A 72,089-nucleotide genomic window follows, 5' to 3' on the forward strand; every position below is an offset into this window, starting at 1 on the left:
GTTAGCTGTAAGTTGGGAGTGCTAAAGAGACCAGCACATAGAGTTTTCTGTGGGAAGAGCCGTGCAACCTCTGTCATCCCAACCAAAGCTGCACACTTTTTGACTGTTTTCTTGTACCTTCTGTTACAACTTTATTTCTGTTCCTAGTACAGGATTTTCCCCAGAGTCCAATGGAATCATAGTTATTTCTACCACACTTCCATTTCATCCACTATTGACATCCTTTCACTCCCATAGAAGCAACCACTTCAGATATGATCCAAAGTAAACCAGAAATGAGCTACTAGAACTGCAAAGGATTTTGACATTCTTTTTTCTAGGAAATTGTAGCTGCTTGTTCTTGACTGAAAAAGGGCTGACACAAGAAATGGGAAACAATGATGGGACTGTGAAGGATTTGATGAACCGTGTAGCCAATACCCAATTCTCACAAACATTTCCTCATCAAAGGGATCTGACAGTATTTTTCTACCCTATTACTGGAGCTTGAATTACTACCATGTATGATTCCCTGGAGTAACATGGTATGCCCAAGCCTGGTTTTATGCTATTACCAGAGTCTTTCCATCCCTGTAATGGTTACCTTGGAAGTACAATGAGCAATGCTGGCTGGCTGAAAAAGCAGATGACCAGCAGCTGAAGTTGCAAGGTATTTTCTTGATCCACAAATTTCAGACTGCCATGTTTAGAAGTCATATTTTAACATCTCAATTCCTCAGAAGTCGTTAAAGCAAAGCGTTGTGCTGTAAAAGTGAGGTACAAGTTACTGATGTCATTTGCTTTGTGTGAGTACTCATACAGTTCTGAGTGGACACCTCAGCTCCTATCCATATGTATTGTGTTGAATTTAAATACAAGAAGATGTTCTCTAAGTCCTATCTCTGCTTTATCTATTCCAAAATGCTGGCTAGGAGTCTGATGTGAGCAGAGAATTTCAGAGTCATGCTCCTTTCTTCCTCTGGCCAAGTGAATACCAAGTCTTCCACAGGTAGTGAAACAGTTTTAAAAGCGTATTCCCAGTGTCCTAGGCTGCTTTATGGGCCACTGGTTAGTACAAATTTCTGGAAACTAGAATAGGTAGGTTCATATCACTGCAAACAGATGGAGGACATGAGGTCCCATCTTTCATACACCTGACTCCTCTATTTAGATGTTTACCTCCCGTCATGACTCTAGATACTGGAGCGGAATAAATCCTTGAGCCACTACGATCTTCAGTACTGAAGCAGTTTTCACCCTTACATTTTTTTTGTTTTGTTCATTATCTGCTCTCTGTCCTCCGAGACTCTCTTTTTGGATGGCTTTTAAAGCCAGGACAAGAATCTCATCACAGACTTTCTCCTTCCTGAGAAAGTATTGCCTGGAGCAAAACCAAAAACCTCTGATTGAGGGAAAAACAGGTTAACGAGGAAAGTGGATGCATAATGCTGCAATGGAAGTTTTCAGCTCAATTTAGCATTCCCTCCAGGGTTTAGAGAGACTAGTTGTTTGAGATCTCTGGCTCTCACATGAGTTATATGGTTTATTCTTTATGTGTGGAAATGAAGTATGACACAATATTCTACAACAGTGTTTAAATAATGCAGAGCTACTACCTATGTTTAATTATATATGTCATCACACAGAAAAAAAGTCATAGCTGAGCTAAGGATTCTACACTGCACATTCCACCACAGCAAAACATAAAAAGCAATTAAACTGTTCAGTGGCCTATTCCGCCCATCAGCTTTTCCCAGCTCTGGCTGCCTCCCTTCTACCACTCACAGCCCACATATTTCTACCTTTTCCCTGAGCAGTCAGCTCTAGCAGTGTTCACCAGTTATAGGTGCACTATAGGGTGATTGTCACTGTAATGAGGTTATTTCTGTGAATTACATGAAGCTCAGCTTTGTCTCCACCTTTAAAAGGAAAGTGAGGTAGAGCAGTAACTCAGAATGGCAAAATTCAAGCTTCTCTGTAACATGCAGGGAAGCGTAAGTGTATGAGGAGAGAGAGGAAGAAGTGAACTGTACTGTTGCTATTAATTATTTGTAAAGTGTGTAGCATTTCAGTCTCCATACATGTGTGAGCTGAGAAACTGGATTTCTGGGAGCTACAAGACTGCACCCTGTTTTGTAAGGGTGAAAGCAGTAGACTGGGAGACTAAGGCATCTTGCAGTGTCCTTACGACACCAGTGCTATGCTTGAAGATATTGAGATCCTTGCTCTAATGTGACAGAAAATGAGGACAATCCCAAGGAAGTTGCGCTAAGAAATGAGGTGGTTCTCTGCAAATGTTAGGGCAGGACAGAGATGGGCAGTCAGCAGAAGGCCCTGCGTTACTCTGTGACAGCTGGACCTGAGCCAAACAAGTGTTCAGGATGCTAGAGCTGGCCCAATTTCTGGCCTGTTCAGCCTTTGAGGAAGTGAGTGAATTGCAGCTATAGAAAAGAGTCAGTTCTCAAATCTCTTGTTGTTTGTTTTTGCTTGGCTGCTGAGTTGTGAAACAAGCCTTGGCAGAACTTGTTACAGCACATCTCCCTGTGGTTTTGCTTGTGTGCCCATTGCCATAGTATATATCCAAGCCTGGAGACAAGGGTGAAAGCGTTTCCTCTCCCACAGCTGTATTGTGCTTCAATAGACATTTAAACACAGGGGAGAAATTTATTTGCTTAAGCCCAGCCTTGTTCTGCCATTTGAGACACCCATATTTATCTGAGATATTTCCTTGGGGTCAAGTGGCATGATAATGGACCTATTAGAGAACCACACCCCCTGGAGCAGCAGTGGTCACCAGGTGGAATAGCTTACAGCACCTCTTATGGCATGAGCTGCCTACATCACGCAAATGATGGAGCACCTGATGTTCATCCCAGCAGAAAATCCAGTCTAGGACTAAGAAGAGCTGAGGAAAGTTTCCTCTAACTTGCCATAACTGTTTTGGGACTCATGCTTCTTTTGACTGAAGAAGTTCAATCCATCCAAGCTGCAAATATTAGGTATGGCCATGGATGAGGTTTCTGTGAGTGATACACATGGTGACTGGGTGTTATTTTTCTTATGATGTCTCTAATAATCTTGGCCATGACTGAAGTCTTGTTCTTATCTGTTTGGTTATTTTTATTTGGTTGTCCAAATATTTATTTTGTTGCAAGAATTTCCGTACTTCTTGAATATCACTAACTGCAGGCATGGAGCAATCTTCATCAGCCAAGTTGTATGACTGCTCAGGAACTGACTCCTTAGACTTCCTGAAGGAGCTGAAATTAAATGGGACTTTTCTCAGGTAGAAAATTTGTAGATGTAGAAAAAGACAGAAGCTGGTGGTCTTCAATGTGAAAATAGAAATTTGGAAAAAATATTTTTATTATTAGAAATCGGTGAGAAGGAGAAAAGTCGTTTGTTTTAATTCAGTCTAAACCAAAGCCAACTGTCAGACTGCTCTGAGAAATAAGTGGAAAATGTCATGTTCTTACTGGTCATGTGTCAGTGTCTTCAGTGGCATCCAACGCCTGCAGGCCCACGTGGGAAGATGAGGCAGGATTTGACTTTGGCTGGTTAAAACTTCCATAGGGCCTCATACAACAGTGTGGTCTTATGGCAGCATGAAGTTCCCAGCCTTGGCCCACTGTTCTTATAGGGCCTGATGAACTAGTTCAGAATTTTTTTTTTTTTTAAACAATCTTTTATTTTTCCTGTTACTTTTCACCCAGATCAGTTCCCTGGCCCAGTTCAACATGTAATTGTGTGTCCCCCAGCAGAGAGAGTTGTACAGATGCAAAGACAGGTGGGGGAAGTTGAGATGCCTTACACTGGGCACCATGGAAGCTGCCAAATGCACAAGTAGGTGGCAAGAGTGAAATACACAAAATGCATGTGTGGGAGCGACTTTGTAGGTCAAGAGAGAACCTCACTTTACAGAAATGTTAATCCAGCACCTTTTACTAAAACACTCACTTAAAATATGTGTTTGTCACGCTGGAATGTGCTAATGGCTGCAATCAAGTTGTCTTTCATCTGCGGGCAGTTTCTGACCTCATTAAAGCAAATGGTCTTGCTAGCCACATATCACTGGTGTTGCATAGAAGAAAAGGTTTCCTTATGAAGAAAGGTGGATGATGGCAATGAAAGACTTTGCCTACAGTATTAGGCTTCAGGAGAAGCCAATCAACTTGAATTCATGCAGGTCAAACAGCATTCTCATCACAAATGTAAGGACCTGGGTGCTAAGCAGATGGTGGGAGTGCAGTGGGAGGTAGAGAAGCAGGGTGAGATGACCCTGCAAGGAAGTCGAGAGAGAGAAGGACCTTTGGCCAAAACCCTTGCTGAGAGGCAGGCTTGAATTCTTGAATGGGAAAGTTGGTTTTTCTCACAACTTATATCAGAGAAACAAGTGTTTCTGTGTATACTTTGCAAATAAGCTGGATTATGTCAAAGAAACATCTTCCTCACGTGATCAGTTTTTTCTCCCCATTTCTGTAGTTGAATTGGCAAAGTGACAATGGTTCAGGCCACAGTTCAAGAGGAAGTAAGATGAGGCATAGAGGTGCAAAACAAGGGCCCTGGGTATTAAAATATGCCACTTTTTTTTTTTTTTTGCATTACGCAACTGCAAAGTCCTCTTACCATAATGATGGAATTTGAGAAAGATTAGCTGATCATATGGTTTAATCAATTTTGGCATTTTGAAGAAAAAAAAAATCAGACAAGATACCCAAGGTTTAAAAAACAATCAGAGGCTGCTCATGTGCAGTAAATATCTTCTACCAAAATGTCACAGGGATTTTTCACAGAGGGATATAATGTTCATATGCAGCAGGCAGGCTGACACAGAAGAACTTTGCAATGATTACAAACAGGCCCATGAGGTTTGATGTGAGCTGTGTTGCCTCTGTAGGTTTTATTAATCTGATGTCATCAGTTGCTGTAGGGAAAACACTAGACTCTGCAGTGTGACTTAGTGACAGGTGAAAGAAAATGGATGTCATTTTCACAGATTTTTGTTTTAAAGACATTGTACTGTCCAGGAACAGAAGTCACTCTCATCCTGGTGTCTGATTTCAGCAGAGCTGTCCCCATAAAGCAGTGTACTTTTATCACACCCTTTAAGAGAAATAGATCCAAGAAACCAGAACGCTTGTAGCAACTTCCAGCCAGCCTGATTTCCCTGTTGAGCAGTGTGGGGTTGAGTTAGTGGAACAAGGACAGTTTGGATCCAAGCAATAGCTATTAGGAGAGCTCCAAAGCAAAAAAAAACCAACCTGTAAACCAGAAAACAGTAGTAGCTCCTCCTGGTTTTAATTACATTCCGGGAGGACTGAACTCACAGTGACTGGATATTAGTATTGTTATTACTGTTGCTGTTTCTTGCACCGATGTGGCTACTAGCACCAGCAGGTCCCGCTGTTGCAGGCTCTGTACAGACACAGGACAGGAGCTGACAATTGAAGGGTAAGAAAATGGACTGCAGGTGGAGGTGGAAAAAGACCCTGGGAAGGTGTCAGAAGGGAACAGATCTGTGTGGGTCAGAGAGGCAAAGGAGAGTGAACAGCGCTGTTTCTGTACCCCACCCTGTGCAGCACTAGAAGGGAAAAGGGGCTCTGTAATTCCTGGTAGCACCATCCCTAGGAGCTGTAGCGCTTGGCTCTGCACCACTCCTCATAAATGCAACTCCTCAACTACCAGGGGTGTTTCACAGTATTTTGAGGTTCTTGTTTCTTCATTATTTCAAGAAATAATGTGCAATTTGTCTGTAGATGGATTGCAATCATCCTGCACTTGCCCCAGCTTCAGAAACCAAAATCTAAAAAGGTCTTTTTTAATTTTTTTCAGCTGTTGTCTGCTTTGAGCACGGGGACTGACAAAGACAGAACAATACTCTGTGTGTGCGTGTGTGCACGCACACGTGTGCGTATGTGCACTGCCAGTTAACTGTGGCACTAAGAAACTGGAAAGTGGAATTAGAAAGACAGGTTGATGTGTTGCGGAAGATCAATGAATATGAGAGGTTCACTGATGACAGATGGCTGGTTTCATACTCCGAAGGAGTGACAGAGGAGGAGGAGAACCAGCTGTGAGTGAGTTGCAGGATGAGTGCATTGGAAGCACAGCCTTGTGCAGGAGGAGCAGCCCCGCTCCAGCAGAAGCAGGAGGATATAAAGGGTAGTGGCTGGGTAAAGGAAAAGAGGTAGTAAAGGAGGGAAGAAATGCAATAACGAGAGCGGCCTTGTGCCAGTGCTCAGTACATTTCCCAGAGTTTTAACGATTCAGAAGACAGAATTTCACAAAATTATTAAATGAGCGTGGGGAAATCGGCAACAAAATTAGATCAGAGAAGTATTGATGGCAGAGTTGATGTTGCAAATACTCGCTGCTGTTTAAAACACCAAATCCTCACACAAACGCACACAAGTCAAATGCTTCCAGGAGAAGGGGCAGGGAATTTTTAGTCAGTGGGCTATGGCAGATGAAATAGCTTTAAAAGAGTCTAGCATTATGGATGGCAATTTTTATAAATGATGTAGAAGGAGGACATGCAAGTATTGTAAAAAGAAAGACTTACACCCCTCAGCTAGAAGAAGAAGAAAGCAGCATAATGGTGTTTTCCAGTATGTAACTGGTTCATTTTACCACTGAGAAATTAATAGATCAAGGTGGGGGAGGAGGGGAAGATGTGAGAGGTTTGGGAAATTATAAACAACAAAATGGAGAAAGCAAAATGGCAAAGGAGAGATGGCCTGTGTTATTCCCAGCCCTATGGGAGCAAACAGATTGTCCACTAATAAGGAAATGATCTAGCCATTTTTTTAGATTAGTGGTGTGGGAGATGAAGAATTTAAAGGAGGGAATGCATGGATCTCTCAGTAATGTATCCACTGGTTGTCATTGTAGGAGATAATGAGAATGTAAAGCAAAGGTAGGAGGAGAAAATATCTTCTATACAAATGCTGTGAGCATATTAATAAGGTCACCAATTGCAAACATGCAATTCCAAGGCTAAGTGTGATATTCCTGGAATGTGTGAGCTAGAGGGGACTGAAAACAGAGTAGGGAGATGCAAAGTTATTAAAGGGGACAGGCTGTGTTCTTCAGTCACAGCAGAGACTATATATCCATGTCCAGAGAAAGAAACACTACAAATGTTTTGCCTGTCAGAGCAGAGGCTGCTTGGGCAGAAGCTGAGTAAGGACAATGAATGCAGTCATGTTATTCCTAGATGTTGCTACAGACACCCGGAGCAGGCAAAGAAAGTAGGTTGGGAAATGTTTTGACAGATAAGAGAAGTCTGTAAAACAGCTAGAACATTGATCATGAGGGATTTTAGTTACTCAGCTATCGATTCAGACAGCCACAATGCAGAAGTGAAAAGAAGGACTGGGTTTCCAGAGGTGATGCAAGATTGCCATCTCACACAGCTAGCTGAACAGCCAAGCTTGCACAGTCTGAGGCTATCCAGGTCCTAATTCTAGGAAATGTGCCAAATCTGATCAATTAAGTTGAAGCTGTGGAGTAGTTAAGGATCCAGTGACACCATCTATCATTAGAAAGAAAACGCTCAAGAGGAGGCAACACAAAGCTCCTGACACAAGAAGAAAGGAGTTGAGCAAATGAAAGATGTTCTGATGGAATTTGACTGGAATATTGCAACATCGTGGAAATGTGATGCAGATATTTCTTGAAAGAAGCCATAAGAAGGGAAGGGAAGGGAAGGGAAGGGAAGGGAAGGGAAGGGAAGGGAAGGGAAGGGAAGGGAAGGGAAGGGAAGGGAAGGGAAGGGAAGGGAAGGGAAGGGAAGGGAAGGGAAGGGAAGGGAAGGGAAGGGAAGGGAAGGGAAGGGAAGGGAAGGGAAGGGAAGGGAAGGGACCAGTAATTGAAATTCATCCTAGTTCAACTTAGAGAGGGAATACAGCAGCAGAGGCTAATAACTGCAATGATCCTTGGCTAATGGAGAGTTCAATAGGGGTCATGAACACCTGTATATTTTAGAGAAGCCCTGACACTGCCCTAAATTATGTGGCTGTCACTGGCTGTCCCCGGCAGCTATAGTAATACCTTTACACCCTGTCCCTCTCAGGTATATCAATTGATGCTCCAGAGCTTCTAAAGTGTGGCCTTCTATTTCTTCTATGCCTTCTATGGTGTGAGTAATTTGAAGAAATAAGTGTCTCTGTGGCGAAACTAAAAACACAGAAGAAAACTAATTATTGTCTCAAAAGGCAAGAGAGAAGGAGAATTTAATTGGACTAAGAAGGCAAGAAAGAAGGAGAATTTAATTGGACTAAGAAATGATAGCATTAAGAAAGAGAATAATTGTTCCTTCTCTCATCATTAGCAGTAGATGAGTAAAAAATGCCTTACTTGATGATAAGTGATGAAAACCACTAAATCTCACAGGTTATATGACAAACTCCTAGCATGGAAAATATTAAACATTTGTCAGTTAAAGGAAATTATTTGGCAGTAACTGGTTGTTCCCAACACAGATTAGCCCGTGAAGGGAGTGTAGAAATGAGTATATATAACCACAACATGAAAAATGCAGTGGTAACTACAACATGAGCACATGACCTGGTTGAACTTTCTAGAGATGAGCTGACAGGTATGAAGTATATCACTGACCTCAGATAAGAACAAGAAAAGCAAGCAGGACAGCAGATCAGGATATGGCATTGCCCATAAAATTCTTAGTGTGGAAGTGACCTGCATGCAGCAGAGAAGGCCAGATGATGTCAGAGGACCAGAGCAACAAGGACCTGGAAAAGGCAGACACTGGTCTAGGCAGGTGACCACATCTGTAGGCGGTGTAACAAGCTTATCTACCTTTTCTCTTCAAACTGTTTCATTCTGTAGAGTTGGCTGAGTGGTCAGTGAGGTTCTTCTTCCTTAGCTGCAGGGTGTGCAAGGTAGACCTCTCCATCTGATACCTTCTGGCTCCACTTATGGTGGTGGAGAAGAAGTGTCATACTTAAGCTTAAATAACGTGTGCTGACAATTCTTGCCTCTCTCCAGCAGCCATGAGGCAGTACAGATGATGAGTGCGGATGTAGAAGCCTGTTTTGAAGACATCTGTAAGTTTATACTCAGCCTACAACATCAGAGCAACTGCTTAGGTTATAGGATGCCAAGTCCCTGATTATATTAGGCACGGAAGGGACTCAGACTGGTGTCTCCGACCTCCTTTATTACTGCCATATCCATCGGGCTTCTGGCTGTCTGGGACAGGCCTGTTCCCTTGTACTCTCCAGTACCTGTCAGTAGTATCAGTGTTGATGAAAGGCTTTGCTCCAACTCAATGGTTCCTGGTGAATTCTAGTAAGAAACCATTTGCTTGCAAATTTGTCCCATTTTGTTGCTCTTTGTGTAATATGAAGGGAGTTCTAGCAAAAGAGTGTCGTAAGACATACATATATGTGAACATACAATATAAAATTATCTGTTGCTTTCTGATTAAGTATTGCCAAGAGTGTGCAATAGTTCTTGAATATGTATCAGCAGCTGATGGTGCACCTTGGTCTATACAGAGAAAACCCTACTTACATTAGTGGTTCCTAGTGCAGATGTACTTGAAACCAAGTCAAAGACTATCTCCCAAATTCTCAAGAAATACCAGAAAAAGAGAAATAGAAAATACACTATGTAAAGTTTATTCCCATGTAAGCAGTGTTAGCTTGAGCAACTGCCCTTTTCTGTGGGTATTGGAAGACACATCAGTGTATAATGCTGTCAGAGGAGTTATATTTAGGATACTCCCTCACGCTTTGGAATACACATTTAGTTCTCATTAGCCTTCAGCAGCATGGGTGGTTACAAAGACTAGCATCTGCAAATTTGGCATGAACGTTGTGAAAATAGCCTTTCTTCTGATATATTAGACACTCTAGTTCCAGTACACCAACAGAATCCTACATCTGAATATCAGAAAGTAGCTCAAACAATGTGTTTCAGTATATGTCTATCTCTACATGTTTGCCAAATTCTACCTGCTCTTCCCACTCATACAACAACATGGAGAGGTAGGAAAGGAACAGTAATGAGGAGATAAAATGCAGAAACCATAGAGTTCATTGTATTAGTTAAACCTAGAAAATTATCCCAAGGCAACACCCACACAATATAGGAGCCTGGCTGTCAGTTTTCAGTATGGAAACCTATATTTTTTGTATCTTCATTCTTTATTTTAATTTCTTTTGTTCTTGGCAATCTAATTTTCTGTGGGTTGAGGACCACAAGCCCATGGTCATCTTGACTTCAGCTAAAAATTATATTTCAGTATTAACATTGATAGAGTATTTTAGAAGGAAGCAAAGATAGAGAGATCGGTAATTTAGCTCCAAAAGGGAAACAAGTGAAGAAGATAATTTTTTTCTCCAAGACCAATGATTAATGAACAAATATATAACAAATATGTGAGAAGTGCTGCATATGAGATATTAAAAAGAGGTTCTTAGTGTGACTGTAAAATGAGACAGTAAAACAATGACAAGGCAAGAACAGGTAAAAAATGCAATAAGATTGCAGAGGAGGTTAACATAAATAATAAGAAAGTAATCAAGTATGTAAGGAACAGGGGGTCAGTGAAGGAGATGTAGGGAACATGATTTATTGACAGCATAAGTAGACATAGGCAGAAATATTAATGGATTCACTGCCTCGGTGTGCTCTCACACAAGGATAGGGAATAGATACAGAGGCAGAAAATAATTTCCTGGGATTGTAATGCAGGGGAGAAGAGGAAGAAAAAGAATTAGTAAGGAAAATGGGAAAGCTCCCACAAGCTTGCCCCATGTTAGAACACATTTTTCAAAAAGTATCTGATTTATAATTAGGCATGAAGCAAGACATGTCTTTCCTGTCGAGGTAAGTAACGCAGATTTTGCAAGTTACTACACAAACTGTTTTGGTGGAAGTGAGAAATTGGAAATGTGGTCTAATAGGGATGAAGTGGTGATAGAGAGGAAATTTTAGATTTTTAGACTGACCTAAATGAGTGTAAGCTTAGGAGTGGTACACAACCCCAACAATAAACTCACCAGGAACTGAAAATGAAACAAAAAAGATAAAAGAAGAAAGCTCGTGTGGACCAACAGAACCAGGTAGAGAGTAAAGGCCTCTGGTGGACCAGGGTGCATGGAGAGATCAGAGCATCTGTGTCAGCTACAGAAGCTCTGGTTCATTTTTGCTTGGTTTGACACTGTAGTACTCTGCAACTGCCCTGCAACCACGGGCTGATCTTCCCAGCATGGGACAGGCAACAGGACCAGGAGATCATTCACCCTGTCCTGCCTCCTCAGCCTCCACCTTACCACTCCATGGTGGAGAAACACTACAGGAAAACAACAGAGAGAGGCTTGTGTGTGTCACAGAAGCAGGACATGCTGCCATCCTCCCACCTGCCTGGGGCAGATGTTCCACCTGGGCATGAAGAGATAATGGAGGCAACAAATATCAGATATAATGATGGTCTCCTCACAGAATAAAAGATATTACACACTAATTACTTGGATCAGGGTGTTGGCTTTCCCAGTGCAGAAGCCAGTGCCAGCTCTCCTCAAACACATGTTCTTCTGAGGAGGGCAAAGGGAATCTTGAGGGAGCAGGTTCAGGCCAGAACAAATGAGAGACAAGACAAAGTCCTTCAGAGCAGGAAAAGGTCACAGTATCACAGTATCACAGTATGTTTGGGATTGGAAGGGACCTCAAAAGATCATCTAGTCCAATCCCCCTGCTGGAGCAGGAACACCCAGATGAGGTTACACAGGAAGGTGTCCAGGCGGGTTTTGAATGTCTCCAGAGAAGGAGACTCCACAACCTCCCTGGGCAGCCTGTTCCAATGCTCTGTCACCCTTACTGAGGAGAAGTTTCTTCTTGAATTTAAGTGGAACCTCTTGTGTTCCAGCTTGATCCCATTACCCCTTGTCCTATCATTGTTTGCCACTGAGAAGAGCCTGGCTCCATCCTCGTGGCACTCACCCTTTATATATTTATAAACATTAATAAGGTCACCCCTCAGACTCCTCTTTTCCAAACTAAAGAGACTCAGCTCCCTCAGCCTTTCTTCATAAGGGAGGTGCTCCACTCCCTTAATCACCTTTGTTGCCCTACGCTGGACCCTCTCCAGCAGTTCCCTGTCCTTCTTGAACTGAGAGGTCCAGAACTGGACACAATATTCTAGATGGGGTCATGGTGCTTTCACCCTCTACTTCAGAAGCAAGGGTCACATCAAAATTACAATCTTATTTATGAGGATGAAACTTTGGATTTTTTGCTAAATCTGTTATCTTCATCATTGTCTTTTTCTACCCATTCTTCACACACAAGTTGTTTCCTGACTGACTTGTTGACTGTTTCCTGGGGCAAAGGCTCTCTTCTTCAGCCCTACAGTGTCACACAAACCCTGGTCCATAGATTTTTGGATGCCACCATAACCTAGAGTATTAATCACAAAAGAAGCAGCTAAGCCCTCTCTTCCGCCCTGGATCCACACAACTGTAGTGCAGGCAGAAGGCTTCAGAAATATAGTCTGTACCAGACAGGAGGTGTGTCATGCTGGTGGGGTGAGAAATGTGAGGGTGTGGAGCCAGACGTGGCTGCTGATGGTGAAGGTGGCAGGGCACGTCAGGAGACAGCTCTTGACTGGCCTTGCAGGCGCTGATCCAGCGTGTGTTTGCTGAAAGATTTGAGGTGAGAGGCATTTTAAGAAACAATCTGAAGTCCAAGGGTTCTTCCTATGCAAACCCTCAGCAGCTGGCAGCACAGAGGAAATGACTAATGTTGTGTTCGTTGTTTCCCATGCAGCACTTGTGTGTGCGGAGCCTGCGGGAGGGGGAGAGGGGGACTTTCTCAAACTGTGTCTGCAAACAGACCCTGCTGATTGCTTTCCTTTCGCTGCTAGCAGCTTGGAGAGAGAAAAAAACCATAAAAACCCAAACAATGGGGTTTGTCCCAGTCAGCTTCACTTCACGTGGGGAGAAAGATGCTTTTCCCCTGGGGAAATGGCCCAAGCAGTAACTGGAGGGAGGAATGCAGTGTAGGATGGGTGATGACTAAAGCTCTGGGTGCTCACCACCTTTCCTGCAGGGTTAATAAAGAGGTACAAACTCCTTCGGCTTGGGAGTCATGTCTCACCTGCTGCAGTCACCCCAGCCACACATGGGGAATACACACCTTATACAAGCTGTGAGTCCTGAAATTATGCCGAGACAAAACTCCCCCTCACTCAACTTCCAGTCCCTCTGCAGGGCTGGAGTAGCCATGATCACCATTTTACCTCCCAGGAGTCTGTGTGGGAGGTACCACCACTAATCCTAAAAGGAGGAGACAAAGAAGTGAGGGAGATAGACTCCTTTCTTGCTTCCTGGGCAGCAGCATTGTCCTCAGGACAGGGGCAACATCCAGGTAGCCAATGATGTGCAACTGGAACGGGGAAGAGGGTAGTGTGAGCTGGAACAAGAGTTTGGCAGAGACACACAGGGACTTCTCTTTGATTTCTGAGGGCCTGAGGCAGCGTTCAAAAGACAAGTTGTGATTGCACGTTTCTAAAGAGAGCAGAGGGGGATACGGCAAGGTTGCCTGAGAACTGTACCAGATGAATTGATTAGAAGAAATGAACACTGCATACTTGAAGAAAAACCAAAACAAGCCCCACACCACCGAAGTACCAACTTTATGCCATTCAAGGAACAACGAAACAAAAAGGAAAGGGAAATTCTAATGCATACATCAGGGTCCCTACGGCAACATATCAGGTGTACTAAGTCAGCCCTTGCTGCAAGCTGGTGTCCAGTCAGAGTCCATACGAACAGAGAGAGAAGCTGGAATGCCCTCAGAGAAGCTAAGGCCAGATGTTTCTGTTGATGGGGATATTTTCTACTCAATGTTTGGGGCATTTGAGGCAGTTGTTTGCTATTTTTGGTGTTGCAAATCTGACAGAAGTTCAAAAATTGGAAGCTGACCATTGTTGCAGAGGCCACGTGGTCTTGAATGAGGCCACTTTTCTGAATGAGACACCAAAACAAAGCTAAAGAAACTTTTGGTTTGTTTATGCTATTGTTGTTTCCTCTTCTGTTGTTGCTGCACTGTTATTTTCAAATGAATGATGGAGGGGGTTTTTTTGTTTGTTTTTAACTCTGAATTTAACTCAGGATTATTTTGTTCAGAAAAGCCATAAACCCCATTAATTGAGCTGTTCTGTAAAACCTTTAGTTCCAGGGAAATAAAAGGATATCCAAGTAATTTAAGAATAAGCCAAAGAAGAGTGCTATCCTACCTGCTTTCAGAGAGGGCATGGAAGGAAAATGTATTTAGCAAGAACTGGTGGATTATTAAGTGGTTTTATCTCCACTTGACATCTCTCTGTAAATAAGTCAAGGTTTGTTGCAACCTTGTGCAAGTGCTGGCAACATTTAAAGCCTTAAACAGTGAACTGCTTTGAAGAAAGCTTATCTTCCTAATGGAAACAAACTGTGCCCATTATTTATATATGTGATAAAGTTTTATTAAAACATAGGGTGGTGGGTTTATTTTCCCTTCATAAATAGGTTGATTACTTAACATCAAACTTAAATCTTGGATGTGGCATATTGGTAGAATATGAACCATTCACTGTAATAAAAACTAATAAACTCATCCTTTAAGTACTATCAGCAAGGTTTTAAAACGTAGGTGTGAGCTCAAAATTGTCCATTAAAGAAAGTAGCGTAGCATCAGGAGGGTATTAGCTTGGAGGAATGCCTATGGAAGTCAACAGGACGATCTTAGTTGTCCTAAATTGTTGGATTATGCCGTTGGGAGTCAGATGTATCTGATAAATGTACCACTGCTCTGGAATGAAGAATACTGTCATCACAGAGAAATAAATATTGCATAGGCTTCTTGCTACTACCAAAAGATTTCATGGGTTTTGATATGTAGGATAGCAACAGGAAAAATAAATAATTTTACGTCCATTCAATTATTTAAGCTCTTAAGCAGTTTTTGTTTACCTGATGATTTTTTTTTTTTTTTAATTCTGCATTTGTCAGTCAAGAAATGTTGGTCTTGATAATTAGAGCTTTCAGTTACAGATCTGGTTTCCATTTTTGACTGTCACGGAAATGTGCAGATTTATGGTGTTAGGAATCCCAATGCCTGAAGTGAGTAGAAGTAGCCCTCCATATTTTTTTTTTCCTTTTGAAAGAAAACAGAAATAACAGAAGTGGATTAGGTGGATAATTAGGTTGGATAAGTGAAACAGTTTTTATAAAGATATATATACATAGACATATATCTACCTCAAGTTTTAAGGTATTCGGGGTTGATACCCATGCTTTGGTTTAAGATCTGTCTCTGCTGGTTTAGGCTAGCTATTGTGGTGCAGAGGACCTGTATGAAATTAAATACATCTGAGCTCACTTATAGTAATACTTGAGCATGAAAGTAGCTTTCTCACAGCATTTGAAATGGGGAATAAGTTTCAAAGCCTTTAATCGTAGAAGGAGAGCCGCTGGATTATCTGGTGTGATTTCTAGTGCATCCCTACGTTACATCCCTAGCTTGTGGTTTGGGAAGAACTAAGGGAGCTAAAGCATGCCTTATAGAGCCTCTCTTTCCAACACAAGGGTATCACTTCTTCAATGCTTTTAGCATGCACAATGCATCTTGACAAGCCGTGCCAGTGGCTGGGCACAGGCTCCAGGCTTTCCTCTGCAGGACGGGGCCTCCCAGGATGGTACCCTAAAATATGTGCTGGCAGCCTCAGGTAGGAGGTTTCCAACTGTTGTCTCCTAGTCCCAGCACCTCCCCACACTCCCCAGGTCTGGGGAGCCAACAGGCTCGAAGTGCATGGTGGGTGCCAAGGAGCTGCTGGCATTGGGACCCCCAGCATGCCTGGTGGGGGTGGGCAGCCTTTCTGATTTCCTTTGTGGCTGTCATTGTCCCAGGAAGCACATTGTGTTTGGAAACACAAGATGTCAGTTGTCAAGAACTACATTTGATTTGCATTAGACTTTGTTTAAAGAATAGATATTCAAAATTAGAATGAGAAAATGAGTTGATACAGCCCCAAAAAATCTTCATGAGCAAGTATCCCTACCTGTCACCCACAGTATTGTAATCCAACAGCTTTGAAGCGCCACATTCCTGGTATAGGCCAACTTCATCTCTAGTCTGACATGTAGGTTAAGGTACCTTGGCCTTTGGCTTGTTGTCCACTTCTAGAAAAGATGGTTGAAGATGAGGCATCTTTTGTGTTGTACAGGGACGTCTTTGCCATGCAGAGACCCACACATACGAAAGTGTTTCGGTACTTATACTACCCCTGGGCTGGAGGATCTGAGGAACTTATAACCTTGTTATAGAATCACAGAATCACAGAATAGTTGGGGTTGGAAGGGATCTCTGGAGATCCAACCCACCTGCTAAAGCAGGTTCACCCAGAGCAGATCGCACAGGAATGTGTCCAGGTGGGTCTGGAATGTCTCCAGAGAAGGAGACTCCACAACCTCTCTGGGCAGCCTGTTCCAGTGCTCTGGCACCTTCAGAGTAAAGAAGTTTCTCCTCATATTCAGATGGAACCTCCTGTGCTTCGGTCTGTGCCTGTTGTCCCTCATCCTGTCATTGGGCACCACTGAAAGGAGTCTGGTCCATCTTCTTGACACCCTCCCTTGAGATATTTGCAAGCATTGATGAGATCCCGTCTCAGCTTTCTCTTTTCCAGGCTGAACAGACCCAGATCTCTCAGTCTTTCCTCATAAGAAAGAATATTTTCTTCCTTGACACCCAACACACCTGCAAAGCAAGAAAGTCCTAATTGTATCCTCTTACTGAGTGGAGAATGAAGGCAGGGAGAGAATGGGGGACAGACATTTTGAGTGTGTAGGTCAAAAACTTTTCTGAAGTGATGTTAAACACTTAAATGCATGCGAGAGACTGGCAGGCAGTGGCTGGGTCCCTGATCATGAAGAAGAGTAGAGCAGGGGTCTGCAACCCATCTCTGAAGTTGTGTAACCCCAGGCATGGGCTTGTTTTGCCTTCCTTTTAACTTTGCTTACAAACTGATAGAGCAATAAAGAGAGAATATAGTTATTAAGTGCAACATGAAGTAACAAACAAAAGCACGTCCCTTGGAATGTAGAAAAATAAGTTTGGTCAGAAGCACTTTGTTGACCTTGCTGAAATAACTCCTTCCCTGACCTAGATACAGCATGTGTAATCCACTTTGTAATGTCACTACAATGCTCATCAAGATTTCTACCTTGATATGACATCTGTAGATCAGGCATTCATTGTTCTGATCAGCAGCGTTCTCGTGGCTGTGTTGCTACCTGGGCAGCTGCTGACACCAAAGAGACTTTGGCTGTATAAGATCATTGGAAATTTGCAGCAGCAGAGCATTTAGGATTTGCAGACAAAACCATTAAAGTATGGGCAGGATAGTTTTCTTTCCCTCTAAATATGAAGGAAGAGGACACGGGGATGACACTTCATCTAATTTGGATTAAAAGAATGCTGTGAGGTTTCATTTTTTTGGAAAGGTGAGTTTTGATGTTACCTTAAACTGGTAAAAAAAATATATGAAAGTTCTGGTTGAAACTGTTTCCTCTGGAGTTTATTTCTAAAATCAAAACGCCTCTCTGATTTGAAGTTCTGAAACCCACTGCTGTGAATAAAAATGTGCAGCCATTTCATTTATTCATTTTGGAAGAATGAAAGAGGCAATGAGTAAAACTGCAGTGGGGTGAGGAAAACCTGCTGATAGGAATGAAGGTTACTTATATTACAATAAACATGTGTTGGTCTTGGCTAATATTGGTTTTAGTCACAGTCTCATTTGAACTCAAAGTGCCTTTTGCTTTGGCTGCTCAAAGGACACAATTGTCATCAAGGAAGTAAAATCTCTTCTGTTCCCCCAGCTGGAAGAAAAGAGATTGGAGGTGGCAGTGGAAGGGACAGGGCACAAGAAAGAAAAGGAAAGGAAGGCAGACGCTTCCACACAACTTCTTACAATGGCTCCAGCATGCCCTTCCATTGGCAGGAATCCTTTTGATCAAATCCTTGCCCTGGGCTGAAAGCGTTTTAATGAGCATACAGACACTGCCTTTTTTTTTTCTGGGTCTATTTTGTGTTCTTAAGGAAAGATAAGTAAAGCATGCACTTAAATGATCGTGTCTGTGCTCCTCAAATGTGCCCTGGAGGAAACGCGTTGTGCTTGAATGTGGAGGCTGAGCAGTGCCAGCCTGAAGGACATAAGGAAAATAGCAGAGGAGGAAATTTCAAGTCAACCTCTTTCCTTTAACATTTTGTTTGCTTTGGGAGGAGGAAGATACAACCTGCAGAGAGGTGGGGATTTGGGGTCTGGGAGGTTTTGTGTGGACACTCATGTCTTACTAAATTTCCCCAGCCCTAGTTTCTTCAAGATTCCCATCAAGGCTTCTGTGTCTCACCCAGATCCTTCTGCTTGTGTCCTGAGGGGACACGGGGTGCCCTGCCGGGTGGCAGCACCCAGCCTCTGATGGTGGATGCCCCTCACAGGTCCTCATGGGAGTTTGCTTCTCAGACTCAGTCCTAGACTTACACTGTTAATTCCCCTGTTGGGAAGGACATACATGACTTGATCTGCAGTGGTGATCTGCTGGTCCCTGCACCACCCACCTCACTGTGGGCAGGTATGGGACCACGTGGAGGACCTCCTTTTGGCAGCAGTCTGAATGTAGAGGGTTTGTGGGGCTCAGGAAAGCTTCACTCACCTGGGATGACAACACGGTTCTTCCCATGAGCCCTAGAACATATTAATCATTAAAAAAAAAAAAAAATTAGGTTGACAAAAGGCAAATGCAGTTTAGTTTGACACATCTCATTATTCTGAGGCCTTTGTGGAAAAAGGCAAACTTTGTCAGTATGTCGCAAGGTACTAGTACTTACTGAAAATCAATAAAGGGACCTGCTCAACTTGGAAAAAACACTTATCACTAGCTTTCACTATACCTGTTAGTGTTGGAAGATGGGCATTCAGAAGGACAGAAGCCAAGACTTGTGTGCAGAAGAAGCAAAGCCTTCCCCAAACTGGGGTGGTAAGAGTTGAAAGTTTTGCTTTGACAGTAGCTGCCAAAATCAAAACCTTTTTCAAGTTGTTGTTGTTTTGTTTTTTTTTTTTTCATGTGAATCACAGGAGGTGCGACTACAGGGATTTGCATCCAAACAGGAACCCTGCAGATTTCTTCAAATCCTGGTGACAAAGGTATGACATTTATGATTTGCGACTGTTATTCCACATGTGTGAATTGCCAAAACAAAGCTTTCAAAAAAGCAAATTTCTCTGTGACTGATGCGGTTTGCAAACAAGAAAGTGCCAACATTGAAGTGCTGCCTGGTTTAGCTCAGGGTACCAACTGCTGCCCAGGTAGAGCTGCTGCCTGGAGCTGGTGGCTCCAGTGGTATTAACAATTCACTTTAATAAGGGAAGCATTGTTACTGTGTGGATTTGGCTTGGCTAACAGGTCCATATGAAGTACCTGTACACTTTTAGCAATGTGGTACTAGGTAAACAGTAGAAATTAATCTCATAGGAAATAATTTAGATGAGTCCATAGTTTCTCTAGTTAGATATCTTGCCTCCAACAATAGTACTACACAGCCCTGGGAAAAAGGTAAACCACCAAATATGGATAGCAAGGAAAAATCGCCTAATTTTTAATATTTAGGTATTTGAATAGGTGTTTGTAGCTGCTCATGGTAATTCAACTCATGTCATTATTACTCCCATTACTGCCTTTTTAGTCAATAACATCCTCCAACAGTGACTGTTTCGTAAGTCCAATATGATATGTAAAACATTTGCACTTCCAGTTTTAATTTTACTGCATTTGTTTATTTAGGAGTCTCAAATTTATCCCATGCAGATTATTTATTAATCCACTCACTTCTGCTCATCTTCATGTGAACTAAACTGCAGCACAGAAGGAAGAAGGCCCATGCATCAATCACTTTCGTTTCCATTCTTGGTAATGATTATTTCTGCTGCTCTTTTTTCCAGTGAGGTGACAAGATCTGTGACACTATCTAAGAGGATGCCTCTTTTTCTTTTCTTTGATGGTATAATACTTTAGTGTCATTTTCTTTCATTTAACACACCTTTACCATTCAAAAAATGTTCCACCTGATAAGATTTAATTTTAAAACATTCATCTGTTTAAAGATTTGTTAATTGTTATGGTAGTTCTACCTTTCTAAATTTGGGGTGATTTTTTTATCCAAATAATAATACTAGCAACTGATGTACTCTACACACACACACACATATATGCTTTTAGACAGATATATCAATATCTATGTATATCTACCTATGTATATGTTTGTGTATATACACATACACATCTGAACTGGCTCTGCTTATTTCAGTCGGCTTTTCAAAAAACCCTGCCTTCATGCTTCCTGACTAAAAGCTGTATTGGCACACAGCAATTTAGAAAATAATTAATTCGTTAACTAATCTCAAGGATACCTGAACAAAATACCAAAACCAATAGAAAAACAAACTTTGGGGTCTTCGTCTGTTAGAAAGAACATGTAGAGAATTCAGATGGTATGCAAGTAACTCAGAAAATGGTTATGTGGAAAATTGTCCATGCATTTTATTACTTGTTCACAAAAAATCTCAGTGCACAACTTAGCTAAATTACCGGCAAAGTTAAATTAGGCGTGCACACTTAGAATTAAAAACACCCCTTCTGCCTGCCACACAGAGGCTGCTAGTTCACAGGGAACAGGAGCACAGAAATACCTGCTCTTCAGTGTGGCAGAAGATGGTCTGCCTGGGTATCCACAAAACAAATTATTAGTAGAAAAACTGGACTTAGACAAGGGCATTTAAAAGTTATAACAGGATGCCTTTCTGCTATGGTATATTTATATGAATCACACCAAAGCACCAGTTTTCTTATCAGAATAATGCAGTAGCCACTACTGATAATGGTGCAGTGTCTCCTTTTTAAGTTGCAGTGTTTTGGAAATCTGTCCTACAACTGAATATTGGGAATATTTCAGTATTAAAAGTAACAGCCCATGTGATTTTTTTTTAATTTCCTGGTATTTGCTGTTCTCTTAGACAGTACTTTATATATACATAACGCAGTCTCTTTCTTTAATGTAGAAGTATTCAAAATTGTGCATTTGCAAGCTTAATTGAACTAGGTGGGTTGCTGGGGTACATCCTTAGCCCAAATTAGGGTCAGTTGTGCCACAGTGCATATAGAGGGAAACAACCTCTGTGCCTTCAAAAGGCAAAAGGTCCAGAACACCAGGGGTTTGGATGCTGCAAAGAGTGTAGGACCAGGCTTGTGCTATGGTACTGAGCATGCTTCTTGGAAGAGATTTGTGACACTACTGGGAAGTGACTGCCACTATTTGTGACATTGAAATGGGGGCGTGTGACGGCTTTATCCAAAGCAGGGCTATGTGGCAAGCGTTCATGGGAATTTATATGCTCTCATGTGAATAAATGATATTTAAAGTGCCCAGTGGCAAAGAGCGGGGAAAAATGGGTTTGTATTTCTCTATTTTCCTCTCTTTGAGCATCTCACTGCCAGCCAGGCTTGCAGAGGTACTTGGGTACTGGAAGATGCAGCCGGTGTCCTGTGGAGCTTTGAGACCTTTTTGCAACAATAATGACTTATGGTCATAACAGAGGCTACCAGAAGCTAAGCAAGGATTTTAAAAGATCTCACAAAGGAGCTCTCTGAACCATTAATGATGATTTTGAACAAATCTTGGTGCCCTGGGGAGGTTCCAGAAGGCTAGAAGAAAGCTTATTTAGAGCCAACATTTAAAAAGGTTAAACGGGATGACTTGAGTAATTATAGGCCTGTCAATCTGACATTGATCCTAGGCAAAATACTGGAACAGCTGATATGAGACTTGATTAATAAGGAATTAAAGGAAGGTAATATAATTAATGCCTTTCAACATGGGTTTATGGAAAATAGATCTTGTCAAACTGGCTTGATATCATTTTTATGAGATTACAAGCTTGGTTGAGAAAGGTAATAGCACTGATGTAATGTACTTAGATTTCTGTAAGGCATTTGACTTGGTACAACCTGACATTTTGATTATGAACGGAGAATGCTACAAAATCATTGCAGCAAAAATCAAATGGATTTCAAATAGCTCACTGGTAGATCTCAATATGCAATTGAGAAAAATTCATTGAGCAGGCGTGCCTCCATTGGAGTCCTACAGAGAAGGGTTCCGGATCCAAAGCTGTTTAACATTTCTGAGTCTGCCCCGAAAGGAGGGAAAAAAAAGAAAAGCAGTCACTGTGGTTCTGTAGATTACCCTTGCAGACCACATGAACACTAACAGAGTAGATAATCATAAAGTGGATGTATTGCTGATGAAGAAACAAACTAGATGTTTTAGTCAAACTCTGATGTTTTCTGTCTGGAAACAGCAAAATTCTGCCTTACAGGACCTTTCATGTAGTATGTGTGACTTTTAAAAAGACTTCAAACCCTTTATAGGTGTATAATCAGCAAAACAGAACTTCCAGTGCAGAGTAGTGCATAAAAAGGGTGGTCTATGAATGTGCAGTGAGGGTTGTCAGGTCTGAGCAAGGTGGGTTTATATTACTACTAATAATGGCGTCAATACCACCTCTTTGGGAGTATGGGGTCCCATTCCAAATCTCAGGTCAAGAGGGATGTTGATAAGCTGAGGACCACTGAGAGAAGACATCCAAGAACATGCAAGGAACTGGAAGAGGTGATTTATCATGGGGTAATTTATCATGAAGACCATAATGAATTCAATTCTTCCTCCAGAAAACAGAGGACTAATGAAGTGATCTAATCGCAGCCCAAGATTATGTGGTTTGTCTTGCCCAGTTTTCCCCATCTAAAAGACAGGACTATGGTCTAGGCTCACTGCTTTGTCACCCTTACACAGTCAATGCAGAAGTCAGATATCTCTAGTGAGCATCTAATCCTGTACAGAGATAGCTGCAATGAACTACCTTCTGGTTAGGATCTGTTTCACTTGCTTACAGAAGGATCCCTGAACACCAGTTGAGACAAGATGCTTCAGTTTTACGTGGTTAAAGTTAAATGAGATAATCCCACGCTAATTGCCTCCATGGGGAATGTGATTTTTAAAATGAAGGCTCTTCAGTCTGTTAAATAACAGGCTCTGAAGGTTGGAAGTTTTATAGGGACAAATCCAGATTAAAAATCAGGTGCACATTTTTCTCAGGGAGTGCAATTAACCTTTGGAGCAAATTACCAAGGGTTGTGGCACTTTCTACACCAGTGGAAATTTTAAAATCAAGATGGAATGTTTTTCTAAAAGATCCACTCTACTTAAAATGGACTGATTTGGGTAGGTAGCCTGTGTTGTAAAAAAGATCAGAGAAGATAATTTCTTCTGTCCCTTCTGGACTAACACTGCACATGTCTACTTCTTGAGATGCTAGAGCACCTTTAATTTTTTTTTTGTTAAGTCTTTCACTATTTCTAAATTTCCTTCCCATTAACAACAATTAGAATTCCTTGCCTTGCAGGACAAATACATTACGGACTTTCAGTTATGTAAATATCCTGGAAATGAAGGTCATGTAAAAATTTAGGGTTTGCTGAAGAAACATAGGTGATCACAGTAGATAGAGCTGGAGAAACATTCACTGTCCAAGTGCTTATTGTGTGTTTGTCTTGTTGGAGGTGGGTGCTGACTGATTACCAAATTTATTGCCAGCTTCCATATAATTAGGGCACAAGTGTCTTGAAAAAGACACCCAACGTTTTCAAAAATATCCCACAAAATGTCCCACATTTTCCTTTGTGCAGTGGGTGCTGGAGTGAGGCCAGATCCACCCTGCTCTTGGCCTCCACACCCTGGTGGCTGATGGTTCAGGCTAGCAAGGTCACACTGCTGATGTGGGGTTAAGTGAACAGGAAAGCCATTAAAATTTATGTGATTTTGGCAACGTGTTGTATTTTCCCTGTCTCAATTCTATGACTGTCTGGATTAAAAAAAAAAAAAAAGCGAGAAACAAGGAAGCATTAGAGTCATTCAGAGAAACAGTTTTCTTCAGTCTGACTTTGACTTGATCATTTAGATTAAAGTCTAAGTCCCCATCACCAAAGGATGATTTAATGATGGAGACAGCACACTTTGAAAGCGTTCAAAGAGAGAGGTTTAACAATGTCTAGAGCTGGACACAAAGTTTCCATTTACATTGTTTTGGGTGACCAGTTGGGTTTTGTGCTTCATGAAAATTATCTACTGTGGAATTTTTCAGGCGTTCTCTTCTAATATGTGCAGACACACAAGTGAAATGTTTTTAGTTTTAAACTGAAAATTATTAGCAGCGTATATTTTATAAGCCACAGTGTTGGCTGGTAGAAATTGTTGATTCAGATACCTTAATTTCTTATTCTTTTATGACGGCCAGGTTTCTGCCTATCTTTCCCAAGATGCACTGTAAGCTGAGATAAGAACAGCCTTGCTATACAATAACAATGTAATACAATCTTACAAATAATGGTTGTTCCACAGTTTCCCAGTGGGACCAGAGAATCAGGGAACCAAAGGGCTAGCAGGACATCAGAATAAGAAAAACAGGAGCTACAAGCCCATGAAGTACATTTTAAAATCAAAACTCATAGCCTTTGGATGAACATTTGAAATATTTTGTAAAATATTAATACTAAGGGGAAAAAGGAGTATTCTAGGGAACAACAAGATCATTCAGGCACATAAGTAAGAAAGAACATGTGAAAAATAAGCAGGCAAGATGAACTGAGAGCAAACTGAACAAGTTGGGTATCACATTGGGTGATTCCTAGAGGAAGTGATTTGAGAGACTAAACCAATTTTAGCTAGTGTGTGCCTTAAATCCATGGATCCTCAGTGACCTCCCTTGATGTAAGTGAAGATGGGATTTTGTTGCTAACACCCCTCAATGAATTTCTGAGTTGTGTTTAGGATCACAGATCAGGTATTTCACTATTCACGGGATTGGTAACAGATTCCCATCCCCACCTGCAGCACAGGAACCTGTGGGCCACGCAACCATCAGAGTGAAGGTCTTAGGTCTAAGCAGAAACCAGCACAAATCTGACTGAGCTGGTGTGCCTTAGCGCTCATCAGAGCAGGGATCCTGGTGCTGGGGTAGGTGGCCCAACAGCCTGCACCTCCCTTTCTCACATGCTTTGGTAATGCCTTTAGAAAACTCTGACAAAGTGCTGGGAAGGAGGGGAGAGCATGGTGGTCCTTGGGCTTTATGGTCAAATCCCCTCCAGATGCCTTGGAGAATGACATCCTTAGGCTATGTGCTGGGCTCTGCTTTTCTTTACGTGTGAACTGAGGACAGTTAGACTCTTGGCTGAAAAATGCTGGATGCTGAGATGTGGAAGAAATTTACAGTCAACCCAGAGAGATGTACCAGTGTGGCTGAACATCTTCTGAAAACAAGATCAACCCTGCTTCACCAGGGAGAGTTCTCCACCTGAACTGCAAGGAAGTTACACCTCTGTGAATGTAACTTATCCTGCCCATACTAGAGGCTTGTGCCACGACACTCACCAACCCGTCGGTCAAATGTTACCTGGTAAATTCAAAACAAACCCGACCCAACAGTCATAGCCCGGTTGTGCTTCCCAACTTTTGCTTTCCATGATGATTTTCTGCCTGAATACATATAAAAGGAAGCAAATGGGAATTCAGATTCTGTGATGACTCATTATAGTTTTTTCTGCTTCAGTAACCTTATTGATTACAGAAAAGACCAATTGAACGTATGCTTCATATTTTTTTCCCAAACATTTTCAATAAATCCCTTTTATGTGCTACGAAAAACAAATAAATAAGTAAAGTGTGTCTTCCTGACAGCTGGCTGTAGAGTAAACTTAGAGCACCTGCTTTTTTCTCTTTTGTTCATTTTTTTACTGCTAAGTGAATAACACTTAACACTAAATAAAGAAGGGGGGTGACCATGGCTACTGAAAAAGATTCAAAGGCGATCTGTGTGTTGCTTGTAAAGAACTGATTGCAAACATAGTGTGCGGCAGATAACAATATTCCTGCACAATAATCTAGCAGTAATTCACACTGTGGTTTAAGTGGCAGATTCTCATGAAAGCCACAGAATAATCTAAGGAAACTCTGTCAAGTGCCACACATTTCTTTGGCAAATTTAACTGATAGCATGTTTAAAGGAGGTGGTAAGTCAGGCAGCATCCTTGAAAAGTGGCAGAAGGGGACACAAGCAACTTTACCTTATTTTGGCCGAATCTGTAGAAGTGTTTAGAAAAAAAAAAACACAAAAAACAAAACCCAAAAAACAAAACCCAAAAAACAAACAGGCTTCTTGAGGTCTTGATTATTTTGTTTGTAAATAACCATCTGCTTCTTTCTGATCAAGAGCCAGCATGGTAAGGTATGACCCCAGGGAAAGCTGTGATTGATACTCCGCCACCTCTGTTTGCAGGGGTGCCGCACAAAAGACTGCGTTAGGCTCACCAGTGGCCCATGATGAAAAAGAATACGCTTTCTTTAAAAATGTAAATGATCTGATGTTATAAAGGGATGCAGGTGGCATAGGGGAAAAGCCCAGCCATCAAACGCCTCATTTCTGTCATACCTACCTACCCTCCCCTCTCCCGCTCGCCCGTGAGTCCAGCTGCGGATCTGGGCTGTGGGGAGGGCCGGGCAGGCACGACATCGTCCTGCCGATGGCTCTGGCTGCCCGGAGTCGTGTCTTTGTCACCCGCTTGCCACTGCCTCAGTGTGACCTTGGGCAAGTCCCCTGAGCTCCTCGTGCGTCAGTTTATCTACTGGCGAACCAGATATAATACCTTTACTGAGGATTACGGCAATTAAATGCCGATTGTAAAGCACGCCGAGTTCCTCCCTGCTACAGAAATGAATATTCTGGCTGTGTGTTTGCTGTGCTGACGGATCGCGGCATACCGGTGAGAGCAGCTACTGAGTTCCCGTCCTGTCTTACTCGTTTCCAAGGACTTTGGGGACCTGTCCTGGAAAGCAGGAGTGCTTAAGAGATCAAGAGCTTTTTTTACAGAACAAAATGGTTTCGGCTGCTGTTGTTCTGTTCACTCGTGGCAGTCCCTGTGAATGCCATGCTTAAAAAAAAAGATAAATCAGCTGCTAAGAAGCGTGTCTGACCATTCAACATTCAAAAAAATCAGCTGCTGAGAATTGTTTCTGGCTATTCAGTGCTCGCATCCTTCTCTTCAACCCAGTACTCACACTGGTAAAGCACTAGTTGTTACCAGGCAGAAACTAGTGGTGAAACTGTTCAATGAATTTAAGAAAAAAGGTGTTGTGTGGGGGTAAAATAGGTTACAAAATCTTCTGGTGTCTGGTGGATTTTTTCACTTAGGTATTTCAGCCTAATGTGCTTTTAATGGAAAGGTTCCAAAATGTACAACCAGGGAAAAAAAAAAAAAAAGGAGGTGGGGGAGAAATTCCCAGGCAAAATAACTAGAGGTAAATTCAGTGTTTTTCCACTCCAGTGACCACAACCTTTGCTTTTATTCTGGTGCAAACAGCTGCAGGTGCCTCAAGTCAGCCAGTTCTATCTATCTGCAATGTCATCCATGTTTACTTGCAGCGCTGGACTTTCTATTCTGTCAGGGTGCCAATCCAACGGGCCGCCAGGCACTGCAGCTGACAGTCAAATCTGTAATGCTGAATCCTTCTTCTGGAAAAAAGGGCTAAAGAGGTTAATACACTCAAGTAAGGATAAACACACCAGCTGTTATAGTTTCTAATATTTAATGTCATTATCAAATAAAATAGCTCCTAAGAAATAAAAAATACACAGCCTCCAAATCTCTCATCTTTGTTAGTATTAATAAATTATCCAAAAAGCCTACACTATAAAATAATAGAGAGCCTACAATTAAAGTCATATTTGCTCTTCTGCTCGGCTGATGTTGCTCTGCACTGATACCATTGCCTTTTCGTATTTCATCAATACTGGTAGCATGCACTGCACGGTATCTATAGGATAATCCTGGACAGATTATTGGAATGTAGAGGAATATAATTTAACTTTTTTCTTTTTTGTGGCTTTCAAGGTGCTTGTTGAAATATTCTATCTATCTGATTTATTGGGTGTAAATACTCAAAGATTTCATTACTCTTGGTCTTTTTCTTTTACAAAAATCTGCTCAGGATCACAAGAATAAAGAGTCCTGCAACGAGAGCGCTTTTGTGTGTGTTTGTATGTGAAATCTCAAAGGACACCCTCCAGAACTCATTATGGGGCTAAATACTCTTTAGAGAATCAGGAAGTGAATATATATTTTCCTCCCATCCTTACAGCTACAGCTTCTACGGCTGCTCGACAGTGTGGGTTGAACAGGGGATAACTTGAACACATTCAGAAAGGTTGAGAAATACACACAAACACACAATGGAAGAGGCTCCACAGCCTGCGAAACAGCCTGCAATGAGCTCAGCCTCCAGTTTATGATCTATGTTACAGCAAGACACACTGACTGCCTTGTACTAAAAGGTCTATGACCAATTCCATAAAAATCCTTGAATTTGGGGGATTTATCAGTCTGCCATTTCAAATCGCATCAGACTAAAGCTTGTCAATCCAGTTGTGCTTCTGTTTTGGTTTTATAAGATTTGATCGGAGTTCTTTTCTCTGGTTATTGCTTAACTGTGGGCAAAGGCAGGGAGTTGGTGGGGACTTTGGGGCACGACTTAGTAAAGTCAGCGCTGCTGCTCGGCATGGGATCGCCGCTCTCGCCAGCCACTTCGGGGCACAAAAGGAGATATTTACCCTCGTTGTGCACCTCCCCAAATCCATCTTAAGTGTGACTAATGTTCTTTTGCTGGCCTTCACACAGGTGCATTTATTTCCTGGACTGTACTTTTTAGCACTGTATGGAGCAGGGAAAAAAAAAAATGTTGTTTGTTTTGGCTTGTTTTTTGTTGTTGTTTTTTGGTTTTGTTTCTTTGTTTTGTTGTTGTTGTTTGGGTTTTTTTTGTCTCTTTTTATTTTTCACTACCAGTAGTATGCTACCAGGTGTGAAGTAGAGCTGGCTGAATCACAGGAATTCCTTCCCGTGAAAATTGGTCATTTAAAAATGATCCCTCTCCCTTTTCCTCTCAAATTGAGTTTGTTTTTCTTTTTTTATTTTATTTTATTTTTTTTCTGGGGAAATGCTTGCCAGTAAAACCAAAGTCTTTTTTTTTTTTTCAGGGGGAAGCAAACTGGAATTTCTTGGGGCTTGCCAGCTGCCTGCCGAAAAGGGAGAGCCGCAGGAGCCTGGTCAGCAGGCTGCTGCAGACTGGCCACCCCGCGCCTGCCTCTCCTCCTCCTCCTCCTCCTTGTCCTCCTCCTCCTCGCCTTCCCCCTGGCCTGGCTGCTGGGGAGGCAGCTGGGCTGCAGGGCCGGCAGAGTGCCAGGGCACTCAACCTCCCCTCCTCCCTCTTCCAGACCTGCTGCATCTCCCCAGCTGCCTGCCTGGAAGACTATTGTCAATTTTGCTCTCTCCCTGCAGACGACAACAAAATCGACAGGGGCCTTCCAGCCAAGCAGCCGTGGAGCCATCACTTTGATTTTTTTTTTTCCCTTTCCGAATAGAAAAATCAGAAATTTCTGGCAAAATTGAAATTTCCCCATAAAAGAAATCCTGATTTTATAGAAGCCAAATTTTTCCCCCAGAAAGTCATTCCAACAGAACATTCTCTGCTACTGTAGTTTGACAGACCTTTGAATTAAAGTCTAAAGAAGGAAAAAAAACCGAACAACAAAATGACAAACCACACACACTTGTGTGTTTTGCTGTGAAATAAGGGTAAGCGAACAGAGTCAAATGCAAATAGAAACTGCCTGAGAACTAATGTGTGGGGTCCCACTTTCTAAGGATCAGGCCCAGGATATTTACATGACCTTAAAGGAGCTATAGGGGATCGTAGCTCTACTATAAAGTACTAGAGATTTTAATTAAGACTTGCATAGCAAGGTTATGTCTCTTTTGAATAATTTACACAGGTCTGAACTCTCGTGAGGATAATTCCCAGCTCGCAATTACTACCAAACTGGTTCAGAAAAGTATTCAAGCTTTTGTGGCCTCATCAAAATAAAAACCTTTTCAGCAGCGGCACATCAGACACTGTGGGAGAGAGAGTTAAAAAAAAAGAGATTTCACCCAGAGTAGGGCTACAAAGTCACCTTTGTGTCTGTTTTATCTGCGTTCTGTTGGGGGTGATTCTCTGGGTGGTAACGGATCTGATACTCCTGCCTGTGTCATCAGCGCCTGTGGATTTGGGGAGAAGAAAGCCCCGGTGTCAGCAGTGCTGGGGAGCCCCAGCGCACAACCTGAGCAGAGTTTCCAGGGTGTGTGAGACGAGAAGGTGCAGGAGGTCACCACCAGCATCCCAGGCAGATTTCCATCTGTGTGTCTCCAAGTCTGTGCTGAACGCGTTGCCCTTCCTTCCAGCCACAGCACTGCAGGTTTGATTTGAAAACGCTTTCACTCTCGTGGTTTTCCCCTAGCTGGACAACTCGGTTGGGTGAAATACCAGCTCCTGACTTCCCAAGGAGCAGGGTGACCTGTGCCCGAGGAGCCAGACAGTAAGTACCTGAACAGGACTGTGGAAGCAATTTTGAAAATATTTCCTTGTGATCTGACACTACCTTTTTCCCAGCGACCTTGCAACAACAGTGAGGAACAGAGAGCGCATTCTCCACTCAGGCAAACCTCCCACTGAAGTCATATGGAGCTTTATCTGAACAAGAGCTGTAAGAGGGTCAAATGTAGCTCTGTTTGTGCTCCTGAGTGGTGCCAGGCCTTGTGCAGGCTCTTTGCAGCAGCCGAGTTTCTCTCCAACGGGAGCAGCTTTTCACAGAACAAGGCAGGAGCCTTTTACATGCGCTGGAAATGTTTTGCAAGTAAGCCACCATTAAGCAATCACCATGCAAAATAACTTTATCAGGTGATTAAATGTAAATAAAAATGATCAAACCCAGAGCAAACCTGTGGAGATGGGGTGAGGTGAAGCTCCCCTGAGTGGTACCCAGCAGGCAGAATCCCTTGCCATAGGGCTGCAGGATTAGCCCCCCGTGGTGGCTACATGTTGCACCTCCTATGGAATTGACTCTACTCCACCTGAGATGCCTGCGATACAGAGGCACAGCAGGGTGAGTTAAAGGATGGAGTGACAGCTTTCTTTCTGAATGCACCAGCCTTCACAGATATAAAACAAACCCTTTATTTGCATGTAAATATTTGCAATTAATTCTCCATAGTTTTATTTTCAAATGTTCATTAAAACTTCTCTCCCCTATATTTTATTCATATAGATCAGTCTTTGGCCAACATCTTTCATAAAGTGCTGAAATTTGCCCTTGAGGCATCAGATGGAGTAGTCAGATTGTCAAATAAGTCTCCTAATTGAAGTTAACACTGGCACAATATTTGTCTTTTGAAAATAAACATTGCCAGCAAAGTTGCAGGTCCACCACTCTGAGCGCTCTGGCAATGCTGGAGAGCCACGGAGCAGAAAAGGGAGAGTTTGATATAAGGAATAGCTTAGAAATGAGCATGTTAGCATATTGTTTCAGTGAAATACCAAACACGCTAGAGTTTATCAAAACAAAAACAGAAAAAGCTGCTTTTTGTGTTGAAGTCACATTTTAGCAGGTACAAGGAATAAACAAATATTCTCTTTAAGCAATGTATTTGCATTTTTATATCTTAAAGGGTCAGAAGCAGACATGGGAAATCAATAGTTCTTCTTGCACTGTGGGAAATTAATCAGTAACTTTGGAGACACTCTGTATTTAAGAAAACAAACAAAATGAACATCACATGGCTTTTAAAGACGTCCTTGTGTGATGTTCCTGGTGGGTTTGAGACAATAAAAGACTGAGTATTTTCCAGCACAGTGCCTACAAGAAAACCAGAGCCGGAACACAAGACAAAGCACCGTTTGACTGTGTCCCCACCAAGATGAATTGGGAAGTGAGTGTTAGTGCAGTCATAAGAAACCTGATAGTGCATTGTGCCCGTTAACCATCTGTGAGGGAAAAGGTCATAGACCTGGGGTTTGCCGCTCACCTGGAGTGCTATCTTACCTCTCTGTCACAAATCCGGCAGCTGGCTTCAGCAAAGTGCTTAAAATCCCTGTCCTCCTGAAGCATGTGCTTGGCTGGAGTGGAAGTGGGACATGCTTCAGGGTGTGCTGGGAGTTCTGTGGGCAGCTCCAGTGATCAGATAGGGCTGCTTCAGGTACCAGGTGATGTGCAAATGCAGCAGAACATGGCACGTAATGAAACCTTCTCTATTTCCTGGGTTTTCCTTTTTCCTGTTCACACAGTTTACAATTAAAATACTGGTTTGTATTTGCTGTTTGTCTTTATTTTGAATAAGAATCTTTCAGGAACAGTTTGTCATAAACACAGAAACCGTGATCCGTAATAACCTGCTATGTACACCACCTCATCCTGTGTCTGCTCCCAGGCCATTTAGTTTTACGTAACAAATCCAGATGCAATATAGGGGTGTGCAACATTTGCTATTTGGGTTCCTGTGACTGGCAAAGCTCTGAATCCAAATACCTGGCCTGAAAATTCTACTTCAGCAGCAGCAAGAGAGCTGTTAGATAAACTGAAGCCATTAACAGCAGGTGATCAGACCGCCCACTCCTGCCTTATGTCTCTGTCCTGGCTGGGAAGCTCCCTGGCTGCTCTGCTTGCAGCCCTCTGGGCCCTCCAGTGGGCAATCCACTTCCCAAACTGGGAAATCCCAGTTGCCTATGAGTGCAAGAGAAACGACTTCATTCACAAAGACTGGATACAGTGTTTGTAATTGTGTAGTATACGCTGGTGGTGATGGGCATTCCTGGTGCATCTCCTGCTGCCCCAGTGGGTGCAGCGTGTTCCTTATTGCATGGGGAGAACATCTTGGTCTCTACAATTAGCTGAAAGGAGGTTGCAGCACTGAGGGTGTTGGTCTCTTCTCCCAAGTAGCGAGTGGATGAGAGGAAATGGCCTCAAGTTGCGTCAAGGGAGGTTCAGATTGGATATGAGGAAAAATTTTATTCGCAGAAAGGGTTGTAAAGCCCTGGAACAGGCTGCCCAGGGAAGTGGTGGAGTCACCATTTGTGGAGGTGTTTACAAGATGTGTAGATGTGATACTTAGGTGCATGGTTTAGTGGTAGACTCAATTGTGTTAGGGAACGGTTGGACTCGATGATCCTAAAAGTATTTTCTAACCAAAATGATTCTGTGATTCTATGATTTCTATGTCCTAATGGTTTTAACTCAGCCCAACGCGGAGCTGCCCCAAAGTTGCTGTTGATAACCCTTGTGCATGCAGGGCCTGAAAGGGCTCCAGACAAGTCTGGGACTGCAGCAGGGGAGAGTGGGAATACGATGTAAAGTCGTCTTTGTCCCTCGGCCTCCCCAGCCGAAGAGCACGTGAGAACTAAGTGCCCTTGCACACGCTGTGGTAATGTCAGAGCACTCACAATGTGGACAAGTGGCTCTGAGCCATGTGAACGGAGCCTGGGAGCTTCAGTATAAAGCACTAAAACCTAAGGGGGCTCCCACTGATAAAATGAAACCTGCTGACTTTGAGACAAGCAGAATGAGGCTTTGGTAACAACGTAATACAAAACACGAATTGGTTGATGGGAAGTGAAGACTGAAGGATAACATGGGAGCAATAAAGAGCTGATCCTACTTCCATTAACTTTATTGGAAGCAGACCCAAAATATTTAAGTGGAGATTGGCATATCACATCTATCTAATCTAAAGTATCTCGGGATTTATGTTACGGTATCAGCCCTGAGACAGACAGATGAAATATTACTCCTACTACATTTAATTTATAATCTTCATCTCACTAAACCCATACCTACCTACTGATACTGTCCCCATTACCAAAGTAGCTGAGTGACTGCCAAGTATTTAGATATATAAATAAAATAGCAGAGATGATTTTGTTCTCTGTCTCCCAGACAGTATCTCCTGTAGTTTTTAAGATGTCCTGTAAGGTTTGCATTTGTTCTGTTTATGGTTTTGTGCACAAGTGGGTGGGACTGGGAATCTCCAGGTCTGCCTTGAAGTTTCTGAGGAAGACAGGTATGCCACAAAGGAGGTGCACATTTATTTTTGAATATGTTGAGATCCAAGTCTCTCAGAAAGGATAAAAGCAAATAATGGAGTATAGCTGTGAGCAATTCATTGCATACGCTCACAAACTTCCCGTGTCGGTTCACAGTCCAGATTGTTGCCGTCAAATGTCATAGGAGGTCATGTTGGTGGAAGGAGACATGGTATCTCAGGAAACAAAGTCCAATACCCTGAATGGCTTTGACTATCAAGACAGAAATACCAGGCAAACCAAAGGAATTTGTGCTACTGAGTAAATAGGATGCTGTGTTTGGAAGTTCCCAGAACTTTCACGGGGCTCGTGTTATCATTCCTAGATGTGATAAACGGCCACGGCAAAACTTCAAAATCAAACAGCACACAAGTGTCCTGTCTGTGTCTCTCTGGGTGCGTACTTTGGACTGGTCAGTCACAGACAGAAAGATTAGTAAAGATGTGTGCTCTCCCTCCTTGTAACAACACCATTCTGGCCCTGAGCAGGCAGTGCCGTAGCTAGCATCTCTTCAGAGAGGTGCTCTCAGATGATACGGTGGTGGTTGTGGCTGGAACAAAGCACACAGGAGCAAAGTTAGCACGTCTTTGGGCTGTGTCCTCATCTCAGTCCTTGCCATGGTCGATGCTTATCGCGTGGTGATCAAGGCCTGCATGTTGTGAGGGTTCAAGATGGAGCAGCAGTTGCTTTGAGACTGGTCCAAAACAAGGAACACAAGACGTTTCAAGATGTGTCCTCCAAAGCTAGACAGGACTATAATTTCTCTTTTATATTTCTGGCTGCTGCTGAGCTTATGAATCTCTGCCAGTGGATAAACAGATAGCCCTGGACCCTTTTCATAATTGTTTCTGGATATATCCTTCCTCAATCTTATTCTGAAAAAAACTTCTTGAATAGCTCATTTAAGGAGAAAACACTTGAAAAGTATATTAGAAAACTCTTTCAGTGGGGTAAAACCATCAGCATGGAAAATTCAAGTTTTCAAGAGAGCCATTAAGTGTGATTAAACCTTTAAAAAAGGAGAACAATGAATGCAGCCTTGTATTTAGCAATTTCATATCTTTAATTGTACAAAGATTTTCTTTAAAAGCACAAGCCTGAAAGGAAGCTGAATGTTACAGTATTTACTGAAGGAAAGCAATGAGACAAGGCCTGTTCACTAGCTAATGGAGTGAAGCCCAGAAATAATGACAAAAAAGCGGTAACGACTGCTCTCCAACACAACATATATAAAAGAGGGAGCCATAAAAAGGCAACAATTCTTGACTTAGCTTTGAGTCTCACAATGACTGTGATTACAGATAGCAAGTGGAAGAGTATATAAGCCATGATGAAATCTAGTTGGCTTTGCAATTGAGATTCAAGTGAAAAAAAAGAAAAAAAAGCAACAGGGGCATTGAATTTCTGCAGCACAAATTTTGGATGGGGTATGAGAAATGGAAAGAAAGGAAGAAAGAGTACGGCCATCAAAAAGTTCAGCAGAAAATGAATATATTCTCACCCATTCTATCTAATAATAAACACAATAGGGGCCAGATCCTCAGCTGAACTGAACTGGTGATGCCAGTGATTGAGATAGTTTGCTCTCACTGCAGATGTGGATATCACACAGTCATACACATCCTGGCATACTTGAACCTGTTCCATCTCGCAGCATCTTTCATGTGCAGAGAAAACTTCCACTATTGGGAACCAGAACGAAAAAACAAAAAAAGAAGCTAAAATCAAACTGATAAAAGCATATATTCATTAAATTTACAATACATTCTATGGTAGTTCAATTATTAGCGTTAAAGAGAAAATATTGTGGCACATTTCAATAACACATGTTAATTACCAGTTTTATTTTTCTTGATCAATAATTTTAAAAATCAGTGTCAACATCTGACCTGCGATCACATGAATACATAACTCTCTTCATATATGTACTACTAAGATTATATGTACATGTACTTTCCCATAACAGATACACCTTATCTCAATTGTACCCTTAGGTGTTCTCTAAAGTTTAGTGGGCATCTTCCTATAGTACCTTTCCTAAACTTTCCCTTTAGATTTCTAGGGATGCCTTGAAAGTGCAACTTTTATTCACTCATTTATTTAGAAAACAACAAAATCAAAGGCTTTTATACTCAAGAGAAATTAAAAACAAAGAGACCCTGAATCTTAAAGGTATGAAGTCCAGAAGGCAAATGACAAGAAACCCGAAAGTATTGCAATTGCAGCCTTATGACTGGTGGCAGGAGAGCACCAGTCCAGTGCTGGTGGTCCCAGGCAGGGGAATGTAAGATGGAGCACCACAATCCAGTGAGCTTGTGGGGAACAGGATGACTGAGGTTTGATGCTGTCACATAGGAAAATTGAGCAGAACCATATTGGCTCTCTGAGGAGTTTGCCAAAACAAGTTTACTGCACTTAGACAGAGTAATAACCTGTTATTTAAAATCATGACTACTTGCTTGAGCAATGAAATAAACCAAGGAGGAATGGAGAAGTGGTGTACAGGTGGCAGCATGTTGGCAGGTAGGAGGACGATGAAAATGGATGCCCTTTCAAAGACTACAAAAGCTAGTGAGAATGTGGGACAAGCATATGAGAAGTGTAAATGTCTGATGCTCACCATGGAACCCGTGGCCTGTTGATGATGGCCATATGAGACATGTCTGATAGAGGTGATCAGTATAAAGAACTTCAGAGCAGTCAAAACTATCCACAAATTCAGTCTCATTCCCTGAATAACTTCATTTGGAGAAAAGAAAACACTCTGGAGAAAGACAGATATGATATGATCCCTTCTTCAGGTCTGGTGTTGAATCTGAGCAGGGGTTTGTGAGCCTGACAGCCTGTGGGTAAGTCAGTTGGCTTAACATGTCACTTCTCTCTCTGCAGAATCTTATCTTGCATATATCATTAGAGCATCAGGACTGTACTAATAGAGTTAATTCTCTTTGCACTAGCGAAGCAATGGAACACGTGTACCCTTCAAACCAGCCTCGGTTATCCCGGGATTTCCCACCTCTCACTGGCCTGGTGTGGAATTAATTACTCAATACAAAATAACCTGCTTGAACACAGCAGAACTCTACCTCCTAAGAGAGCTCTAGACCTGATCCCATGTTGGCCATGGTCCCACTCTCAGTTTGGGGCCGCACTAGAGACTTCCCGAGGTTCCCTCCAACCAGCTTTTCTGTGCCTCTGTGATGAGAACCCATGCCCAGTTAGATGGGTGTTAGACAGGCACCTGCTCTTCAGTGGCTGACATCTACCTTACTTTGCTTTTATTGGGAAATATAAACAGAGATGGGCTCAGAAAGATTGTCTCGGATTTTTTTCAGTGTGGTAAATGGTCAACAAGAGCTGAGACCAGACAGGCCTGGTACGGAATTAGAGCAGGTGCCTGAAGTTGGATGCTTATTGCTTTGAGAAATGGCCCTGACACTGGGACATATTGAGCAGTGGGCATGGCTATCAGAAATGTCCAGCAGCAGAGAGTCCCTCCAGGTTTGGCTATTAATTTTGGAACACTTATATTTTTAATTACAAAAATTATTTGAGCTGAGATTGAGGATTCCTGGTAGCTCTGAAGACAACATACAAAGTTGAGCAATAATTATCCCTAGAGGCACTGAAAACAGTTGTAAAACAATATCTTGATATTTCCTGTAGTCACACCAGCTCTGGCAAATGTTGACTGGAGGCACCATCACAAAACTCTTGACTGACAAATCAAGAAGAGAACAATACTTGTAATTTAGATTTTGCAGTTTGTGATCAAGTAAGTTGTACGAAAATCACTAGACTGAAGAGGGTATTTGCATGACAAATATTAATGAATATACTCAGTACGGACTGTGTACACTGAGTTTTTGTTATTGAAGAAACAGTGCAAATACAGAGTTTTGCTGTCTAAAAAAGACTAAACTTGATTTCTTTGTGCCGAAGCCTTTAACAGTGGTAATAAGAGGCACTTATGCAAGGTGGTATTTTGTGACTGAGGTAAAAAAAAATACATCGCTATATAAAATGAAATTATGAAATGATTTGTAAATGCTACATTGCTGACACTCCTAGGACCGTGCCCTTTTTTTCTGGTGAAACACTTAGGCAATTACTCTTTATGGATAAGGCACGAACGTCTGGATGTACAATAGTTTCTGCATTAGAGAAGTTGCTGCTATATAGTCTGCTGTTTGCGTCTACTAACCCGTGGTGACCAGAAGCCATTATTTCCAATGGGCACAATGGCAACCAGAAACATTACTCGCACAACACTGAAGAATGCAAATGCATTATCTCATGACCTCCAAGGATGTGGTATGTGGCACTGCCGTTCAAAAAGTTTTGAAACTGGTTTGCGATGTACTTATGTCTACTTGCTCATAGATAATTACTCCTGTCAATTGTTTTGTTTTGACCTCCAAGGAGAATGAATGGATCACAAATGTGATCTTTAAAAATGTGTCCATATCAAGAGCGGGAGGGCTGGGAGGGAGCAGGTTGAGGAGACATAAGAGAAAAGAGCTATTGTGAGTGGGGAGTGAAATAAAAGCTTGGTCACATGGAGGAATAGCAAACAAGGCAGCAAAGCTGTTGGAGAGATTTTTTAGTTTTCTGAGGCATAAAAGTGGTTAAACAAAGATGGTTTTAAAAGTGTATCACCAAGCCCTTACTAGCCATTCACCAGCAGTGGTACATCAAATCTTGTCCGTGTGCAAGCTGCACCTCTCTGGCACCCTCAAGGAAGCTGCATTTTCTTAAACTAAGCCTGAATTTGGCCCAGCAAAGCAAGGGAGGTGTGCAACTGCAAGCATACAGCGAGAAGCTCACACTGGAAGCCAGGGACTGCCAGGATGAAAAATGTCATGGATGGATTAAGCCACCAAGATCATAAATGATAACTGTGCCCTGTTTTCTGAGCTGCACTACCACACAGTTGTGACTACCACACATTTTGGTGACTGTGACCAAAACACAGACTAAACTGACATTTACTTCATTTTTCCCCTTTGTTTTCCTCATTATCTATCTATGATGAAATGGTAAGACTATCTCCATACCTTTATTGTGCATTTCTTACACCAGCAAGACAGTAAACGACTTTCGCCTTGTCTTTTTTATTTTTTTTTTCTCTTTTTGTACAGTCACTGAAGTCTCCAGTTTCTTAGCTTTGCTTTATAACACTTGATTTGAGATATAGCACACCCAGCTTGTTTTCACCTTTGCTTTGCTCTCCCATGTGCACATACTTCAATTTCTACTTTAGTGTAATTTTACTTCTCCTGGAACTTTTTTCCAAACAACTTCTAAAGACCCCAAATGAAATGCTGTTTTGAAATTATTACTATTGTTGTCACTGTTAATTAGCAGCACAGAAAAAATCTGCAAGTTTCACCTTTTAAAATAATTCAGTCAAAATTTCAGTTTTCTTGCTTACTTTTTATTTGTGTTCTCTGATATCTTGTTGATCCGTAATCCAAAGCTTGTGCCTGTGGAATATGCTGGGACACCCAGCATAACAGTGGAAAAAGTCACTGTCTGTCTCCTGCTTTCCCTGATGCTCGGGAGAAGGACAAATTGTGTCAGGTGGACACCTGGTACAGCATATGCTGCTGGGCAGATTGGCAGGGCTGTCCCACCAGGTGCACTGGGGGAGGCAAAGCAGAAACTCCAGCAGTGTAAGGGTGGGGGGATACAGCATCTCTGTGTACAGCATCTCTGTGTACAGCATCTCTGTCTATAGCATCTCTGCATACAGCATCTCTGTGCACGCTCTCTGCACGGAGAGAAGCACAGCACGCTGGCATGCCTGGAGTGAGGAGAAGCAAACCTCTCCCATTCCCTTGCTCCTTTCAGGAACCCGTTTTCCGGCTGCGGGAAAGGAGCAGCTCGTAGGACCAAGTGCCTGGTGGGTGCAAGTGCATATTGCCATTGCTGTTACACTGGTGTAAAGCGAGCACACATTTTCTGTGAGTGTGTTTGACAGAAAGTGAGTGCAAAAAGAAAAGGGCATGGGCTAGATCAAAGCAAATGTGTTTAAAAAATGACAGTGAGACTTTAGAGAAGTGTATATCAGTCCTTCACCTCAGTGAGCCATGCTTTCTTGAACTGCTTACTAAAGTGCAGTGATGGGGACTGCCAGAAATACCTTTAGAGAAACGCAGAAATGAGTGTGTCTGTAATGATACGTGTATTTAAAAATATGCCCAACTCCTGCGAGATCCTCTGTTTGCCTATTTCCAAATTGCAGATAACACGAGTCGCACAAGGGCACGAGCAGCCTCCTGGAATGTGGTTCCTTTGAGAATGATCGATCAGGAATAAACCTGTCCCACATTCAGAAAATCCCGTGCTGCGCAGGGCTAGTTTTAGGGGCTGCTCTCTTTCCCTGGGGCTGAAAAGTCCTGCCAGTCAGTGTGGTTTTGCTTAGGAAGGCAGTACCAGAAAACTAGCCTTTAAGAAGGAAAACAAAGTTCTGAAAAATGATTGTTATCATGTAAATGTTCTACTTCTTTTGACATATTCCATTATTTTTTAGCATGTATTTCTGCACAGAGAAGGATGAAAATACTGGGAAAAAAATACTTTGCAAAGCTAAATACATTAGTAATACTGATCCTGCAAAAGAGGAACACTTTCTCCATCTTTAAGCTGCTTTCATCTTCTGGTTAAAGCTGGATGCATGCACAAGTTTTCTGTTGGACTGAGACTAGCATCTCTGATACCAGGTCAGCCTGTGGCTCAGCCAGTCCACTGGTGCACCAAACTTGAATGCAAAGATGCTAGAAACCCCAAATAGAAGAACTCTGCTTATAAACAAAAACTACAGAGTGGGATTTTTGTTTTGTTTTGTTTTGTTTGTTTGCTGTTTTGTCATGAATTTAACATTACTTCCAGGTACAAAGGATAAATCTGTTGACTTCGTTTAAAACAGTAGGCTCACTTTGTGTTTCAGCCAGTTTCACTCCGGGTTTTTTTTGAGGACAAAGGTGTGGTTTCTACCACATTTGTGAGAACCTTCCCCTCACCAGGAGCCTGCTGACAACAGCCCAAGCATGGACTTGTCATCTGCATGACCGTGTCAAGTAATTGGTGTGGCCCATCGGCAGCACCTGCATTGAATATGATGGCTGAAGAGGAAATAATTGCCAACATGTTTTTAACAAAATTATGAGAGAGGCAGGCAAGAATTTGACACAAAAAAAAGACAGGAAAGCTGGTGTTGGGGCATCTGTGGCATTCAGGCAGGGCCTTTTTGTCATTGTTGGCTTTGGGGGAATGTTTTACACCCATATGGAAGAATAATGCAATATGTGGCTGGCGGTGAATCTAAGTGGCTTGAAAACAAAATAAGCAAGCACTTGACCAAAGATACTTTGTGGGTACAATTGCTTATCCAATCCAATGGAGATGGGTTTCACAAGGGCCCCTTCTTGTCCTGAAACATCTTATTCTCCTTGTTAAAAGGCATTTAAAAGCACAAAATACTTTTATTAAAAATGCTTTTCAGGGCTAAATGACATTAAGAGCACTTTCTATAGCTTGCATTGCTATTTAGGAGAGCATGTTATTTCTTTTTAATTTGCTCACTCATTCCTGAATAACTTTTCATAGGACTCCAGACACTGCAGTGTGACAGCTAAACCAAGGAGCATCGGATGCGATGGAATTGCTCTACAAGCAACCTTGCCAAAGGCCCTTTTGCTGCACAAAGCTGGCTCTATCTTTGTATATTGAGGGAGCTAAATCAATGTTAAATGCTTGGCTCTTTTCACAGGACAATGACCAGGACCTAAGCTGCGTCCTTCCTTTTTGATTGACACTTGAAACGTTGAGTTGGAATCAGCCAGAGGCACTGCTACAAGCCTGAAGCCTCTGCTGGGGATAACAACTGGTGACATCTGCAGAAAGGCCGACAAAAGGCAGTTGAAAGCCGTGTTTGTTGCTTTCCCCTCTCAGATCTCCTCTCTTTCATGGAGCTCCTTACTTGCTTTAATATTATGATTCAGCACCTGGCTCTTTTGAACCTTGCTTTAAACTTCAAAAGGCGAGGTGGTATTAACAAACATGAAACGAAAAAGTGGCAGTAGTTTGATTTACTGTTGTCGTCTTATCAAGGGGGTTTTTTGTCACCAGCTGCCACTTTCTGTCATCTTTGGAACCATTATCATTTCTCTAAAATCTAAAAGACTCCACTTAATAACAGCTTTGAATACAGGCAGGATCAGTAACATACACAGTTCTGGGATGACAGGACTGTCAAATGAAAAGAAAGATGTTGCCAAAAAAAAAAAAAAAAAAAAAATCTTAAAAAAAAGCACCAATAAAACAAATAAAGGCTGTAGTACTTCTAAGTGACCTTGATTTCAGAATTAAACAAATCAAGCACAACTCCATTGTTCTTTTTAGATTCATTCTGCACTTTCCTTGCAACATTTCTTTTTTGTTCTCAGGACTAAGGGGAAACAAAGCCAAGGCTTCCAGAAAAACTGCTCAGTGCACAGCGAGTACTTGGTATCACATGAGCACTGTGAGCTCCTGGTTTGTACAAGAGCGGGTGATGATTGCTGCTCTTGTTCTGCTGCTGTCTTAGCGCAGCAGCTCTGGCTGGGGCTGGGATGGAGCCGTGAGAGCTGTCTCGCTAGGGCAGACTCGCTGCTCAAAAATCTGCTTAACTCTCACTTTTACAGCTGCTTTCTGTGTTTTATTGCAGTCTTTCCCAACAGTGCTGTGTTGCACTTTAGCTGGCAGGGCAGAACCTGAAATGCCCCGTGCCTTGTTGGGCCAATTTGCCCATCACAGCTTTCCAGGTTTGGCTAAAAGCAATCAAATAAATATAAAGAAGTTTCTGGACATAGACCTACTGCACTTTCTCACTTGCCACCTCACAATCCTCTATAGGGATATCATCCTTACTCCTTTTGTTGGTTGTTTTATAATGGTATGCAGAATGAACTTACCTGGAAGGAGAATTTCTCCTAGTGCCTTCTAAACTCATACATTATTTGATGGACATCCCATTACAGGCAGTGGCTTTTATCTTACATGTGTTTGAACCTGTGCTTTGGCTTCCACGCATTTTGGAAGTTATTTCCACCTATGCAAAAAGAGTGAAAATCACTGTAAAACTAAAGGGATCTTCTCTCCCGTCCCTAGTGAAGTGTTTTCCCTCCCACTGACTATGTGCAACACAAGGCAACAGGGGAACAGCTGCTCCAAAATGTCCTTCCCAGCAGGTCTCCCTGCCGCTGCCCATCGACCCCTTTCCACTATAGGAATCTGCGGTTGTTTAGTTCCAGCATCTCTTGCTAAAATGGTGATGAAAACAACAGAGTGAGAAACCTCTGGAATGTGAAAATGCTGATGTCCCAACTGATGGAATAGCTGGACTGCCAGAATCCTAAGTTGGTTATGTTTTTTATTGGTATGTGACGGAACTTTTATAAAAGTGAGATGGGGGTTGCTAAAGATACCTATTATCTTCTGACGGAAGGCTCACTGTATAATCACACTGAAGTTTTCTCACAAAGCATGTCCACATTTGGAATTTTAGTCATTTTAACAAGTGTTAATTACCACATGCTAACTAGCAGAAGCGTGTGTGGGGGAGATGTTGTGTATTTATTTGTTCCAGACTTGGAACATATTAGAATGTAGGCTCTATTCCAGTTTACTGTCGTATGAATGAACGTGTTACCCAATTACAAATGAAAGATATCACAAGAAAAAATAAGTAAGGATCTTTCGCTAGTATATTCTTTTGATGAGGAAACCCAGAATATGTTTAACATATCAGGTCAAGTGGAAATATGAACTTGAGCCTATTAAAAGTGCCTGTGAGACACAGAAACAGCAGCAATGTGACTGTGCAGGGTGGAGAACAACGGAGAAGTGCTTTTTATTTTACCCATGAAAAACAAAAAGTTCTGAGATAGCACACATGGGAAAGCATTCGTGCAATTGGATCAATGCCCCTGCAAGGTTTAGGATGAGCGTGGGAGAAGAGCTGAGGACCATATTATGTGTGTACAGACATTTTTATACATATATATATATATATAATATATATATAAAAATATATATATAATTCATTTGTGTAATTCAACCACTATATGGCCAGTATATTCACTAATATATGTTTGATATATTTATAATTATAGCAGCATATAGATATTTTGAACATGCAGTAGGTGAATTTTGGCTTTATTGTTTCCTTGACAGATTTTGGAAATGAGAAAACTGTGATCAGTATTTTCTTAAAATCTCTGACAACAGGATCCAAAATAAACATCTGGCAAGCTAACAAAACTCAGAACATCTGAGGAACTTGAAGATGTAATCGCCACATCTGATATACACCTTTATAGTCTCTACAAATTGGCTAGTATAACTTCACAGAAAGAGAAAGGTGTGCAGCATTAAAACAGTCCCACAGTCTCTACCAGGAGGTCTCCAGTGCTGGCAGAACAAGCTGAAAAAGACAACTGGAAGTTTAGATGGAATTTGTGTTGGAGGAATACCTTCAGAAGGAGCATGTCTCTATGTAGAAAGAGATGCAAAACTAAAAGGCAATGCAAACGTCCCAGCAGCCTACATTTAGTTTTAGACTAAAACCAAAACAAAATCACAGAAAAAAAAAAAACACCAAACCCAAGAAACAGAAGCATTGCAAGGATTTAGGCAGGTCCAGCAACTCTTAGTTTAATCAACATGCAACCACTCACAGACAAATAGAATGAAAAAAGTTAGATATGCAGGTCTGTATTAATCGGCTTTCTACACAGTCTGCTCTACATCTGTTTTAAGGAAAAGCAGTGAATGGGGACTGTTTTTTTCAGAGAAAATGAGGCTGTGGAACTGTTTCAAATCAAAGGCATCATAGAAAGTATTTTAGAAAGAAAGTGCTAGAACAAATATCCTATAATCCTGATTGTGCTCGTAGTAAATATAATAAGGCATGAGGTTAATAATGAAGTTCAAATAGATATATTTCGAGAAAGAGTTATAAATTCTTTAGAGGGAAGTCATGCACACAAACCCATCAGAGTTTTGAAAGAAGATTGTGAACATAAGGATCAGGATGATTTGATCATTATTATGTAGTGGGTTTTCAAAACCTTTTTCATAACACTACTCATCATACTCTTAAAGAAACCTAAGAAACTCTTACTGTGGTTTAATAAGTCATTAACAGTTATGAAATAAAGGTGAGGAATAAGTAGCAATCATCATTTTAATGATGGAGTCAAGGTTACCAGTGTGGTTTTTAAGAGGACTCTGCTGCGGAACATCCATTAATGATCAGGAGAAGGTGTGAACTCCGATATGGCAGTGCTTTCTGGCAAAATATTATGCTGGGGAACTGCAGCAAAAGCTGACTGAAAACCGCCAAAGAAACTCATAAACAAAATGGTGGGGTGACAGAATAGCAGGTGAAATTCAGTGCTGACAGTTGTAAAGTAAAGAAGATAGGAAAAAAATAATATACACTTACCATTCATGAAGGAGATCTTGGAGGCATTATAGATACTGTGGAGTCATTCTCTGACAACCTCGATTCAGTACTTGTTGACAGTCAGAGAGGAAAGAAGAATGTAAGGAATTACTGAGAAAAGAAGTGAGACAAATGCCAGCAACAACAGTGGGCCACATCCTGAGCTGGGAGCAGCTCTGCTCAGTCCTCCTCCAAAATAAAAAATGCAAGTGTAGGAACAGATAAGTGTGAGAAAGGACAACCAGAGAAGAGAGAAAATAATGAAGACTCTGTCTTGAAAAATAGGTAAGTTTAGAAAATCTTAAAAAGTTTAGAGAAGGTGACATGGCAATGATTGTGATTATTATTTCTCAGAACATAAAAACTAAGATAACCTGATGAAATGAGGAGGCAGCAGAATCAAAAGGAATTATTTTTGCATCCATTGCTCTATTAAACTTTACAGCTTATTCCCAAGTGATGCAGTAGAAGCCCACGGTACAAATGGCTTCAAAAAGTAACCACACAATGAGATCTCTAAAGCAAAGAAATTTTTTTTAACATGTATCTTTGGACAATTAATTTGTCTTGTATAAATATAGCTTTAAAAATTTATGTCTGTTAATATGCTAAACTGCACTAGTTTTACCATCCTTGATCTTTCCTGTCTCTATCTTTCACATAGCAATTGCCCTTTGCCTTTGTCAAAATTTGCTTATGGAAGTTCAGCTTTCGTTTGTATGTATGAGGATCAACTCAAGCCATTCTTAGAACAATGGAATTATACCTACCTTTAATTGGGTTGCATGGGTGATATAAGACTATCCAATTTTCAGTAAATGTAGTACCTAAGTAGCATTTTTTAAAGTTTTTCTGACAATGCTACCTGTTTGCGGGATTAATTATAAACAGTTACGTACTAAATAAGCAATAAAAGTCCTAGTGTGTTAACTTTTTCAACTGCTTATCTGTTGCATTGTGGATACTTTTTCTTCTGCATATATCACCACCTTAATGAAGCACCTACACCGATCACTCCTTCACTCAGTTTTCAGGCTGCTGCAGATGTGACTGGGCCGGATCAAATGGAGGATTTAGACATCAACACGTCAGGAATTTCAAAGCCCAAGCTCGGGGCAGTGTATTGAGAGGTGAGTGCTCCAGAAAAAAAAATGCTCTAAAACTCCCACTTACTGTTAATAAAAGTACAAAGCGTTTGCTTGAACTTTAGTCCCATCTCTGCAGTTTAATGGCTCTCCTCATTTCAAGACGCAGCCCTTGGGGCCTACCCTACAAGTGGGTACCTTTGCAGTTTCATGACAAACATCTGGTCAAGAAATGCAAGATTTCTGTTTGGTGCTTTACCAAAGTCAGTTCACCTCCTCACCCTGGGAAAGAATTACAGACACCAGGTCACAGGCTAATGATGACTTCACCCCGTGGAAAGTGTGCCAATGTGAAGGAGGGAAGGCAAGATTCATGGGACTAGAGATGAGCGGGTGTAGGACCGCATGGCTCTCCTTCCAAGTGATCTGAACTGCAGGGAAGAGGAGAGCTGTTCTGGGTTTCCATCACTGTTTACACATTTAAATTCACGGGTTAAGATAACAGGAAAAATCCAACTAACCCTGCACCCCTCCTCCCCCTTCATCCAATGGTGCACAGGGTCATATTTGTTACCTTTTCCCTTTTTTCTGTCTCTATGGGTGACCTCATGCACTATTTCAAAATGGTGCACCGTGCACGGTGACCCCAGCTTGAAACCAGAGAAAAAACTCTAGTGTTGGTTACTCCTTCATCATTACATTGTAGTGATGGGGAACTCTTTTGGCAGATAGAGCTGGTGGGTTAAAACCCAGCAGATCAGAGGAGGAACTGTAGGTTACTACAGAAAAGGTGGATCAGCCTGTCCAGTATGTTGTCACCTCTCCCTGAGTATACACCTGTAGCAGCCCTTGGGCAAGGGAAGTGACATTTGTCCCTCCTTTCTATATGCTCGTAGCTGCTGGACATAAGCTGAGTGCCTCACTGTGGAGACCAGGGCAGGTCTGTACACACAGTAGTGGGTTGGCAGCATGCGGGGAACCCCTGGTTAAGCAGCAGGAGGGCTGGTGTAATCAGGTACTTCTGAGGTTACATGGTTGCTGAGTGCAGAGGTTCATACTGCAAGGTGCCTCTGCATGTCTAAAATCTTGCTGTAGCAATGGTTTAGGTGTGTGTGGCCTTTGTTTTAGAGCAGACCTTCCTAGCAGTGTACTTTGGAGCATCTGAGCTGCACCTCACCGTGTATAATCAGCTGCACGAGATGCATTAAAGGACAGAGTTAAATAACATGGGAAAAAATCAGATGACAGTTTCTCATTTCTGGGCACTGCACATGAGTAACTGCACTGGAGACTTGCAGGTGAGTGGCTCGTTAGCAGGAGCCACTTTGGGCTCCTGGTCAGCATTAGTGCCGGCCATCTCAAAGGTGTCTTTTATTTTTATTCATGTCCACTATGCACACCTAATCTCACATTGAGGTGGACTCCATAGCACGCTGAAATCATGTGTTTCATCAGGAAAACTCCCTCCTGCACATGCTTATTCCTCCAGCTAAAAATATCCCAAAGCAAAACCTCCGAAATGGCACCCTCCTCTGGCTCAGCCGCACCCACAGCCAAACACACTTATCTGGCAACCGCAGCAGCTCCGACTGAGCCAAAAACTGCAGGAAACTTCACAGCAAAACAAATAGGACTGTGACGAGCACGTGTAAAGCTCTGGAGATCCCGATTCCTGTCACCTGACCGCATTAAATGTCAAGAACCGGCGACTACACAGCAGCGCCCAGGCCGCACGCCTTTCCCTCGGCCAGCTGGGAGCCACACACATTGCCCTGGTCCTCCCCCAGTCACAGTGATGAAAGCCCCTCCCGGGAGGCCAACTGCAGGTCTAAAAAATTCCACTTACAGCACATATATTCTGCAGAGGTAATCCCCAGGGCACGGACACTTCCAGCAGGCACATGATTTCCGTAGAAATTGCCACAGAACAACAGAGTGCAGGATTTGACTCTCTCTGCTGTGATGAGGTAAAGCACATGTAATTCAGAAATGTATTCATATATACATCAAGGTTTGGCAGTTCCTAGTGTTCATGTACTATGTGTCACCCTCTAACAGAGATGGGAGGCTCAGCGTCTCCTTGATTGTCCTCAATGACTGATGGTCAAAAGCTTGCTGCCCTCGCTCCCAGCAAATGCACACTGCATGGTGGCAAGGTGCCTGAAGCAAGACTCTGCCTGTTCTTATTATACACCTCTTGTTCTCATCCATATAGATCATTTTACGCATTTAGAGAAAACTGCATCCAGATTAAGTTCCCAGAAGCCTCAACTTTTGCCTCCTACTGTAGCTTCAAGAAGATGATATGTCAGCAGGAAATGGAGCTTCTCTAGAAGTCCGTGAGACCCTTTTTCAAGTAAGCAGTGCTCCCAAAACACATCGTGCTTTGCCTTCAATTTAGATCAGGAATAGAGTTTTTTTCCCATGTTCACATGGATTTGCAATCACACGTCCACAAGCACCAGCCCACCTGCAGCACTGAGGCTGAAGAACTTGCACTGAGTGATAGCTTGGAGTCATGCTTGCGGGCATCTAGTCCTGAAGCTTATGAGAGGAACCTCCAGGTTTCTGTCTGGCCCTGATGCACTCTGATGAACCATCTAGTTTATCAGTTTGTTTGTTGTGGAAGTGAGAAGATGTTTTAAGAACATGGTCAAAGTAGAACTTGCTTCTCCTCCCACAGCTCCCCCTGCAATGAATGTGTCTGGCAGAAGGAAGTACGTGCCCCATGCTACCTTGTGAGATGATGTGATCATAGAGCTCCACTGATTTTTTTTTTTTTCAGCAATGCCCAAAATATGTTGAATTCCTCATCAAGCTAAGTGATAGATTCGTCCATTTAACTGCTTTTACTTAGAACATCAGCAGAAGACTTGGAGAAAACAACCAGCCACCAAAGGTCCATACCAGTCCCAGGTTCACTTGGGAGTTTTATGATAAATGGCTCAAGGTTGGAGATACCAGAGCTCTACTTTCCATCTGGAACTCAACACACAACCAGCTGATCCACACAACCCAGCATGGTCACAAACGTAGGGTTTTAAATTTCGAGGCAAAATAACACCAACCAGGATGCTACTTTGTCTACTGGCAGTCAGGCATCTCAATAGCTGATGCCAAAGCCTGGAAATTCCACAGGGACCAAGCTGGCTGTCCACTAGATCAGGGCTGAAGGAGAGAGACTTAAGATTATGAGGAACTTGCAAGTGAAGCCACTTCTTGTCATTGCCTTTATTCTGCAGCTGGGAAGAAGGCTTTTGGTCTCAAGAGCTGTAAGCAGTTAGCTGAGAACTATTCACAAGCAGTAACATTTACTCCCAAGGAAAATAAACAGAAGACACAAGACACTTCAAGTGGCTTCAGCAATGCAAGACACAAAAAAGTGAAAAAAAATACACAGACATTTCTCATAACCCTTGGGCTTACAGGATTCCAATTCCTTCTTAACCTTTTTTGTTGAAAGAAAAATGTTGTTACAAGATAATGAAATTTATGGTATAGTGAAAAAAAAAAAAAGCCAGCTATGTGACCTCCTGACATTTCATGACCAAAATCCTAAGAAGTTATGTAGGGTTATTTCTTTTTCTTCATTAATCTCAGTTTTTAATATTCATGTCATATTCTAATTTCAAATATTTAACCATTTCAAAAGCCCCAGGCTGTTGCCAGTAACACTATCTGGCTTCAGTAAACTTCGACACTACCAGAAAAAAGCGATGTTCTTATGTAGAACCTTTTTTTCCTAGAGCTTTTCAATGTTGAATATTTTACTGAGCCAAGGCAAGGACTTTCAAAAAGAATAAGATGCTAAATTTAGGTAGCCAGCTTCATGGTCATGGGTGACCTGGAGAGCCAAAGGGGCACATTCTGCATCACCTCCTGTGAATCACAGCTGAGAAGCACCAAGCCATAGAGCAGTGAGGAGCACCTCTCTCTCTCTCTGGTAAAATATCTCAGATAAGTGGAAGAGATCAATTTAATAACCTAGATTGCCCTCAACTATTAAGTCAGATTAAAATGTCAAGCCCCTCTCACGCTAGAATTTAGGGCATTTGGTATTCCTCGCCTGGCCTTTTGCAGAGGCGGGTGCCATCTGCACATCCTAGGCCCTGCGCAGGTTCATGCTCCTAGTACCTCAGCACAGTGATGTTCAGTTTTGGTGGTTTGGCTCCTGTTCAATTTCAAAAGAAGTAAAATGAAATGATCTTTTTTTTTTTCTTTCCTTTTGGCCTAATAAGCTCTCCATATTTCTAAATTACCATCTCTTTGCATGTGTTCTCTGTAGAGCTGCCAGTCAATGTCAAATGAGGTGTATAAATCAAAACTCTGGTTATGTTCTGATAGCATTATATAGACTGGCAGAAAAACACAGGTGAACATGTGTCACATCTACAGGAGATTTTTTTCTCCCTTTTTAAATTGAGACATCTGTCTAATCTCAGCACTTCCCAATAAATGAATATAGGCACCTCAGAAGCTTATCTGAGCTTGATGTTAAAGAAAAACATTTCTATGGGAACATTTGTACCTGTCAGCACTTACTGTAGAGTTCTTTCTATATATATTAATATGAGTGACATCAGAATGATTAAAATGATTGTTAATGTTAGCACTGCTTTGGCACCCATTTTACCCTATTTTGATAGGGAGACTTTCCTTGAACCCAAGTGCGAGTGGGCGTTGGGTCATTTTTCAAAAACTTTGTGAAAATCAGGGAAGGACAAAGACAAATACAAGGAAAGTCAGCAATGCACATTGCACGGGATTACGGACGCATACATCTATCTATATACCAGGCTGATAAGCCTTCTCTGAGCTGTTTTTGCAAGGCAGGCGTTTAACCCTGAACAAAAGTACAGCTAAGACTTTCTTTTCCCCACATCTAGCCACATCCACACTTGAGTCAAATGCCTCACATGTAAACCAAGCCCACTCAAAGACATCTCAACCTTGACATTCTGTTTCCTTTCGCAAAACTCCGCTTCTTTACAGCACCGCTTGCCTGGCATGCTCCCACGTGAAGCATAGTTATCAGAATAATAATTAACAGGCTCTCATTAATTTAGGATCAAACAATACCCCCTAATGAAGCAGGGACCGGCCAATGTGATCCCTTAAAGTGAGGCGTATGCTTTTCTTACACCTCGTGGCATCTAATCCGCCGTAACCATTAGGCACCGAGCTGACCGTAAAGGCCCGCGTAACATTGAGTCAAGGACAGTTAATGGATGCCGGAGCACAAACAAGAGTGCTCCAAGCATGTCAGTCAAGACTAACCTGAGGCAAAAACATCAAAATGCAGGTTGGAGTTTTGACATTCCTGCAGGCTCTGTACGCCTCGCCAGTGAATTTTTAAAGTCAATATCCCCCTCCTGCTCGCGAACACTTTCTATCTGATGAGTAGCAGTAATGTGGATCTGATTGAACTGTGACTGAAGTATTACTTAAAAGGCAGCTTTGAATGTGTGTGCGTGTGTGTATGTATTTTTTCTCTTTTTTTATAAATGTCTGTGATAACAATAAAGACAGTTTACACAGATTATCACAGGCTGTGTCTTTAGACTTCAAGGTTATATGATTAGGAAATTAGAAAAGAGATGAGATTAGAAAAACCACAGAACATTTTGAAAAAGAAAGCTTTTTACAAATTATCTGTGTACTGAATTTGCACAGAATCTGATAGATAAATCTTCTCATATTTGGAAATGGATAAATGCTACAATGTAAATAGAAGGAACCAGCTTGGGAGCGCATGCCTGGCAAAAGTTCAAAAAACATATTAAGTATTCTAATTCGCTTAAAGCTTACTTATAAAAAAATGCATATTATTATATAAAATGTAATGATTTCTGCATGGAAATGTAATGAGCAATAATAATTGCTCTGGATGAGCACACTACACACTGTTAGAAACTGTGGTCCCTTTGCCTTCAGATTTCACATTAAACCTTTATTTTCTTTTTCCCCTCTGCACAGTGGAGTGAAATGATTAAGGCAAATGGACATAAAATTTAAGCCAAGATCATTCCTAGTATTGGGTAATATATGTGAGCACATAGGGTGCCATAAAATTGGGGCGGTGGCAGCAGTAAACACACTTCCTATTACTGGAAAAGAAGGTGTGTTTTCAAGGGGAAATTATATTAACTGAAGTGGTACATTAGTATTTAGAAGTCCTGACCAAAATTTCCAAGCGCAATATAAAACTTGATTAATTTAGGAAGCCAATATTTTCATGCATTCTTTGGAGAGTTTCTGATATTGCACTCGTGGTGATCATTTTGATGGGGGTCATTTCGCTATTAGAGCACATCAGTGGGTGAGCCATTTGATGTGTTTTTCATTTGTCTTGTGACCTTTCACTTGGCACTGTCCTGTTGTTTCTTTGGTTGTAACTTTTTTAACCTTTTAATTTTTCCTGGACTTGAGACCATGTATATTCCAGCAACACAGCAGCAAAAATATTTTGTGCTAACTGCACAAATGTTGGGCATGCTTTCTTTTCTTTGCCTTCAGGCTTCGTGTAGTATTGCCGTGTCCTATTAAACACTTGTATTTCAGCGCAGGTTGCATTCAGCAGTGGAGAAACTGTTACGTCAAAAGTATATGGCTTGTTAAGAGATCAGATTCCTCTGGGTTCTTTAGGAATGCACTGTGCTACACAAAGAAATGGGCAATACAATACATTTTTAAATATTTTTCTTTTCCTAAAAAAAAAAAAAAAATATTTTTAGCTAAACTTTTATGTACTGCTGTTTCTTCTCTATGAAGAACATTTGTTTGATACTGATTCCTTTTTTGTTTTTAATATTTTACTTCAGCCTGTTTGCACCCAACTTTAATCAGATCTCTGTACCAGAGAAAAATGCGACTTTTATTATTTTTAAAAAGTCTGTGATAACAATAAAGACATTTTTGTCTTAATACAAATGTTTTAACACTTAGTGATAGCAGTAAAGACAGTTTGGACAGATTATCACAGGCTGTGTCTAGACGTCCAGTAGGTTTTCACTGAAGCCAGTGTTCAAACACCTCTCCTTTTCCTGACTGAAGACCTATAGTGCAATGAAAGAAATAGAAATGAAATTCTCAAATCCCAACAGCAGTTTTCTATAACATCATGTTTTTCTCTCTTGCATGAGACTTATCATAGTTTAATGATCTCATGATAATGTCATGGCAACTCTGTGGAACAGAGACCATATTAAGATGTCATTCTGATGGCAAAATGATGGCAATTCAAGCCTGCAGAGACTTTATGACAAACGAAGGCAAAACAAACTCAGTACAAGTCTATACAGAGCACATTATCATGTCAAGAGAATAATATAATCTAATAGATCTTTTCTATCTCTAACTTCTGTGAAAGCAATGTTGATACCTGCCTATGAGAACAGCAGCACAATATCCAGGCAACAGTGAAACGAAATCGGTATCTGTCCTTACCTCCTCTCCCAAGTATTGTTTATGGGCTGCAATGCTGCCTGAGCATATTAAAATGCACTCGGCCTTTTTATCTTAGATTTGCTTACAATGACTATCTTTGTCTTTCATCACCTAATTAAAAGAGAAAACACCAGAAAAATTCAATGACTGCGAAGTGTGGGGAAAGTAGCAGGGAAATATGGTCCTGGCCTGGAGCCTGTTGTGCCAAGGCTTGGGGTAACGCCGGTCTTTGAGGTGCCACCTGGTCCAGCCAGAATTCCCCAGGGCTGTGTGGGAGGTCAGGGCACCCCTCTTGGCTCTGTGTGTGATGGCGGGAAGGGCAGCACCCTGCCATGCTCCTGTGTTGCTGACGCGGGTGAGGGAAGCGGATGGTAACAGGCTCCCGGGCTGTCACCGGGGGATGCTGGCACCTGGGAGCGGTGGTGACCTGGCCATGCAGCTCCAGAGGAGATGCTGGCTTGAATCTCTTTGCTGTTTCATCCAGTTCAACACAAGACTCAGCCATATGGGTCACTATGATCTGATTAAATTAAGGACGCTAGAGAAGCCTTAAACCTGAATTTCCTATTTTAATTTGAATGTTATTTTTTTATGCTTAGTTAATAGTCATAATCATGTAGAGTGTGCTAGTCCATTACCACTATGTTAATGGCCAGCTAATACTCAGAAGCCCTTGGCATTGCCTTGGGGCTTGAATTCCCAGATGGTCATTAGCTACCTAATAAAAGACCACCACATCATACATAATTACTTAACATCTTGTACTTGAAAACATATTAAACAAAGTGAGCTTTTAAATATTTAGAACTAAATTACATTAAATAAATGTTGTTCTTGGTAAATAAATTCAGAGGTGGGGATGTACTATATGGAATTAAAATCTTGCTGCTGCTTCCTCATGACTCAATCGGTTCAGCATGAAAAATGAAAACACTCAGCCCATTTGCAGAAGGGCACTCGTCGTATCAGGGACTCATTTCTAGTTAATGCTGCTCTTTAATACTGAGGGATGTGTAACACAAAGGTGTTGCTTGTATTTTTCTTTTTATATTGGGTACATTAATTAAAGTTATAAGGAAAATCTCTTTACACAGGCTGGTATCTGTTCAGCTTAAGCATGAAAATGGTGAAGTTTGTGTTGTATTTCTAAGGATGTTCCTTGATTCAAGGGGCAAACATGATCTGCAGATACCATCCCTTACACCTGCCCTCTGTGCCTACTGTCAGTAACTCTGATCACTGTTTTTATGTTGATTCCCATTTCTGTTTTCAATGGTTAAATTGAGAATATTTTGATTGAGCTTGATCAGACAAGATCCTAGCTGTATGTATTAAAGAGCCAGACCTCTTGACACATAAAAACTGGGCAACTTCAGTAATTGAAACATACAGGATCAGATATATGTCTAAACACTGCTTGTCTTTCCAAGTGTTGGTAAGATGAAGGTCTGTACTCTTAATTATCCACAAAGCAGATATGGCTCATGCCATAAGCCTTTCCCACAGTATCCCATCCCCATGGATCTCCTTGCAGACACAGAAACGATATCAGAGGGTACAACTGGGAGGATGGTGCTGTCTTTCATGAATTTGGTGACCGATCAACCTGACCAAGACACAGGTGAGTCATAGCATTGACTGTTCCATCATCAAAGCAGGCAAGGACAGCTTCTGGCTGCTGGTTTAGAAAAAAGTGCCTGTCCTTAATTGGTGTTTGGAAGAGAAGAGGCAGACAACCACGCAAAGGGTGGTGAGTCCGAGCTGAATTACAGATGATTTATTCAGTGCTGCTCAGTGCGGAGGCAATTTGGGACCTCCAGGCATGAAATGGCCTCTCCTCTCTGGCATGGTCAAGACTTCTTGCCTTACTGAAGAGGGCAGTCTCCAAGCCTGAGTCAACCTCTGGGTATAGACTTTTTTTTTTGGGGGGGAGAGGGGAGGGGAGGTATAGACTTTTGTGGGTTGGCCTACATGAACTCCAGAGCTCCCTTGTAACCCTGACCATTCTGTGATTCTGTGTGATTCTGTGATAGGCATAATCTGTATCTGGGTCACAGTGGCTGCAGAGCACTTTAGGGCTAAAAGGCCTGGTCAGAAGTTGAGTATTTGGGTGCCTGTAACTCTTGTGGCTGACACTGCCTAGGAGATCGCAATTAGCATCAATTGCTTTCCAGCCAAGGGACCATCTGAAGTTGAACTGAGGTTAACAACTCATTTGGTGTTGGCTACGAGATAGACTGCCACCTTCTACCAACTCAACTGAATTTAGACCCATGACCTCGAGGTGAAAGGTTCTGTATAGCCTGCCCCTCCCTGAGCCATGGGGTTCCCCTCTGAGCACACTCATTTTTTAATTTTCTTTTGAAGTTAATGGCAGGATGTGGCTCCCTGTCCATATTTTCATAGGCTTTGTAATTACTTGATGAATATTTGGAAGGGTCAGAGAAGGAAACACAGGTAGATTTGTTATTGTGAAAGCCTGAAAGCATCCAGATTTTTTTCCAGAGAGTGTTCGACATTTTGCATGGATCCTAGGCTTTGGATCCATTTGGGGGGAAAATCCTTTGAGACTATCAGGGCTTCTGCACATATGCTCTGGAAATCGCCTTCACAGGAGTGTAATCAATTATACCATGTGTTCTAACACCAGCTGAGAATAGTTCCACAGGCAATGAGACTTCTGAAGTGCCTGGAGGAGACAGGCACTACCTGCAGCTCTTTGTTTAGGCAGCGCAGGGTAGACACGCACCCCTCCTGTGTGCCTCTCCCTTGCAGTATGCCAGAGAGCTCCCAGAGATAGCAGGTCTGTGACAAAGGTCCTGGAGCCATGTGCTCTCCTGCATGATCCAAACCTCAGAGAGCTAGCTGTTTCCTGCTCAACGTGCCCCAGACACGTTCGCAATCTCCAGAAGCCTAAATCTCTCACCCAGTCCCAGGAGGGCCTGGGAGAACTGCTGGACTCCTAGCACCTCCCAGGCCCTGGTTCCTCCCCCAGCTGCCCAGGTACAGATTTAGGTTCCCAACAAACAGATTTCTGGAAATACAGAAACCTCAACAAAAGCAAAACATCAGATCTGCTAGGGCGTTTTTTTGAGAAACACATTCATTTATCCCCTATAGCAACAGTGTTGAAATACCTCTGGAAATCTGCTAATTCATTTTAAAAATTGTAGACCTGAGCTTTTCCATAAGAAGAGAGAATAATTTTACCAATCACAAGAGGTGACTCCAGGAGAAATACCCATATTTATAGTTTCTACATCCATGTGATTTATCACTGAGCAGCAGTGTGCTTTTGTCATCCAGAAGGGTACCTCCAACCAAGAGTATTCTTCTTCTGTCAGTCTGCTTTCCTGTACAGCTACTAAAAGAGGAATATACAAAAACAGAAATCAAAGAGAGAAACATTTTACCATCTGTTTTCACCAGGTATGCTTTTCCATGCACTGTGAGCAGCACATTGGACCAAATCCTGCTGCTGGCCTCCTGAAGTAAATAAAATATTTAGGAGAGAGGGCACAAGGATTTTGCCCTGTTATGTATGCTAATTTTCTTGGCTTTTCCCTGTTGTTTCAATCAATCTTTCTCATGGGAAGGCAGAACCAAAATTCCTTCTAGCAGCAAAGGAGAGAAGGCAGAGGGCATTCAAGAGCATAGGGCAAGTTACAGGCAACTCCAAAGCTGTTTCCAAGTTATGGCAAGAGCCTATGGATGTGTTATTGAAATCAAAGAGCATTTCCATGTAAAACTTGATGTCATAGGAGCTTTTGTTAAATTGTAGGAGGCAAAATAGTGCTGCAGAACACAGAATCAGTATTTTTTTTCAAAGTGTTGATGCCAACTCAGGTTTACAGTTCAGCACACTGAGGCACAGCATGGAGACGTGACTTGCCACAGATTGTCTCTGCACTAATTTATAATTTTACCTGTCCTTTCCCTGGTCCATGGACAAAATACTGTGTTATCCTTGAGAATCTTAACTGCATTTCATGTTTCAGGCTGTTTTATCTCCTGGCCAGTGGCATTCACATGGATGCTAACTTGTTAAGCAATGGATGTTCATCTGACTAAAGCCTTCATTAGTGAAATACCACCAGAAGAGCTGCTTTTACCATGGGCTGATTATAAAGCCACTTGCATTAGAAAGCCACTGTGCCAATGGAGAGCATCACCGACGCAGCTGGCAGGTGGCCTGGTGACCGCCTTTTTGGTAACGACATCAGAGTCACCCAACATTTTGGGTCACATGGGACAAGACATGTCTCCTGGCAGCCCTGCCAACAGGGTTGTTTATGCTGATGCTGCTCACAGGATTGCCACTCCAGGACACCTCTCCTTTCCCCCATGCACATCAGGGTATGAACTCAGGATTGCCCCAGCCCATGCTGGTTTCTGCCCAGGTGTGTGCCTTCTTTTTGCTGCTCCTCTCCTTTGCCTTGTACCACATCTGTGATGCTGCTAATATGCTGTTTAAGAAGGATGGATTCTGTTGCTTACAGGATCCAACCTGTGGATAGGACTGCATGGATTAGCATCAAAGCAGAGATGTTTCTAATTAGATAGGTAAAATTTATTTTTTTATCTTTGGAAAAACAATATCCAATATTAGAAGATGTTTTTTGCCTGCAACCATTCCTCAAGCCATTGTTGCAGATTTTGCAGTCTGTTCTTAGCTGTGGAGATCCCTGAACAAGCTAGTTGCCTGCCACCAGCATTCATCTTTCTCCTTTAGCAAACTATAAGCATGAGAAAATCTCACTTATTGTGCTAGATTTTAACTCCAAAGTGGAGATGGCTGGTCACTTGATTCCCCAAATGACACTTTTGGTTATGAATAGTATTACAGTTATTCTAAAAGTGCTCTTTGTTGCCTCCACCAAAGTGCAGGAAGCAGCAAGCATCCGCAGCATTTTTCCTTTTCTTGAAAAAGTCTTGGCTATTTCCAGGTTTTGATCACTATCATTTCAACTTTGGACCTTTATTAAAACTATTTTGAGTTTGACACAACTGTAGTGGCAGATAGAGTGGGTAGATAAACGTACCTTCTGAATAGGCTTAATACCAAAAGTGGATGAGAGGAATGGCAAGGTATTTCATTTATGAAAATTTCATATCCATAAGATTTGCCACTTACCGCTGATAATCCTTTCAGCCTCAAAGGGTCAAAAGGTGAAAATGATTGAGGTACCTTTTGCTATGAATATTTCACGAGCTGCATATCCCTTTTTCACTGAGATCTATGTGCTGACTGAGGGCTTCTTCAGGATGAGTCCTTAGTTGACTGATGAATACAAAACACCTCTCAAACAAAAGGCATTCAAGATTAGCGGAAGACAAGACAGCCTACTTTGGTTTCTGTGAGCAGTACCTGGAGTATCAATGGAGATAAAACACTGAGTGACAGGTAACTGAAATACAGAATAACACCATATATTGTTCTCCTATTGATTGGGGAAATAATGAGAAAGTTAGCAAGTCACGGTAATGTCACAGGCAGTGATGAACTTTGGAGGACTCAAGGACCAAAAAGTAACATGAAACAAGGAGCAAAATGAAGATAATATTTGGTTACAGTACAGTTCTCAAATTGTAGTGAAACACATCCCTTTGCCTTTGAGTATGCACGGTTTTTAAAACAAAGACAATAGGAAGAAATTGCTGGCTGAAACAATATAGCTATTTTATTTTACTATAGCCAGTAATGTGAACTTCTTGGAAGACATCTTCTTTCACCACACTATTGCGCCTGGGAACATTTATAGGCTAGGAACCAAAATTATCCTCTCTATGCAAAACCTTTCTAGTGTCATATCCTGCAAGGTATTGTGGTAATTGAAGATATTCAGTACCAAGAATTGACTATTGTTTTGCTATGGCATTGAGATGAAAAAGCCAATCCCTTTGAAGAGGCTGCTTGCTCAAAAGAGAAGCAGCACCTCAGCAAAACGTGTCTAGAGAAAGTTGTTCTTTCTTTTCACATTAAGACAACACTCAGAAAGCTTTTAGCTCATTTATCTCTGTAAGGCAGGGATGATCTGACCCTGCCGTGGGGGTTCCCAGTCACAGCCACAGGAGCTCCCCGCTTCTCCCACAGTGCTGGACAAGGACCCCATCTTCCCAGCACCCATCCATCACCTTCCCCCTCTGCTGACTCAAAATGAGGCCTGTGAAAATAACCACGCTGGCAATGAAAATAACCTCCTGCACTCTCAGGGCTTCTTTACTTAGGTATATTTATAAGTTTATAAATAAGGCTACCCTTTCATCACTTGAACAGAACAGAGCACATGTAGGTCACAAATCTTTTTCCATTTAAGACAAGCAAAATTGCACATGAAGTAAGGAAGGAAAATCTCTTGTCCTTAGTTAAAATTAGACGTCTTAATTTTAAATAAAGATAAAATCACATTGTGCTTCTCTTTTACCTTTCAAACTGTTTCTTCTTATTCTTCTTGTGAACTTGTCTTCTTCCTAGCAGAGAGTTACTCTAAAAATATCCTTAAGGGCTATATTTTTAGGTGTAATCTTTAAGAGTCAGGAAGAAATGTGTCACCCTAATGCAGGACACATTTCAACAGGTTCACCATCACGACAACAAACATTTCAGATGGATTTAAGACCCAAAGGGATGCAGCATCTACTATCAATGGGATTTCAGCACCCACTTTTTCAGCCTCCTGCAGAAGCTATAAAGCGTTGTGAGCCCGAGCTTAGGTAGGGGGAGGTCACGGGAAGCTGCAGGCTGCATTGACCCAGGTCCTGCCCAGCTGCCCCCATGCAGGGGCTGGGATCAGCTTCCTGCCTGGGCCCTGTAGTTTGCAGATGCTTTCAGGTCCCTCAGTTTAGGGGAAGCCTCACCTCTGTTCAAAGAGGTCCAGGTCAAGACCGGGACTTCCATACTCTGATTCTCTCTTCTGATATAAAGAAATCAAATGAATTGTTATGTTTGCATTATACTGGAACATAGAAATGTCATGGTAGCTGGCCTGGTAATGCAGGATTAATTTAGACATTCAGACTGCAGTGCCCTCCGCTCTGCAAATGTAATAAACATGTGGCAATTAAGCTCCATTAAGTCTACTCAGCTACCTGGTTGCATTTGAAAAGCTATTTCAACAAATTCCAGGTTGAAGCGCAAGGTGGGTGGAACAGCAGAGAGTGTGAAATGGAGCATTTGTTCCAGGGTAAGGATGCAATTGCTATTCCAACCAAAGAGCTGGGATAGCAGCCATTGTACCTCTTCTGCACAGGGCACTAGAAGTGTATGAGCCATACAACCAAGGCAATAAGCATGTGCTTCCAATATTGCCCTTTACATGCTGTTTTAGGCAGCTCATTCACTACAACTGATCGCAGGCTTGGCTCCTGTGTACTCTCACGTTCCATAAAGATGGGAACTTTGCTCCTGAACATGTTAAGAAACACGTACTTGTGTGTTATCTCCAGTGTGCTTCACCTTTTGTGCCACCACCAGCGACACCATTATGCTGAGAAATTCCTGATCATGAAGGTAAGATACCCGATTTCTTCTTTCCTGCAAGCAGCCATGAGGCAATCCGTGATGCTATTTGAGGCATATTTATTCTCCCTCGAGCAAGACCCATCTGGAGTTTGGAGTTCTAGCAGAGAATAAATATCTGAACTGAGGGAATGGCTACAGGACACAGCCTTCTGCTGCCTGTGTGGAGCTGCACCCAGAGGCAAAGGTCATTTTGTTTGAGTCTAAACACATACCGTGCACCATATATTGCCCTTTTAAAAAGAACAGTTGCCTTGTCTTTAATGGGAAGTCTATCCAGCCATCAATTTGTTAATAAAAAGGTGATATGCTAAGGAGAAATTAATGACAAATAATCCCCTATCAAATAATGTCACCACGTTCAGGCTCAGGTTTGCTGGCTACAAAACATTTGCTACTCATTTTCTGCCCCACTATTAACAGATAAGAGAAAAGAAGGGGCATTTGTTACTTAATGTAAGATATGCATCTCATGCCATCAGATTACATCAGGTTCATCAAGTCACGCTTATATAACTTGATTTTAATTTATGGGTTTTATTGTTGGCAGGTTTCTGAGATTACGACTTGATTGAACGTCTGTTGAATGTCTGTAAAATATCTGTTAGTTTGTAAATGGACTCTAATGGATTATGCTCCTTGATTCTTTTCTTATGGAGCTGTTCACCTTTGCATGGTATAGCAGACAAGTCACATCTTGCTTTGACTGCACACAGCATCAACTATAATAACTATATGTCAGAGGCTGTAGCATTGTATATACAATCTGCTTAAAATCACTATACATGTGTCCAAGGAGAAACACTTAGTGTCCAGGAGACCTCCAGCCGAACAACTCACTACTGTCTGTGGTTTGATAAATGCCTCAATTTTTATACTTTATGATTTATATTATTTATCACAGGAGGTTTCTCTTATACCAAAACTTTCAAAACACTTTTTAAATTTATGGGGCCAGGTCTCTGCTGGTTCCATCAAGCTGGGCTGACTGCAAGAAAAGGTGGCTCTAGAATAGAGTTTGGCTTGCCCTTACCCAGGCTGGCTCATGGTAGATCTAGAGCCTGGTGTGAATGAGATGGAAGGCCTCCAGGGTCACTGGAAACTGGAGATACCCAGGGCTTTTTTTTTTTTTGAAACTGAGGAGTAAGAGTGATTGACAGAGGAGCTGTTAAGGTGGGCTTACAAACCTGGAGGCGAGCTCTGTCTGCCTGCTTTGTCAGAGTAGGACAGAAGACACAGTACAGAGCAGCCCAGGAAGCACCGGTGCAGTGATAACCACAGCCATGGCAAAAGTACTACAGCACTGTGAAACACCAGTGCAAGAGATCCACTATAAACCAACTTTCCTGCAAGAATTATTCAACGCACGGACCAAACCCTGGTGATATGAGCAAGCTGTAGCTTTGATTTTTAAAAAATACTGGTTTGGGGTTGGGTTTGAGCTTGAAGACATGAAACCCAGTTCTTGGCAGATCAACTATTGCAAGGACCTATGCAGCAGAGTCTTCTTTATGTGCGTCTGTATTTGGTGGTTTTACTTCACAAGCAGAAATTCACTATACAGCTCACAGAGCTCACAGAGCTCATAGACAACTGCCATTGCTAGGGCATCTGTCCACTGTTCATCCCAGGGTCTCAGCACAAGTCTTCAGGATTTGAGCCCTGGCTCCAGAAAAGGTTTCTTGAAAGTGACCCACATCTTCAGTTCCACAGGTAATGGAGTATTTTGCTACAAGGGCAAGTCTTGAGGTATGATACCACTACTGTGGGGAAATGTGCAGTGTGAGACCTTGGAGGAGACGGTCGAAAAAGCAAGACTTATGCTGCCTGATACATCTCATCCCACACACTTGTCCCAGAGCTGCATAATGGATCTTCTGGAGTTCAGTGGTGCAAACCTGCAGTCCCAAAAGCAGCTTTCCAACATCACCAAATGATTCAGAAAGAGATGGCTTCTATACATGTCACAAGTTGGTCCTGTTGTAAGGACCACTGCATGCTGCCCCACCAGATGTGCTGCAGCACTTTGCAGGGTGCTTACTGGCCTGTTTGTGGCACAAGTGTCCTCCCAGCCATGAAATATTAAACGTGATTCTTCCCACTGGCTGTATGATGAGCCCTTTGCTGGTGATGCACCCCAATTTGACTATAAACCCCTCTGCAGAGATTTCCTCTGGGGCAGGCGATGGCAGAGAGGGCTTTGGCTGGACCTCACTTACTCTGGTGCAACCCTGGAAGAGCAGCACCGAGGGCCACCTGAGGTTCCCTGCAGTATGAAGCCAGGGCTGCTTGTGCTGTCTGGTTCTGCTGCTGCCCATCCTTTGGGTTATTCCCTTAGCTGCTCTGAACCTCCATTTTCTCACCAGAAATAGGGAGATGAGAGAGATAATCCAGCATTAGAAAGCATTTCCACCAAAGCCAGAAAATCACAAAGCAAGCACTAAAAAAGTTTATTTAATGCAAGATAACAGTTACACAAGTAAAGAAATTTGAACTATACGGCATCATAGTTTTTAAGGTAGACCCTTTTTAAGGTTTTGATGGAGAAAAAAACACAATAGAAGGACAAAACCACTTTCAATTTTTTTTTTTAGTCTGCTGGGCTTTTTCTGATATACACAGAATAACTACAAAATGGCAATGTACCTGGAATATATAAACACAGTTACAACATTTCCTGAATACAACTACATAGGCTGCGATCACCAGTTCAACAGAAACATTGCACGGCTTGTGTTTTCAGCCTGTAGATCGTCCTTGTGTCCTACTGAACAGCCCAAGCTGTGGCCACCGTCACTGAGTGACAGTGAGGCTTGGCACACTGTGGGGACTGTCATCTCCTTGCTGGGTAAAAAGAGACTCCAGCACTGCAGAAAAATACTTATAATAGCATCAGTTCCCCCAGTTGTCCCTGCTGTAGAAAGTTAGCACAAAGTTGCATAGAAATCTGGTTGGCCTTGGGGTGGTGAAGCCACCCATCCTGGAGAAAGGTATCAGAGGTCAGGGATTCAAACAGAGATGCAGCTACTCAGAAAGCAACCCATGACAGTTTGGGCTCATACTCCTAGCCTTCTCCTACTAAATTCCTATGGAAAAGGAGCTTAGCTTCAGTCCTTCGTTTTGCAGCTCCTTTAAGCCTGTTTGATTTCCATGTTTCACTTCACACCTAGCAGCAAGAACCACACACAAGCTCAGCAACAAGTTTGCCCTCACCTTGTCATTGACTCACCATCATTTAACACCATCTGGCCCAAAAGGACTTTTTTGGCCCCAGGCACGCAGTGACCTCTCCTGCGTGACATTTGACAGGTAGCACACCCGTGAAGAGAACACCTCCCAAACACAGGCCTAACTCAGCGCTAGCAGCTAACCTGAGGAAACAGTCATAGCATTGGCAGAAGGATGTGCCAGGGGAGGTTCAGGTTGTACATGAGGAAAAGGTTCTTCCCCCAGAGGGTGGTGGACACTGGAACAGGCTCCCCAGGGAGGTGTCATGACCCCAAGCCTGACAGAGTTCAGGAAGAGACTGGACAATGCCCTCAGACACATGGTGTGAACTGTGGCATTGTCATATGCAGGGACAGGAGGTGGACTCAATAATCCTTGTGGGTCCCTTCCAACTCCGGACATTCTATGATTCTGCGATTCTATGAAGATTGAAGGCCATCAGCTGTGGCAGTGGCAGCTTGTACCCTCCTCCCTTACAGTGTCAGTTTGTCTGGAGGAAGACCGGCTTCTCTGAACATGGGCCATGGAGGAAGCCAGAGCATCTTTCTAGCCACAGGACAGTTTCCCATTGGGACTGGAGTGTTGGCTGTTCCTCAACAAACGATGGGCCCTCCCTCTGTCCAAGATGTCTGCAAGCAAGTACACCCAGGATGATACACCACAACTCAGGGCAAAGCAGTGACACCACCAAGCTACGTGACAGCTCCCCATATGTCTTTCTGCTTATCCTGACTTCTCGGTGCTACACCAGATGCCAATGGGCCAGAGAAGGCACCCGGGGCTCAGCACAGTATGGGGTCATCATCTGCATGGCCCTTTTCCTTCTGCTGCCCTCCTACACCGGCATCAGGAGGCTGGAAAGTAGCAGAGAAATCTCTGTGCTGGCTCACAGGAGGCGGCCATCGTGTGACTCCGGGCATGCGGTGAGAAGGGGGCATCACCTTGGACAGCCTAGAGGAGAATGGGAAAAGCAACCAATTGCAAAATTTAAGCAAAAGCAAGCTTCTCACTGCTAAGCTTTCCCTGTCCCCAGAGCCTCCTCAGCATAAAACAGCCAGCAAAAGCCACAGCAACATCTAGCAATGTTCACGCGGGCTGAATTCTGCCCTGACAAAGCACTGGTCTGTGTTCAGCCTCTCAGGTTTTACAAATTAAAAATGGTATGAACCAAGCAACTTTGTCACTCACAATTTTACAAGCTATTTTGCTTCCACTATTTTTGACAAAAAAAATTCTATTGCCTTTTGTAACATTGTCCACTTGTGCTTTGTGTACGGATAGAGAAAAAAATTAGGAGAAGATAGTTGGCATCTATTTTCTCTGTTCACAACTGGTCTGTAGCAGGGATTTCATATCCTTCTCCAGGAGAAGATGTGCTGGGTAGGGGGCTGAAGGGAAGCAGCAGAGCACCAGAGCCCCAGGCAAACACTGAAACCCCTGTCGGAGAGGAATTACTATTTATACTGCTGGACAGTTTTCTTCTGTGAAACAACTGGAAATGATTTACCCCACAAATGTCTGGCTGTTGGCTGGGTCAGTAGCCAGCAAACAGAAGAGGAATCAGACCATGCCAGACTCAGCTAGCTGTATGCAATCCATCGCTGATCCATCTGCAGCACATGATATCCGCTGGTTTCTCTGCTCCAGACTGGTTGGGAGAGAGGTACTTGAAGGAATGGGAAGCTGTGTCTCCACAGCTGAGCGGTTTTCTAGCTCTGCGTTGACATGGTGTGCCTTCTGGCTGCTCAAACGGTCCTAAACCAGAGCCCCACCACATTATACCACTGTAATGTAATACCCGCATTTATTGGGTTAGAAGCAGGGTAGAAAAATCAGCTCTTGCCTTCTTCTGTGTGCAAGAATCCAAAATTAAAAAGTGTCCTGGACAACGTAGTGAAAAGTGCCTGGGTGCAAGTAAGGACCCTCCAGCAACCTGTCTGAGTTCTGGACCATCCTCCCTCCTTTATGGGGGTTTGTGGGGGTCCCCCTGTTCAAGGAAGACAGGGGAGCCCCATAGTGGGAATACACATCAAACTGTGAGTGCAGAGGGGTATCCTGAGAGCCAGTTCCGCCTCAATGTGTGTTTTGTTTGGAATAAAATAAATGGGGATTTTTCTGCCTAGAGCCCTGGAGAGGGAGAATTTTATAACCCGAAACTCAATGCAGGAGGTACTGCACCACTTAGCGATGGTCTAACAGCAAAGTAGATCATTCAGGTAGGACAGATCTCAGTGAAAATGAACTGTCCAAGCATAAAGCTACAGAAACTCAGGGGGCTATCTACAGTTTAGGCTTAAGAATACTCCACGCTGGTTATGTGCTGCTCAAACTTGAAAGGTGTTGGGATTAGAGCTCTGCTGTACATTCACATCAGAAAGTGAAGATCGTTAGAGTAACACTCTCCTATACAACAGTGATGCAGGTCAAGGTGATCAAGGCTTTTATCCATTCTCTGGAAACCATTTAGGTCAAAGTTGTTCTATATAATTTATCAGCTTTGATTCCCTTTCACTCTTATATGTTCTGTAGGTGGGGGTATCTAGGTTTTCCAGGTTTTTTGTCACTCCTGGCACAAGTAGTTTTCCATTCTGTTTCTGAGCTTCTCCTGTTGTAAAACGATACTAATGACCCTTATTTGCCGTGAGACCTACTGAAGAAAGTACATTTATAGAGCAAGGGAGTATAGCAAGACAGTAGTGTCATTTTACCACACGTCCCAGTGGGGGCCACCTGGGCAGCAGTTCCCCGTGCAAACGGTGCTGGCATGATTAGTAGCCATCAGGGGAGTCCTGTTGGCTAACACAGGGCCTGGCCACACAGCTCTCACTTGGGAAAACTCTCCTTTGACTTCAGCTAGGGTGCTGATGTGTCAAGAAAACAGGAGGCTGGGGTTGCTGTCCGGCCGAAGTGCTTTGGGTCTCATCTCCGATGACTTACCATAAGGTGCTAAGATCTGAAATGCCACCTGGAGAAATATCAGCAGCAAAAAGTTAGTCTGTGGCTGTGTCTCACGCTGATATGGTACCACTTAAAATACTTCGATGTTTTCAGAGTCACTCATGACTCAGACTGGGGAGGGTAAAGCCAGGACCCCAGTTCAATTACACTACCTTCCCTCCCCCTATCTGTGCTATGCTCATTACACAGAGCGAAAACAATTAATTCCAACAGAGGAATAGGTTCCTGGCCTGTCTATAAGTCACTGAGTACATAATTGTTCTGTTGCTTACATTAACATCTTATCACGTTATTAGCACCGTTTGCGATTCCTCAGCCCCCGCTGCAGCCCGGGCTCTGGTGGTCGCTCCTGGCACGGGGGCTTTGCTGTGGGCTCCCCCCATGCAGCCCGCCCATGCACCAGGGATACGTGCAATTAAAGGCCTCCCGTCGCTGAAGCCTTCAGACGGACAGAGACCTAAAACCATGCCTTGCTCTTGATTAGGCAGCTTTAAACTAAATAGGATTAAGGAGAGAGATACCACCACAGAGGGGAACAAAATATGGGCGTCTCACTGAAGTAGTGGGGAAGGGGAAGAGGACAATGGCAATCTTCTGAGCAATTCACATGTTATTTCCAAAAAGGACTGAAAAAAAATAAATTTATAAAAAAATACATCGTCTTTTGAAATTAAATTTGAAGTATCCAAAACACATATTTTAAAATTTCAAGTTTGAAAAACACATAATCCCTGAAACTCAGATCTTCCAGACTCTGAAAATGAAAGAAAAGTTAAGTTATGGCTTGCGAGCTTTTTGTCTGTAGAAACAAAGAATTAACAGCCGCCAAGCAAGCAGCTCAGAATCCCCCCTTTTTTAACAAAGAGAAGTATTTGCTTATGACTATTCTTGCTGGATTAGGAAACTAAAAAAAAAAAAAATCAAACAGGCAACAAATAATTTTACCATTACCAGGTAATATGTGTTAATTGCTCAGTTTATATACTCTGAATGACATACCATTAGAGACTGTGTATGCATTGTAACTAGAGCATTAATAAATTTAAAATGTGCCTATTAGGATGACAGCTTTGGAGGTGCAAAGGAATAACAGTTATCACTTGGCAGAAGCAGATCTCACCCCATCTGCCGAGACTTTGCATACATTTTCAGCTTCCTGAGCAATGATTAGGGCTGTCAGAACCTCTTTAACCTTCTAACTGCTGGTCCCAACTGGCCTTAATTAGAGACTAATGAATTCAGAAGATGCAGGCCGTGAGGAAAACTGCCTTGACAGTTTGTGTACAAATTAAGCACCAATTACTTCATGCATCTTTTGCATTGCTGATACAAGTCTCTGTTATTATTTTTTGAATATGGTCATTTTAGCATAAACCGAGAACTTTGCTAATGTATTTTGTCATTTTTATGGCTCATCATAAAAAAAAAAAAAAAAAAAGTATACCAGGAGGGTCATGAATATGTGAAATAAACTACTGTAGATGATAAAAAGAAATTCATTTCCCTCTAGGGAATATCTTCCAACATTTTTCCCCCTAATATCATATTATTATTATTATGATTAGTCACATAATGATCACAATTTAAGAAACAGACGTAACATGGTACTCTGGATATTTTTATTAGGAATATAGCTGCTGTTATTAGCACAAGAAGGAAAACAAAGATGCAGGTAAGAGTCTTTCAGTTCTAGGATCTCAGAAAAACTTTCACACCCACCCATGTTAGCAAAAGGTTGCTGACACTGCTACTGTTAGAAATGGGAGCTCAGGGAGTGGTAGCTGTACAGTCAAGTTCTTTGGAGGTTCAACTCAATATTTTTTGGAAAACCACTCTGAAGCCCAGTGAATGTGAATGCCTGACAAGGCAAGGGAATGTTCACTGTATCTTCCCATAAAATTCGCAGAGTGAAAGTTTGAAAAACTGCTGCCTCTGGTGGGTGAGCAAATGTGATTTTACTGAAAAGACCACAGACCAGTGCAGCTCATGAACTGCAGAGCATGTCTGAGAGTCACGACCCTCAGGACAGGCATACGTCCATTCCTTCCCCAGCCTGTCACCTCTTCCCATTTGGACTGCTACATATTTTAATTTCTCCTGATTACCGTCATGTTCCCCATGGCATCTAGAGAAATTTATCACCACTCCGCAAACCAAGGGTACTTCAAACCCCACTAGAGAAATTCTCCTGGCTGTGCTGCCGTGGAAATCGAGGTCATATCAGCCACCTCCCTGAGCTTCTCCTGCCCCTGCCTTCCCTGTCACTGGGAAGGAGGGATCCCCCCAAGAGATTCTGCAGGAGCAGAGCCAAAGAGAAGCCAAGGGATGGATGAATTAACAGTATATAGTGAAATTTTCCCACTTGCATACCAGGTTAGACTGCGGGATGTGTGTATCTTTGTAATCTGCAGATGTACAGAGCTGAAGAAGAGCTATAGCAGAATGGATCCTCCAGTACTGCAGACTTCTTCGAATGTGGAGATGCTCTGTGTGGAGGAAAGAATGAAATTTCTATCATGTCAATAAAATCTCTCCCAAGAGGAGACAGATAACATTAAAGCAAGCTTGAAAACCTGAGGCCAGACTCTCAGTGGCAAGTCACAGACCCGGTCTTGAATTTCAGTTAAAAAAAGCCCCAATTAATATCTCTCATGAAGTTTTGTCTTAGTCCACACAAAACCACGGATGCCCCTCTAGTCCAATCGCTACATCATACAAGAGCTTCTTCCACACAACCCTCTCTTGCATTTCATCAAAAGTAATTTTAAACTTTTCTAATGAGGATGACCTGATGATCTCCAGTGACATTTTCCTAATTGTCCATATAATTAATCATTGGGATTTTCTGTTGAAAACCCAGCATTTTCCTGCTTGCATTTACACCAATACAAAATGCTTACAACATTTTTTTACATGTATGTCAGAGTCCTTTCCTTTCCCTTGAAAATGTATTATTTTATGAGCTGCCATTGAATTTAAAGTCCTTAATACATTTTTCAGTGTCTGTTTTCATCAATCAGCCTTCAGTCTGGCCTCTGCCCTGGAGAACAGGTCCATGCTCCAGATGTGGGTTTTGCAAAGTCTGTGATTCACTAGACCAAGACATGCTGTTTATTGAAAATTGCATTCAGAAATGGTGAACTGATCCCCACAAATTTTTTAAGATAAGGCTAAGTTCATGGCTTGGGCATGTCCCTAACCTGATACAGACTGGTTTATTACACTAAAGGACTTCAGTTAAGCCTCATTCCATCTCCATTGCTGTTTCCTTTTTTTTTTTTTTTCCCACCAGTTCTAATAACTCCTCCCTGGTGTTTAATAACAGCATCTTCTCCTTCAGTAACACTTACACATGGAACGAATGCAGATTTTACACTGTCATCTGGGTTACTGTTATGCTGTGTATGGCTCCCTCCTGTTTATTGTAGCTCTAAAAGCTCACAATAGAGAGGTGACTCAGAAGAAAAGACAGGAAAGGTGACACAGGCCCTTTGCCTGATCCAAAGCCCTGGTGAGTGATGAAGATATATGGTCATATCCTGCAGAGAGATGAGTTTTACTTTAGTGCAGAAGGGCAATGTATGCTGAGCACAATGATGAAGTGTACACACGCATGTGTGTGTGCTTAGACCTGTGTCTCTGTGTCTACATGTGTATGTGCAGGCATTCCATCCTCTAGCAGATGGTCCATAGTGAGAGCACAGGACTTTGACACCAGATGGGTCAGATCATAGAATCATAGAATAATTTTGGTTGGAAGAGACCAAAGAGTCCAACCCTTAACCTAACACTGGCACTAAACCATGTCCCTAAGAACCTCATCTACACATCTTTTAAACCCTTCCAGGGATGGTGACTCCACCACTTCCCTAGGCAGCTTGTTCCAATGCCTGACAACCCTTTCTGTGAAGAAGTTTTTCCTAATATCAAATCTGAACCTCCCCTGGCACAACTTGAGGCCATTTCATCTCGTCCTATCACTTGCCACTCAGAAGAAGAGCCCAACCCCCTCCATGCTACAAACTCCTTTCAGGTAGTTGGAGACAGCGCTAAGGTCTCCCCTCAGCCTCCTTTTCTCCAGGCTGAACAGCCCCAGCTCCCTCAGTTGCTCCTCATCAGACTTGTGCTCCAGACCCCTCACCAGCTATTAGGCAGCTCTTACTGGGAAAGCACAAAAACTCTGAGGCTGAACACCCACTTCCCAAGCAGGTGTAGGGTTTCTGTGGGACAGTAATTCCATAATAGCTGTTGGCTCTGGTGTACC

This window comes from Columba livia, chromosome 3, assembly GCF_036013475.1.
Source record: "Columba livia isolate bColLiv1 breed racing homer chromosome 3, bColLiv1.pat.W.v2, whole genome shotgun sequence".
NCBI classification, from domain to species: Eukaryota; Metazoa; Chordata; class Aves; order Columbiformes; family Columbidae; genus Columba; species Columba livia.